This window comes from Sarcophilus harrisii, chromosome 6, assembly GCF_902635505.1.
Source record: "Sarcophilus harrisii chromosome 6, mSarHar1.11, whole genome shotgun sequence".
NCBI lineage: Eukaryota > Metazoa > Chordata > Mammalia > Dasyuromorphia > Dasyuridae > Sarcophilus > Sarcophilus harrisii.
Genome location: NC_045431.1, coordinates 191,789,186 through 191,861,083, shown reverse-complemented (window position 1 = coordinate 191,861,083; position 71,898 = coordinate 191,789,186). Strand labels below are relative to the sequence as shown.

At 42.1% G+C, this 71,898-nt stretch overlaps 2 protein-coding genes across 2 annotated transcripts in view; both read left to right on the top strand.

The window, feature by feature from the left end:
- Positions 1-7,940, top strand: part of CD207 (CD207 molecule) — an 11,872-nt gene extending 3,932 nt beyond the window's left edge. Inside the window, exons 4-6 of the mRNA XM_003773478.2 lie at positions 3,627-3,778; positions 4,585-4,703; positions 5,303-7,940. Of these exons, the coding sequence (XP_003773526.1) occupies positions 3,627-3,778; positions 4,585-4,703; positions 5,303-5,456 (425 nt within the window). The 3' untranslated portion in view covers positions 5,457-7,940. The remainder of the gene's footprint in view (positions 1-3,626; positions 3,779-4,584; positions 4,704-5,302) is intronic.
- Positions 7,941-35,987: 28,047 nt separating this feature from the next.
- On the top strand, positions 35,988-70,887 carry ADAM33 (ADAM metallopeptidase domain 33). The gene is made up of 23 exons (XM_012552393.3): positions 35,988-36,172; positions 52,181-52,260; positions 58,156-58,232; positions 58,518-58,596; positions 58,841-58,917; positions 59,049-59,238; positions 59,484-59,549; positions 59,670-59,741; positions 59,980-60,146; positions 60,246-60,330; positions 60,719-60,861; positions 63,645-63,822; positions 64,354-64,443; positions 64,680-64,875; positions 65,152-65,260; positions 65,799-66,009; positions 66,238-66,315; positions 66,420-66,528; positions 66,636-66,783; positions 68,861-68,960; positions 69,121-69,381; positions 69,472-69,593; positions 70,048-70,887. The coding sequence occupies exons 1-23, from the start codon at positions 36,049-36,051 to the stop codon at positions 70,085-70,087; spliced, it is 2,802 nt and encodes a 933-aa protein (XP_012407847.1). The 5' UTR covers positions 35,988-36,048; the 3' UTR covers positions 70,088-70,887.
- The last annotated feature ends 1,011 nt before the right edge of the window (positions 70,888-71,898 follow it).

Below are 71,898 nucleotides of genomic sequence, written 5' to 3'. Positions count from 1 at the left end.
GTATTTTTTCAAACTTAAGTTGATTAATGGTGCATGTATAAAATTCTCTTTAGGTAAACCTGTCATTTCCACTCCATTGGAGTCGTTCTTCTGCATTTTCAGAATTTCAATTCTGAGAACTCCTTATTCTTCTTAGGATGACTTTGCTAATAGAATTTAGATCACAGAATGCTTAACTATGCTTTCTCTGCACTTTTTGGGATGTATTCTTCCTATAGTGAACATCAGACTATACTCAATTTTGCTTTTATTCACTATCACAAATTCCAATATGGAATGATTGTTTCTCCTCAAAATTCTCATCATTCCCCTCTGCCCAATAATTTGATTCTTCTTGTTGAGGATGATATAAAAGGAAGAGAAGTTTCCATTACTCATTTCTTCATTGTTTGAAGGATCACATTGTTAAGGCAGATGGTATGATAATTGAAACCCCCACTTATCAGGCTAGTGTGCCAGGTTTGTGATTCTAGAATGTATTATCCATTTCTTTTATCCTAGTGGATTGTAGAAGATTCCAATGATCAAAGTACTTCTCTTCTTGTCACAGCTGTCTTCTCTTAAATATCCTCCAACATGCTTCTCCATCCCTCCATCTCTCTGGTTTTTTAAATTCTTGCCTATCCTATTTATTAAATTGTACTCTTCCAGATTCATATTCCAGTCATAGGTTTCATTGTACTAAAGTTTAGTGATAGATGGATCAAATTTGCTTCCTTGCATTAGGTTCTTTACTTCAACTGTTTTGTTGCCTATTATTTATGTATTTGAGGTAATGAGTTTTTTCAATGGTTCTCTTCTTGGATTTTGGCCTCCTGTGAATTACTGAGGGTCCCTCTTACTATTCTTTTCCCCACATTCTACCTTCTATCCAGGGGTTTGTTGAAGCAGTGTTCTCCTTGGACTCTTTTTCTTTTCAGTTTAAAGTCCTTTTGATTAGATCTCAGGAAAAGACATTTTTATTAGTCCTCGTTAGATGCATTTCATCTCTGTCCAAGAGTATGCTCTTTTATATTCTAAGCATTCTATATTCTGGACAACATCCAGAAACCTATATCCCAATCTCAGAAAAAAATCTTTTTAACTAGCTGTTTTCAAAATGTCCTTTACCTTTGGGGAAAAAAGCCTTGCCCTTGATCACCAACAGTAATAAAAGCACCATTTACATCTTTAAGGTCAGTCAATAAACATTTATAAGTCTGTGCCAGACACTGTAGTAGATACTGGAGATACAAGGAAAGGCAAAAATAATGTTACTGCCTTCAAGGAGCTTTTAGTAGGAAGACAACATGCAAATAATTATGGATTTATATGTAATCTCAGAGGGAAGGCACTGGGGAAGTGGGGGGGGTAATATGGGCAGACTGGGATGAGTACAGAAGGAAACAAGGGAAGCCAGGAGGAAAAGAAGGTTAAGAGGGAGAGCATTCCAATAATGAAGTTGTGGCTAGTACAAAGGTATGGAGATGCAGTGTCTTATGTGAGGAGTAGAAAGAGGGCCAGTGCTGTTTGACTGTAGTTTTCTAGATTCTTTCTGATGGTATCATTTGTATCCATTGCGAATCACCACAAGTTGTAGATATCTGATGAGTCCTGGGAGGTTCTCTGTTACAACTTGGAAACCTGCTCCAGCAAGATAATAGATCTCTCTTTTTATTGTCAGGTGAGTAAAAAGTGGCTTCAGTAGCAAGTCACCAATCACCATTGACTCTTCTTCCTCTGATCTTGGCGGGATGGTCTTTCACTTGTCAACTTCCATGGCTTTGAGCCACCATTCCTTAGAAGAGGAACAGCAACTTCTTCCTTCTTTTTTCCCTCTTAATAAGTATTTTTTCCAATAGCTTCTTCCTTCTAAAGGATTCAGCCCCCTCCTATCTTTTGTTTAGCTCCAAGTGTTTAGTGGTCTTTCTTGTACTTCATCTCTGTTCCTTGTTTTCCCATCCTCCAATCCCCTAACGCAGTTCACAATTTCTCTCTGTGTTTTCTTCTTTATTTTTCCATTGAAACCCCTTTCCCCTTCCTTACTTTTATTTATTTATTTTTGGCAAGACAATTGTTCTTCATGTTCTTCTCATGTTGGTTGCTCCAGTTTTTCTGCTTCACTTCTTTCTACTTAATTTCAAAGACTTTCTCCTTCCCTAGCTCTAAACTTTCTTTAATTAGATATTTCTTCAAGTCCTCCCCCATGTTCCATTCCAAAAGCTTTTTTTCCCCTCTGTTGGACTCAATTTCCCATCTGAGACAGGATTTGAATTTAGGTTCTCCTGATTCCAAGGCCAGTACTCTATTCACTGTGTACCATCTAGCTTCTCCTCCCTTATTTTATTTATTTGTTAGTTGAGGCAATTGGGTTAAGTGACTTGCCCAAGGTCACACAACCAGGAAGTGTTAAGTGTCTGAGGTCAGATTTGAAGTCAGGTCCTCCTGACTTCAGGGCTGGTGTTCAATCCACTGCATCACCTACCTGTCCTCCCTCCCTTACTCTTAAACATAACTTCATTCTCCTTGGTAACCTGGAGAAGCATTCTTTGAGAGTCTTGACTTTATTTTCTAGGAGGGAGACCAGCCTGCTCTTTGGTGTGGATGAGTAAGAAATACAAATATCACATACCCATTATGGGTCACTGCAAAGTTCATCCTGCTCTCCATAATTTCTGGAAATGCTATCCTCATTCATTCCCCCTTCTCTTTTCCCTCTTGGGATATGGTAGCAGCCTTGAGGGCATGCCCAGCTCCAAACCTCTTTTCTCTCCATTAGCATCTTCTGATTCCACCACATGGTTATGTTCACCACATCCAATTTCCTTTTTCTGAACTTGTTTTTGACAACTTGTCAACTTCCTAGTTCTCTTCATGTTCTTCTCGTCTTGGTTCCTCCAGTTCTTCTGCTTCACTTCCTTCTACTTAATCTCAAAGCCTTTCTCCTTCCTCAGCTCTAAACTTTCTTCAATTGGAGATTTCTTCGAGTCCTCCACAATATTCCATTCCAAAAGTCTTTTTTCCTCTGTTGAACTCAGTTTCAGCATTTAAAAATAAGATTAGACTGGAACAGGCATTCTTAATTTGTGGTCCATGAAGTTTTTTTTTTCAATTTTGACACTGCATTTAATATGATTGGTATCCTTTGTAACTCAACATATTTTTAATATATTTTAAAACATAAGCCTATGAAGGGCTCTAAAAGTTTGATCAGATTGCCAAAGGGATCTATCACACAAAAAATATTAAGAACTTCTGGGCTTGGTGATAACTCAGGAGATTTCCAGCTCTGACATTCTGTGAGTCTACTGGTCTTCCCCTTATTTCCTGAACCATTCAGTATCATGGCACTAGAATCAAGGGTCCTTGAGAGATTTTTCTAATACTTCCATGTTGGGATTGTGGGAAAGTTCTGAAGCTTCTTGGGGTCCTGGGGACCTCTTGGGCCAGGCCCTATAAGAATAAATTGTTTGCAAGAAGTAAATTCCTCATCTCTGGAGATCTTTAAGGGGAGATGGATGAGTTCCTGTTAGGCATATTTCAGTGGTTATTTCTTCCCAGGTATGAGTTGGACTCGGAAATGCCTTTAAGATGAAAGATTTTGAGCTCCTGGCAATTTGACATTTTGCCTCCATCTTGTTCCACAGGTTACATTCTGGAAATGGCCTCTCAAAACTGGAAATTTTTTGAAGGGAACTTTTACTATTTTTCTACCATGAAAAAGTCTTGGTACAGTGCTGAGCAGTTCTGCACAACTCAAGATTCTCATCTCACCTCAGTGACTTCAACAAAAGAACAGGTTGGTGACCAAAGAAGGATAATAAAAGATATAAGGTATAAGGGAATATACATAGGATATATACTTCTCTTAGTATAAGAGAATGAAGTATAAGCAAAACTAGTATTGAATTTAGAGTCAGGAGATTTGAATTTGAATCCTGACTTGAAAACTCATTAGCTACATGACCTGGGACAATACTTGTAAGTCCGCGGACTGTTGTGAGAGAACCACTTTGTAAAATTTAAAGTTCTATAGGAGAAGGACTTATTATCAGGATGGGAAGTAGTGGGAGAGTAGGAGGGAAAGTGCCCCCTCTATTCATATTGGGAATACAGTCTTTTCTTTATAACTATACACTTATAGGAACTCTCTTCAGGAGAGAGATCCTTCTGATTCAGGACCAGGGCTCAGAAGAATTCCCAGAGCAAGATAACAGCATTAAGTCCTTAGATGTCACTGACCACAAGAGGCTCTAAGCTTTTAATGTAACATAGGCCAATTTATAAGCCTTGGAGAATGTAATTTTCTGAATTTAATAACACGGGGGCTTACAACAAGTCAACTGTAAACTGTCTCCCATTGACTCCTTCCTCCAGTGAATCATTGTCTTGGTCTGCTGCTCAGATTACCTACCTCTCGTCCTAGTAATGGAGATAAGCCACATGAAATGATAAGGACATGGAAGAGATGCAAACAAGTGTTACCTGGAGATCCCTTTGGAGGAATATACACAGACACACGAATAAAACACAGAATGAGAGCTATATTAGCCCAAGTCTCCTCACTAAGTTAATGGCACCTCTTTTGTCTATCTCATTTTGTAGGAGTTTCTTTATAAGGTGGCCAATGGAGTTCCTTATTGGATTGGCTTGACAAAAATAGGATCTTCTGGCACCTGGCACTGGGCTGATGGAACTATATTTATAGAGAGGGAGAATGCTCGGTGAGTATAGAATCATGTCTGCTCTCTTCCTGGTCCTTTCTTTTTCCATGGCCCCTGGAGGCCAGAATGGAGAAAAACTGACTCCCTATCCAGTGTATGGGGGCTTTCAGAAGGCAGGGTCCTGGCCTGTGAGTCAGAAAACAAGGGCCTTAAGCTCTCACTGGCTCTGTGATCATTTGCAAAAATGAAATTTTGGGAATAGATGATGATTCCTTCTAGCTCCAAAGTCTATGCTCAGTGTTCTAGGCTGCCTTTCATTTCAGGCAGTCTATGTCTTGTTTGTATATGTGTGTGTGTATGTATATAAACATATGTATTTATGTTCAACATGGAGGCTTAGAGTTTAGTCTCAGCTCAGGCCCGATTCTGGAATTTGGGAGACTCAAAGCTAAATTTCTTTTGAGTTATCTCCTGATCCTTGCTGCAGTCTCAATGGAAAGGGCTTTCTAAATAATTCTTAAATAAGGACAAAAAATTGACATCAAGTGATCTAGAATCTGCAGGGTTCTAGGCTGTTGCTTCCCCATCTTGGATCTGGTTCTGAGACCAAAGGCAAGAAATGGGATGGCGTGTATCATGATAACCTCTTTTCTCATCAGGTTCTGGATAAAAGGAGAACCCAATGACAGTGGTCAAAATGAACACTGTGTAACTCTAGAGCAAACCTCTCTGATGTCCTGGAATGATGTGACCTGTGACCGAGGGCTCCAGTTCATTTGTAAGAAGGGCCCAAAGTCACCAGTGATTGACTAGTTCCATGGTGGAAGTCCGGAAGTCATTTTCTCAGCTCCTCCCAAACTTACCATAAGGATGATGTTCATTCCTCCAACATCAATGGGGATTTTTCTCCTTAGATTATTGTTTTTATGTCATACCAAAATATTCTGGGATTTACATATATTACCAGCGGCTTACTTTGCTTCACCAAGCTGGGGAGGAGGAAAATAGAGGAAGAGGATGAAGACAAAAGTACATCGAAAAAACTGGCTGGGATTGTCTAGAGAAGGACTTGATGTGTCTGTTTATTGAAATTTCACTATTTCTGACAGTGGCGCTGCCATTCACCAAGTTCCTGTTTCCAAAACCTTGTGATTTTGGGTGATTCTTTTCATTACCTCTCTATATACAAGAAGTCATTCAGCAGTATCAGTATCAATTCCCCAATATCTCTCCATCTTCACCTTCCTCTCTGTTGTTTGTTACCACCTCTACCAATGAAGTTCAGGTCCTCATTGATGGCCATCTAGACGCTTACAATAGCCTCCTGAATTTTTTTTACCTCCTCTTATGTCTCATATCTAATCATTATGTCATTGCCCTTGTAATCTTTCTTTGTCATAAATTTGGTCATTTTTACTGCTCTCCTTTGACTAAAGTAGGCACCTAATTAATTTCTATTGAGTTAAAATGAAAACATTAGTGGTTTGTTATTGCCTTGTGAGTGAACATCAAATATATTAGTCTTGCATTCAAGGCTCTCCACAAACTGGTACCAATCTATCTTTAATGTCTTTTCTTATATTGATCTATGTACTTTAAGCATCCAGCCAAGTTGGTAAACTCTCTGTCCCCCCATATGTTCTTTGTTCAACTGGATCTCTGTGTCCTTGCTTATATTGCTACCCATGCCTAAAATAACCTGCCTTCACTTCCTTTACTGAATCAGAGATGACTTATGGGACATGAAAGCTATTTTCAAGTGTTTGAAGGTCTCATACAGAGGAGGAATTAGACTTTTCCTTTGCCTCAGAAAGCACAACTAGGGACAATGGTTGTTAGGGGCAAAGAAAAGCAAAGACTTCAGACATTGGAGGAAGTCAAGTTTAAGTAAAGTATAGTGCTAAAAAGAGAAAGAAACACAAACATAGCTAAGTATAATATGGGAATCCCTCATAACAAAGAATTTTAAAAGGGAAAGAAAATAATGCAAAATTAATATATCAAAAAAGTCTGACAGTATTTTATACCCATGTTCTCTCTCTCTCTCTCTCTCTCTCTCTCTCTTTCTCTTTCATACACACACACATATACACACCCTACATGTTCATACATACTGATGCAAATAAATGAGGAGAGATGCCTTCTGATATCTCTTTTTTGGATCATTGTAATTTCAAAGCATTTGATTTCAATTGGAATGTTGTTCTTTCCATTGACATTGTTATAGTTCTTGTGTATGCCTTTTTTCTTGGTTCTGCTTACTGCACTTTGCATCATTTATATAATTCTTCTTAAGTTTGCTTGTATTCATCATGTTCACCATCTCTTATGTATATAACACAGTCATATTTCCATAATTTGATATACCAAAATTTGAGTGGACATTCTCATTCACTGTACAAAGAAGCTGTACTAGTCATTGGAGGAAAGAGGGTTAAATAAAGCATAGTGCTAATAGGGAAAGAAACATAAATATAGCTAAATATAGTATGAAATTTTAAATGACAAGACATTACATAATAGAAGGACAAAACAAGGTGTTTTGTGAGGTCACAGAAGACCTCTGTTGTTCCTACCAGCAGAAATCTGGGAAGGCTTCCTGAGGGAGTTGATCTTCAAAAAGAACCTTTAAAAATGGGAAGCAATTCATAGAATATGTCAGAGTTGGAAAAAGACTCTTACACCGCCTACTTCAATAGACATAAACCAACAGAATATCTACAACAACTCCAGCTGATTTTACTTTTGCTTGAGGACTCCCAATGAAGTGCCTCTTGAGGCAACCCATTCCACCTAGGGGAGCTAGCTCTCATTATTATGAGTTCTGTCTTTTGTTGATCTGGAGTCTTTATTGCCCCCCAGATCTATTCTTATTCATTATATTTCTTTTTTTCTTGAATTTTTAGTACAATAATAAATAATTGTGGGGATAGTGGACATCCTTGCTTCATCCCCATCTTACTGGAAGGCTTCTACTTTATCCCTATCACAGATAATGCTTGCTCTTGATTTTAGATAGAGAGAATTTATTATTTTCAAGAAAACTCCATTTGTTCCTATGTTTTATAGTATTTTTAATGAGTATTACATTTCATCAAAAGTTTTTCTGTATCTATCAAGATAATCATATGACTTTTGTTGTATTTGTTATCGATACGGTAATTTATGTTATAGTTTTCCTAATACTAAATCAGACCTGAATTCCTGGTTTAAATCCTGTCTGGTCATGCTAAATGATCATTGTGACATAGTGTGGTACTCTCCTTGCTAGTATTTAATTTTTTTTCATCAATATTCATTAGGGAAATTGGTCTATAATTTTCTTTTTCTGTCTTTGCTGTTCCTGGTTTATGTATTAAAATCATATTTATGTCTGAAAAGAAATTTGATAGGACTCCTTTACCTATTTTTCCAAATAGTTTGTACAGTATTGGAATTAATTGTTCTTTGAATATTTGTTAGAGTTCACTGATAAATCCATATGACTCTGTGGATTTTTTTCTTAGGGAATTCAGTGATGACTTCTTTGATTTCTTTTTCTAAGATAAGATATTTTATATTCTTGACTATTAATTTTAGCAATTTATTTTTTATAAATATTCATCCATTTTACTAAGATGGTCAGATTTATTGGCATATATTTGGGCAAATATGCTTCTAAAAGTTGCCTTAATTCCATCTTCATTTATGATGCATTCATCTTTTTCATTTTTGATACTGATAATTTGTTTTCTTCTTTTTTAAAAAAACTAATTAACCAACAATTTATCTATTTTATAGGGTTTCCCCCCATAAAACTAACTCCTAGTTTTATTTATTACTTCAATTAGTTCAATATTTTTTACTTTCAATTTTGTTCATCTCTCTTTGATTTTTCAGAATTTCTATAGGGGTATTAAATTAGGGATTTTTAATTTGTTTCTTTTCTAGTTTTTTTTAATTAATTGCATGCCCAATTCCTTGATCTTTCTTTTTCTTTTCTTTTCTTTTCTTTTTTTTTTTTGATATAAACCTTTAGAGATATAAATGTTTCCTCAGTACTGTTTTGGCAGTATCAGGAAAATTTTGGAATGTTGTTTCATTATTGTCATTATCTTTAATAAATTATTGTTTCTATGATTTGTTTTTTGGCCCACTCATTATTTAGGATTAGGGGAAGCTCAAACCTTGACATGGTAAATTACCCTCCTTCCTTTACCCTCCACTATATGAGTAATTAGAAAGAGATGACCTGTTTATTATAGTTTAAAAAATCATACTTACTCCTGCAAAATTCCTAGTAACCTCTTTCAACAGTCAAAAATATTAGTTGGCTAATGATGCAAACACCAAGCTGATTCAACCACATGGAGAAAATGATGATAAAGGCACAAGGAAAGACTTTGAAGGCTGTTTTCACTGCTCTTTTCATTTAGCAGGCTCTTTGTAGAGCTGCCCAAAGACTCCTGACTTTAATTACATCCGGAAATTTCTATCAATTGTTATAATAAGACATTATTGGCAGATTGATATCCCTTCTGTTCAAAGATTTGTCCTGGAATTGTATTGATGGAGTGACTTAAGAGTGGAGAATATAGTTTAGGCGTTTCTTGTCTAAAGTAAGTACTGTGGTGGAAACTCCTTTAGGAAATCACTTTTTGGTCTTTTTTTCCCCAGAAATACTTTGAAAGCAATACAACACTGTTTCCAGCTTTCTAATAAACAGGAGTACTAGCAAATTTCTTTTATGCTATCAATTGAATGGAATTAACTATTCAGAGTTGAAGGTTCTACCAGTAGTTGCTAGAATAGAATGCCTTGGTTTCTTATTTGGACCAAAAGTCAATACCATGTTAGTTGTCACAGACATGCCTTTACTCCTCAACATATCCAGGTCCAACATCCCTAATTTCATGGCATGACTTTGTAGCATCAGTGATGATGTGAGGTAGTTACTTTGTGGGTCTATTTCTGTCCGATGTACTTAGACATGGTCAATGAAAAGGGAAATTCTCTTAACATTTTTCTTGGCCAATTCTCTTGCCAGCTTTATAATTCAGCCTAGCTCTGTTTGTAAATCGTGGCAGAATCCAGAGGGCGAGAGAAGAAAATGTTCCCTACCAGTGTTCTAGAAAGTCATGTGAATGAAGCTGACTTTGGTTTCTGCACTGAAGCTGACTGCAATGTGTCCTGAACAGCGGATCTCCCAAGTTGGTGATAGCAACAGTAAGGACAAAAGGGAGTGGCAATAACAGCGCTGGCAGACAGACCAAAACAAACATTTGCACTAGTCCTAGTAACCATGCTGAGGTGAGATTTAAATCCGGATCTCCTGACCTCAAGTTCAATATATTTTCCACTACACTAGAAGTTCTCAAAAAGTGGTACATTTGCCCTTATGGGACTTTTTCAGGGGGTCTACAAGGTCAAAACTATTTTCATAATAATACCAATATGTTATTTGTCTATTAAAATATTCTTCCCTTAAAGAGTTTCCACACAGGAAGTTCTCTAAATTGACAGGATGTCAGAGCTTCAATGTTTGCTTAATTTATCTTGAAAATCCATTTCTTTATTTGTATGGTTAATAATCATCAGTCTAAAATTCCAGAAGCAAGAGGATCTGGAATATAGAATTACCTCCCAGCAACCCTTGATACTTAAAAAAATTCATCATCATCATCATCAACAATAAATCAAAAACATATAAAAAGGCAATAACAACAACAACCAATCCATACCCTAGAATTTGGCAAACTTAATAAGGCAGTTAAAAAAAAGTCATATAGTTTTTTTTCACGATTGATTCCTCAGTTGGAAGGAAACTCTTATTTTGAATCATTGTTTGTGTGTATGTGCATATATCGTTCTAAAAAAGAAAAAATGGCTTTTTTGAAATGTTTTAATATGCATATATCCATATTCGTATAATATATTACTTAACAGAAAATATGGAATACTTATATATAACTTTGTATAAATATGCAGACATTAATAAACCTATAAAGGAGAGTTAATTTGAGGTAAAAAAAATATTCTTCCCTTTTCCAACTACTTATCTGTGTGAGGCTGGATTTGCTTCATATGCTTCAAAATAAACAACATATCACAGCAAGTTGAATGCAAAAGTTGAAAGGAGAATCTAGCTATCTTCCAAAAAGCCAGACATTAAAGAGCTTTGCAAAAATATATAAAAGAATGGCACTTCTCACTAATTTTTTATATTAGAAAATATAGATTTTTTTCCCCACAAAATGTCATTTACACTGACATGTAATGAACTTATATGGTCAATGAAGTAAAATACTTTAAAAATTGATCAGCTTTAATTTTAATATGATAAATATTGACAGCCATAACTCACATAAAAGCTCTTTAAGGGGTCCTTAATAATTTTTAGGAACATAAAGGGATCTTAAGACCAAAAAGTTTGAGAATCATTTCTCTACACATAGTTGCCCTTCCAAATAAGGGCTGACATTACAGTTTATACATTTTCTATACATTATTTCACTTGATAATCTTCTCCTGATGATTCCAATTCTTTCATCTGGAGCCAAGTAGAAAAGCCTAATCGATTTCCTACTTCATAACCTTCCAATATAAGTCACCCTAAGCTAAATACTTTAGTTTCTTCAGCAGATTCTCACAAGCTACTATTTTCCCATGTTCTCGTTCTGGTCGCCCTTCTCTGGACGTTTTCCAGTTTTCAATGTCTCTTCCAAAATGTGGTACCTAGAATTGAACCCAATAGATGGAGTCTTATAAGAGCAGAGAACAGCGGGAGTGTTAGTGTGGATGAACAATCTCATACTCATTGAAGGGTATTATGAAGGACCAGAGCATTTTATCTTCAAAAAATTAAAGTGTGTTCATTGATAAGAGGGTGGCAAATCACCCCCCATTCTCATAGTCCTATATGTAGGATTATGTGATACTGACAGCGCCCGATTTTTTAATGTATCAAAGGTTGTTGGTAATGGGCAAGTAAAGATTACCCTCCTCTTGCCATAGCTCTTTCCTAAGGGACCTAATGGATTTGAGTTTGAGGGAATGAACGATTAAAGTGAAACTCAGGCATTCAGGAAACAAAGCACATATTAAACACTTACTGTGTGCAAATATAAGCACAAAAGAAAAATAGGAAAGGTTTTAGATTCAGCAGAACCTAGATCAGGTGCAATCTGTGCTTTCAGTAGTAAGAACTGGAAGGGAACTTAGAACACAGAGCAAATATCAGAGCTGCAATCTCAGTTAAGTGGGTACAGAGGTTCACTGAGAGAACAAACCATTGTGGGGAGATAGAATCAAGATTATTGTGGAGATGGCAATTTTTCATATTTTCATACTCTAGATTAGCATCTGGGAAGCAATAGTTTGCACAGGAGATATATACCGCAAAACAGTATGCACCGGAAATGAAAAGTGGGCAGGGAAACACAGCTAAGGGCAACAACACAGGCTTTCAACGCCATCTGGCGTCTAAGCTTGTGCACAGTACCGGCTCATGTCAAGCATGTAACAAGTATTGATGATTGAGTTACTCCACTACTTTGAATTTTGACCTATGCAACAGCAGTCATCCTCTAAGATGAAAGGAGGCAGCATGAACCAAACATAAATGTTACATACAAATGATGAAAATAAGTTCTTTTTTAAAAAAAGAATTTGATCAAAGTTACAAAAGATAGAAAATGACAAAGTTAGAAGCTGTCCAAAAATGATGGGGAACTCACTATCTTGAGGAATAGACTTAAGATAATGAGTTCCCCATCCCTGGAAGTTTTTAAATGCAACCTGGAGGGACCACTTGTTGGGTTATTGTAGAAAGAATTGATGCTCAAATAAGGTCTGGACTTTGTGACCTCTTAAGGTCCCTTCCAAGTTTGAAATTCTGTGATCGAATTAAATTTTATTTCAACAGATGTGTATTAATCTCTTTCAAAACATATTTTATAAGAGCCATGCCCAAATAGATAAATGATCAAAAGATATGATTTGTGCACAAAGGGCCACAAATTCATGCATATCCTTTGACCTAACAACACTTCTATTTGGCATGAATACCAAAAAAGATAAAAAAAAAAAGAAAATGACATATATGTATGAAAAATATTCATAATATCTCTCTTTTCAGGGCAAAAATTTGGAAATTGAGGGGATGCCTATCAATTGGGGAATGATGCAATAAACTGTGATGTGTACTTATGATGGAATATTATTGTTCTATGGGAAACGATGAGCAAGATACTCTCAGAAAAAAAAGTCCTCCATGAATTCAAGAAAAGTGAAATATACTCTATACAAAGTAATAGCAATGTTCTGGAATGACCAGTTGTAAATGACTTTGCTATTCTCAGTAGTAAAATCATCCACAACTACTCTGAAGGACTTATAATGAAAAAAGAGAAGGAACTGATTGTATCTGAATACAGATTGAAGCATTATTTCTTTCTCTCTCTGTCTCTGTTTCTCTCTTTCAATTTAATTTTTCTTGAGGTTTTCATTAGGTTTGGGAGACCTTTGTTCCCCCCTCCACACACAGCTTTTATGGAAATATTTTACATAACTTCATAAGGGGTTTCTTAATTGTGAGTGGGGATAAGGGAGAGAAAATAGAAATCAAAAAATTTAAAGTAAATGTGAATTTTTTTTGTTTTGAATGTAACTGGGGAAAATATTAAATAAGTAAAATAAACTATAAAAATATTTTTAAACTTCCTTTGTAATTTCTCTGAAATATTAAAAAATAACATTTTTTCTAGCCTAAAATTCTCCCCAGATCTTTCCCTTAGGAAAGTAGGTAGAACTAAACTTAAGGTCTTTCTTAGAAAATGGATTAAAAGTGATAACCAAAATTAACTCTTATCAGATTAAATCACTTCCTTCTCAAAGGGAAATGTCCTTTCCATTGAAAGAGGGATTCCTTCTTAGCTTCATTTTAGATTCTCAAATATAGATCTCTGAGAGGAGACCAGATAGATGTGTATCTCCTTAATGTTTCCTCCAGGAAAATGCTTCCCAGGGGAAGCCATAGAGATCTGATTACTCAATCAGTATTGGAATATTAACTCAAACTTTATTTTAATGTATCTTTTTTCCTTTCTTTCAAGATTTCTACAAATGCTACCTAAAAACTCTGGGGAAATGATTAAAACACATGTAATAGTCATTTTGGACATCTTCCCCTCCTAAAGCTAGAAATTACTTTAGACACAAATTAATGTTGCATTAAATTAAATTGTTTCTGACAGAAACAATTTTTACAACCATTGTTTTTGATAAAGGCCTCATTTCTAAAACATATAGAAAATTAAGTCAAACTTATAAGAACACAAGTCATTCCCTGACTGATAAAAGATCTCTTTGAATCTTTTATGAACAATTTTCAGATGCAAAGATTAAAGGCATTTATAATCATATAGAAATGCTATAAATCACTTTTGATTAAAGAAACACAAACTTCAAAATCTTACAAAAATGAATGTTGAAAACTATCTTTATATGTAACTGGAAAAATGTAATACTATTGAGAAAAAATTATTTCTGACAATCTTGAGCTTAAAATGCAGACAACAGTATTGATACTATATTTTCTACCCCTCAATAGTTCCTATGAGGTACAAAGTACTACAAAGTACTATGCTAAATAAGGGATACACAAAGACAAAAAACAAAAATCCCTTTCCTCAAGCTTACATTCTCCTGGGGTTAGGATGTTCTCTTAAACACAGAATGAAGACTGCTCAAGTCAATCAACATAGTCTAAGACTATTTTATGAGGTGTAGAACACTGATATCTGCAGAGATTTGGGAAGGATTTGTAGGGGAAGTGGCAAATAAGCTGTGTCTTATAGGAAGATTAGGTTGCTGATTGGTGGAGATGGTGAAGGCACAAATTCCAGCCATGAAACATGATTGGTGTGACTGTGCAGAGCTAGGGGACTGTATGCAGTCTTGGGAACAGTGAACAGGCATTTTGTGTGAAACATAAACCTGTGCTGAGGGTAAAATAAGAATAAATCTAGACTGTGAATAGCTCTAAATGCCAGATGGTAATTTGTATTTGTTTTCCTGGAAGAGATAGAGAATCACTTAGGTTTTTTTTGTTTGTTTTGGTTTGGTTTTGTTTTGGTTTATTTGTTTATTTTTCAGGAGTGGAGTGATCTAATTAGAACTCAGGCTTAGGGAAATCATTTTTGGCAGCTGTGTGGAGAATTGATTTTTAGAGGGAGAGATGAATTCTGTGCTTTCTCTTTATTTGGCACCTGATTTGTCTTAATCTCTTACTACAAAAGAGCTAAGGAACTCACAGTCTCAAAGAGAAGGATCCCTGGATTATCAGATGACTTACCCTGAATGCCACCATGAGGCTCTTCTGCCTCTCATATTATTGATCCAATTAGAAAATTCTCAAGATTTTCGGATCCTAAAGAAGGAAGGAAGCATTCATTAATTTCTTATTATGTGTACTTTACAAATATTGCAATTGATCCTCAAAATGACTCTTTGAGTTAGAAACTATCATTATCCTCATTTTATAATTGAGGCAGATGGTGGTTAATTGACTCACACGGGGTCACAGAACTAGTGTCTAAAGCTGAATTTGAAATCAGGTCTTATAGATTCTAGATCGGGCACTCTATTCACTGTGACATATCTGTCTCTAATGAAATGCAATTCTCAGTTCCATTTAAATTTAGTCCCTTATCACATCACCAATACAACACATACCTAATTAGTGAGTAGGCAAAATTGTATTTCCCTACTAAGATTTGTGAAAAGATTTGAGGGTTCAAGCCCCATATAAGGAAGAAAATTCCAGGAATACAGTTTGACTACTAAATCCAGCTGGGCACAGTTTAAACCAGAATTGTGACTTCTATAACTCTACCTTCAATCCTCTTAGCTATTGCCATAGAATCAAAAGTGGAAGGAACCTCAGAGTTCGCTGAATCCAATCTGTACCTGAACAAGACTCTCTTCTTGTATTCATCCAGGCTCTACACAAAACATGTCAGGGTTAGGAAACTGGCTACCTCCTAAAACAACTCATTCCATTTTGGGAAAACTGTCATTGTCAGGGAATTTTTCCTTATATGGAGGTGAAAACTGCCACTTCTATCCATTACTCAATTTTATCTTTGAGAGCCAAGCATTTTTCACATGACCATCCTGAAAATACTTAAAGACAACAATTATTCATACCCTATTTCCCATCTTCTAAATGCTAGACTCAACATCCCCTATTCCTTTTTTTTTTAAACACCCTCTATTGAATCTCAGAGGTGGAAGGTTCTCAGATGGCAACATGTTGATTACCTTCCCAGTTCATGAATCCCTTGTATAGTTTTCACCCCACAAAAAAGAATCATGCAGCCTCTTTTATATCCATCACTAGGCAGACAGAGGCAATGGCATACAGGCAAGAGGATGCTGAGAGTTGGGAGATACATGGACTTGAATCTTGACAGTAACACTTGTTATGTTAAAATAATTCCAGATTACTTTCCAGAATGGTTGGACTGCAGTTTCATCAACAGTCCATTAATGTGTCTTGTCTTTTTGTAGTCCCTTCCATATTAACACTTTCTCTCTTTTGTCAGCTTTGCCAATTTTCTGGGTATGAGAAGAAGCCTCAGAGTAATTTTGATGTGAATATTCTTTATTATTAGTGAGTTAGTGGAGTTCTTAATAATATTTCATGTTTACATTTCCAGAGGAGGAAAATGCCACTGTTCCTTGCTAACTGAGCTCAGAAACAATGCATTTCTCTATTGTCTAATTATTACTGCAAGTCTAAATTTACTTGATGTTCAAATGTTTAGTGCCAGCTTGATGCTTGAACATGGAACTGAATATCCTCAGGAAAGAAGTAGAAAGATGCCAGTTTGAGATACATTCAGAGTCTAAGGCCTAGACAGAAGCAAAAAGTATACAGCTTGTGATTGTATGGAAGCTCTCAATATTAAGCTCAGTGCATCTGTCAAAGATGGAGGCTCTAGAAGACTTAATTGATATATGAGTTACTAAAACAAGATAGTGATCAGATAAAACAGAGGTCAAGAGGAAGCATTCTAACATTTGAAGAGAAAGGGAACATTTTTTTTGTTAGGAAACCTTCATGGAATAGGCAGCATCTGAGTGAGATGACAAAAAAAAACCCAGGAATTTCAATAAGCACCAAGTGGGTAAGCCATAATTTCATCCATCTCTGTGCTTCCATTTTATGGAACTCTGTGAGTAAAAATATCTCTTTTATAAACTGCCCAAGGATTTTGTAATAAGTATAATAACTATCTCTTTTGAATTTCCGTTAGTATTTTTTGTCTTATGGATTCTTGTAGGTGTGTACTGTCTTGATTTCTGTGATATTTTTGTAGCAATAAAGTTTAAACATCTCGAAGGCTTCATTTATTATTCTTCCTGAACTACTCTCAGTGATTTTTGAACAAAAGTAGAAAAGGGAGAAATATTATAAGATTGTGGATAGGCAAAATGTGCCTTCCTTTTGTGGATTGTTTCTAGTTTAACCTGTATATATTATTTATTTAAATATCTCTTCAATTAGACTGTGTTCCTTGAGAACATTTTTTTTTGCCTTTCTTTGTAAGCCCAATACTTAGATGTTTATTAACTGATTAATAACTGTAGATAGGCTGTGGTAGCTACCAATGATGACTCCTGTGGAAGAAAGAGTACAAAAAAAATTTCATCTAAGAGATATAAATGTTCAGAAAAGGAAATGGGCTAATCACAAAATAGTCCTTGTCCTCTAACATGTTAAGGGAAATGAGTCCGTATTGTCCACTACCTCAGTGCTGAACCAGATTTCAATCCCCAGCTTTGCCATAACCACTAGTTGAGGTGCTAACAACTTCCTTGCTAAAAATAGCATTAACAAATTCATTTATCAGTAAACATTTAGCAGTAGTCACTGTGTGCAGAGCTTCCCAAAATGAGCAGATAAGGAAGGATAGAGTCTTGTCTTCTCCAGGACCTCATATTTTCATACAAATGACAAGATGCAAAATGCATAAATTCATAGATGAGATACAAACAATAGAGCTCAGTTGTAGTAAGCTCAATATCTTCCCCCACAGATTATTTCTAACAACTTTCCCCTTTCAGGGATCATAGTACTGATACCTCTAGCAAGGGTGGAAATAATAAGTGACATGAGGGTCAGGTTTATAGCTATAGCAAGGAGTTGTAAGATTGGCATTAGTAGCAACGACATCCTGGCTTTTCAAATGATCCTATTTTGAGGGATTTTCATTTTGGGGATATATAGTGATATAAAGATCAGTCACAGGCATATTTAGTATTAACATACTGTATAGTTGACCAGGTCAGTGTATGCTGAGGGTGAAGAGGAGACATGAGAGACAGCTTTTAGAAAGAACGAGGATGGAGGGAGTGTAGTAGTAAGAATATTTGATTTAGAAAGTCAGAAGATGTGGTTCTGAAACCCAGGTCTGCCAATTTGTGTGACTTTGGATGAGTAATTTCCTTCCTTTGAGCATCTGTTTCCTTATCTGTAAAATGAGGAATTATCATTAGTGAAAGAGAAATTTCAGGCCCTATTTGAATGAAGATAAGAGGGGCTTTGATGAGTTGGGAATTGGGGAAGTAAAGGTTCCAACTGGATATTTGGCCTCAGGCACCTTCAGCACATTTCTCTGGGAAAGGACAATGTGGGCTCTCAAGAGAATAAAAGTTCATAGAAGGACAATATTACAGACCCCCAGAGCCACTTGATTTCCTTCCCATGGTTACTGTCCTTTTAAATGACTCCTAAATAATAGCAAACAGGGAAGTGGGTTCCACTATGTGGTTTTTTCTTGGTTCCTGGACCCTTTTCATTTCCTCTTATAGCATTTCCTTGGCTAGGCAAGGTTTCAGTCTCCTGAACTCCAGTACCACTTGTCCATCTGCCTGCTGAACATCTAAAAGACTCCACTTCTCTGTCAAAACCAGATGTTTTCCTGATACTTCAAATTCACCAACTCCCAAGGCTAACTTCTCATCTTCCCCCAAATCGCAAGTTCCCACCCTTTTCTTTGTTTCTTTTCAGAGAACCACCTGCTCAATCATTCAGACTTAGAATCCCAGTATCATCTTTAATTCATCCTTCCTTCTTCAATTCATCAGTCAGTTGTCAAACCCCAAGTATTCTTCCTATACAGAAATTTGGGAATTTTGGCAAATTTCATGCTCAGTGTAAATTGACAGCATGACATGATAGAGATGCAATCAACAGAGTTGGGTGGCAGATTGAATATAGGGGAGTAGAGAGTAGAGAGAATGAGGAGTCAGGGAGGGTGTCTAGGATACAAACCTGGGGGACTGGAAGGATGGGGCATCTTGAATAGTATCAAGGAACTCAAAAATAGGGGAAGGGCCTTTTTTGGGAGGGGAGTGATAAAGATAATGAGTTCAGTTTTGGACATGTTGTGTTTAAGATATCTGTAGGATCTCTCCAATTTGACATGTTCAATAGGCAGTTGGAGATCTGAAACAAACTCTCCTCTGTCAGTCAGGTTTTTCACCTATATAATGAGATGGGGAGGGGTTTAGACTACATAATCTTTAATATCCCTCCCATAGAACATTCTATGTTCTAAGAGCTTTCCAACTTCTGAACTCTGTGTTCTAAAGCCTCTCCAGGATCTATTATTCTGTTTTAATATCTGCTCCTAGCCCTAAAATTCTCTAATTCCATTCTTTTTCCTTGGAGTTAACTGAAAACTGCCTCCTTGATTGATTCCCAATTTTCCTGGTTCTGGGAAATTTTAAAAGCAGTTAGGTCACAGTTTAGGGGGAAATTTAGAGGAAGACTAAATAGGAAGAGATTGACCACAGAATTCCAAGATGGCTGGATAGGGTATAGAAAAAAGATCACTTATTCTGAATTCAGAAGACTTGGGTTTGCCCTAACATCCCTTCAAAACTGCTGTCCTTTATCTCCCCTCTCTTTTTCTACCAAATTCTTAAAAAGGCTACTTATGCTCATACATTCACTTCCTCTCTTCTCACTTATCACTCAGTACTTTGTAATCTGGTTTCTAATCTCATAATTTAGTTTAAACCATTTTCTTGGAAGTGATTTTTTAGTTGCCAAATCTGATGGCCTTTTTTCCCTTTCAGTCTGCACCCTTATTAGCCCATATGCTGCATCTGCCATTGTTGGCTGCCATCTCCTCCTGAATAATTTCTCCTTCATGACCGTCCTCTCTTCTGGGTTACTTTCCACCACTTTGACTCACATCTAGGGACTCTCCAAAATTGGGGAAGAAATAAAAAAGGTACTCAATGTACAGTGTAAATCAAGTATGGGTCACATAATTTTCTCTTTTACTTAACTTACAATGTGTTGGAAGTATGATGCTAAAACTTCCTCAGAACATAAGAGAGTTGGTAGAATTGATGACTTGGTATTTTACATTCCATCTCAGCTCTGCACTATCAAGTCTAACTCACCTAGGTCAGGACTCATTTGCTCATTGTTAAGTTCGTAAATAGAAATTTATTTTCTGGGCAGAAAGTCTGAGGATCTTCCTTTACCAGACTGATTGTTTTATGAAAGCAAACGAAGCCATATTTTGCCTCAATCATTACCTAGCCTTTAGTTACTGAAAGGGCATTATCTCAAACAAGGGAAAGCACTTAGCTTAAAAAGGCCAAAGTCCCCCACCGCCCTGGGGCCCTCACCAGTCATCCTGACCTATGTCTTGCCAATGGCTCTTGAGGAGACAGTGGAGCTGATGACTTTGTACAGTTCTGCCTCATTTAAATCCAATTCACTTGCAACTCAAAACATCACCCTCCTGATGTCATTGGTCTTCTCTGAGGATGAAGAGTGAACAATAAGCACTTACTCAGGAAAGAAGAAATAAAGCAGCCAGGAGCCTCGTGATAAACTTTCCTTGTGGAGCCCAAATCTCATGCTGCGAGGAGAGTGGGGCGAGGGGAATGAACAGGAGGAATCTCCTACCTCCTTCATGGAGTATAGAGGCAAATGCGTACTTGCCACATGGGCTGTGAGGGTAAGGGTAGTATCTTTTGACCTAGTCCCTGAGCTACTTGCCTCTGTGTCGCCATGGTCAATAAATGGATTCTTCATCATCTTACAGTATTAGATTACAGTATTAGACTAGATGAGTTTGGCTCAGGCAGTTGGATCTGGATTATCTGAAATTATTCTCTCTGGTTAGATCAGTCACTTGGGAGAAAGTTCAGGCTTGTGCTAGGTTCAGGAAAGAAGGACAGAACTCTACTGACTCATCTCAGGCAAAATTATTCTCTAAAGTTGTGCTTCTGTAGCCAGACAAATCCAAAGGTCTTCCTTTACCAGACTGATTGTTTTATGAAGGCAAACAAAGCCATGTTTTGTCTCAATTTCTTGGGAAAGACTTGTGATGAGTTTGGATGATACCCCTGCTGCACTTAGACTAGGAGTACTAGACTGACCCCAAACCTCCAGGGACCTGAGACCTGTGCCTTGAACCTACTCTGGCTTGTCTATCAGATTCTCCATAGAACTTGAGGGTCCTTCTTTTCAATTCCTGATCCAGGTGGGGGAACCTAGGAGTTATTCCTTCCACATCTCACTAGAGTGGTGCATCTCTCAGCCCCAATGAATCTCTGAGGGGGGTCAGGGATTTTCCATGGCCTAACGCTTTGCTATCTTCCCACAATTTCCTTTCCAAATCTTTGTCCATGAATGCAAACTAAGCGAATGTGCCCCAACCACTACTTAAAACAGTTCATTTGTTTAACTCAAGTACAAGACTAGACAGTTCATAATCCATGAACTTATTTTCCTCTTTCTCTTCTCCCAAGGCTAAGGGACCCTAACATTACATTTCAATACCTCTTCTTGATCTCTTGTGAGGTCCTGTATTTGTATTTAGAGTTGAAACTGTGATGAATATCTTTAGTGAACTTATATTCCGGGAGGATGTAGTCTCCCCACTGCTACCTCTGCTTCTGTTCTCCTCCCCCACAGGGGCCCATTTTATCTCCTCAGCATCATTTCAAAACTCAGTCCTATCTTGTGGTCTCTACAATTTAATCTCTTTCATCACACTTTACTTTAAATGGGGACCCATCTGGGCCTTTGAACCTGCTTAGAAGGTAATGTCAAACAGATAATTTCACCAAGGCAAGCTTGCTTCCTGTCAAGCACTTGCCATCCGTGCTCTAGGATGTTCTCTCTTTTCTGGGTTTTCATGACATTCCTCTTTCTGAGTTTACCTCCCACCTCTTTGACTATGTCTTCTCAGTCTTCTCTGCTCACTGATCATCCACATCACTCTCCCTGATTGTGGGCACTCCTCAGTGTTCTGTCCCAGATCCTTTTCTCCCTCTAGACTCTGTTGGTAACTAACTCAGTAACTCACCAACTCTCATAGATTTATCATATTTATTATGCATCTGATCCAAAAATATAAATACGTGTGTGATTCATATCTAGGGAGTCTCCAAAATTGGGTGAGGAGTAAAAAAGGTACTCGATGCACAGTATAAATTAGTTATGGGACAGATAATTTACGCTGATACTATTCATTCAATGAAAACATAAAAGATTATGCATGGTGGATGCAAAGAAAGGTACTCACATTCTAATGAGGGAGAGAGAAGGGAGATACCCTGCTAACAACCATGTGCATACAAGGTACAGAGTACATGGAAGTACATGCCTTCAGAGGGAAGGCAATGGGATTAGGGAAGAAGGAAAACCAGGAAACCCTCCTATAGAGGGTAAGATTTAAGTGCAATCCTAAAGAAAGCTTTTGTTTAAAAAAAAGCAGTTCTTAATGGGTATGTGATCTAGATATAAAAGACTACATCATGAACAAATTGGAGAAACATGAAAAAATTACCCATCACATAGCATGAGAGAATAGGAGAAAAATTCATGACCAAACAAGGAATTGAAAGGATCACAGATTATAAAATGGAATATTTTGGTTGCATAAAATGAAGATATTTTTACACAAATAAATCCAATCAAGCCAAGATTAAAAGGGAAATAATTGAGGAAAATCTTTGCAGTAAGTTTCAATGATAAAGGCATCATTTTTTAGAAATATAAGAAAATGATTCAATTTTATAAGAAAAAAAGTTATTTGCTAACTTATAAAGGATGTAAAGATATGAAGAGGCAGATTCAAGGAAAGAAACTCAGGTATTTGTAGTCATCTGAAAAATGCACCAAACTATAACTAATTAGAGAAAAACATATCAAAACAATTTTGAGATTCTACCTCATAACCTGGCATAAGTGGCAAAGATGAAAAAAGAAGAAAAAATGACAAATGCTGGAAGGATTGTGGAAAAGTTTTTGTCTGGTCATGGATCTGACTGACTATTGGTGGATGGGTACAATCATTCTGGAAAGTCATTTGGAATCACATGCGAAAATATTACAAATAGCATGGGACTTTGACCAATTCTGTCACAGGTAGGGCAATATCCCAAAGAGATCAAAGACACCTCAAAAGATCCTATTTGTTTATAAACAATTATAGCATCTCTTTTTGTAGTGGCAAAAAATTGGAAATTTATGGGATTCCTGTTAATTGAGGAATGGCTGAATAAGTTATATAAAAATGTGATAGAACACTACTATGATATAAAAAAGAGGAACTAGCTTATTTTTAAAAATGAAAAAGCTTATATAAATTGATAGAGTGAAGTGAACAGAACCCAGAGGAACAAATTATACTATAATATCAAAATTATGTAAATGAACAGTTTTGAGGACTTTTACCAACTGATGAAAAATAAAATGAGCCAAACAGGGAGGATTTTTTTCATAGATCTTACATTTTTTTAAAAATATTTTTATAAGATTTTGAGCTCCAATTTTTTTCTCCTTCCCTCTCTTTTTTCTAAGACAGCAAGCAATCTGATATAGATTATAAATGTACAATCACATTAAACATATTTCCACATTAACCATGTTGTGAAAGAAGAATCTGAACAAAAGGGGAAAACTATGGGAAAGAAAAAACAAAATCAAAAGTGAAAATCGTATGCTTCAATATACATTCAGACTTCATAGTTCTTTCTTAGGATGTGGGTAACATTTTCCATCATGAGTCTATTGGAATTGTCTTGGATCATTTGTATAGTTGAGGAAAGTCAAGTCTTTCATTCATTGTACAATGAAGGAGAACAATTTATATAAACACAAATAATTTGGGAAGCTGTAAGAACTATGATTAATGCAATGGCCATTCATTATTTCCAAAGACTAATAGTGAAATATAGTATTCATTACAGAGAAGTGATGGATTAATTATTTTATTTTTGTTACAAAGAACATCTCACAAGTGGGAATAATCTATAAATGTTTGAAATTAAAAAATGCATCTGAAAAAAATTTTAAAGGAGGTAAGCCAGGGAAGCAAGAAGAACAAGGCGAAGAAGGAAAATATTCTGGAAGTGGAGATGAAATCTGGAAATGGAATGTCATGTATGAGGACAGCCACTCTCATATAGAGGTGTGGAAGGGGGTAAAGATCAAGTAGATGAAAAAAGTAGGAAGAAACCAGTTTCTGAAAAGCTTTAAAAGCCAAACAGGATTTTATATTGGACTCTGGAGGTACAAGGGAACCATTGGGTTTTATTGGGCGTTGGAGTGACATAGTCATACCTGGTTTTTGAGAAGATTATTTTGGTAGCTGAGGGGAGAGTGGATTGAAGTAGGGAGACACTCAAGGCATGAAGACTAACATGGAAACTATTGCAATAGTCCATACAGGGGCTTATTAGAACCTGCACCAGGATGGTGATTGTATGAGTGAAGAGAAGGGAATGTATACAAAAGATATTGTGAAGGTCAAGACGATAGACTGGGTGATAGATTGAATATGTGGGATGAGTGTGAATGTGAATGAGTGTGGAGAATCATATCAAATTAAGACCACAGGTGCCCATGAGGTTGATAGTTCCCTTAACAGTAATAGGAACATTTGGGACAAGGGAAGGTTTGTGGGGAAAGAAAGCAAGCTCTTCAATGGAAATGTTACTTTAGAAATGCTTATATTTGGAGCATGTCTAATTGTTGCTGATGTGAATGAGACTGGAGCTCAGAAAAGAGCTAAATAAACAGAGCTGAAAATCACTCGCATAAAGAGGATAATTGGATCCATGGTAGCTGATGGGATCACTAAGCAAGACAGTATAGTGGGAGATTCCTGACTATTGGTTTTTCATGACTGGTTTTCATATGCCAGAAGTGCTATGTTAGGTGCTATGTTGCACTTAAGCTAGGAGTAGGGCAGACAGTGCCAGGCCTGAAGACAGCAAGATTCATCTTCTTGAGTTCAAATTCAGCCTCAGATAATAGCTGTATGACCCTAGACAAGTCATATAACTCTGCTTGCCTCAATTTCCTCGTCTGTCAAATGAGCTGGAGAAGGAAATGGCAAACCACCCCAGTATCTTTGCCAATAAAACTCCAAATGGGGTCACAAAGGATCAGACATGATTGAGCAACAAATTTTTTTCTCATAAATTTATTTATTTTTAATACGCATTGCTTTATGATTCATGTTGGGAGAGAAAAATCAGAGCAAAAGGGGAAAACCATGGGAGGGATAAAAAAAAAAATCAGAAAAAAAGAAGTCCACATAGCATGTGTTGATTTACGTCTCCTTCATTCTTTTTCTGGATGCAGATGGTGTTTTCTGTCCAGAGTCTATTAAGGACCACGCCTAAGTGTGAAGGGGCAAGTCGGTTCTCCAAAAGCCCCCACAGCTGTGAATCATAACACACTTGAAGGACTTGCAAATCAGCCTTTACCGACCCAGATGTTGCTTGTGAATTGGGAATGAAATAAATCAGAGGCAAGAGGGAAGAGGAGAGAAGTCAGAGAACACAACTGCCTGTCTCCTTGTATTATTATCATCCTCTCACATTGAAGGGATCCATTCTGCTGGTCAGAATTAATGGCCAGAAGCCACTAGCAGATTGCTCCAATAACAAAAGTCTATCGGGATTGCTTTGGATCACTGAACCACCAAGAACCAAGCCTTTCATAACTGATCATCACATATTCTTGAGCAACAAATGTTATAAAAGGTTTTCTTCTTGGTGAAGTTTGTTGTTAACTGTGTATGTGTGTGTGTGGGTGTATATGTGAGTATATTGGGGAGAATGTCATTTTGTTGTTTCTAATGTTTTTTTCTCAGTTGTTTTTTAGTTAAGAGTATGCTCTTTGCCTTACTGTTTCCTTCCTGTTCTGTCTCCCCCGTTGTCTGACTTCAGTGTTAAAAAGCATTAAATGCTGACAGCAGCTCCCATGTTTGTATCAGACAGGTCACGTTTATAGCACAGTCGATGGGAATATTTTTGTGCTATCTGCAGACTTTATGGCACAGACTAGGATGGGTATTGCATTTGTGATTTCATTGGCATGGGGAACATTTAGCTAAGGAAAGAATCTTTTTCACCAATGCATTTCAGCACCTTTTCTGCCACTTAATTGTCTTAGAAAATTGCCAAGAAATTAAATGACTTGTTTAGAGTGCCACAGCAGGAGGACTCGAGCTCTCCAAATTCTGGTACTACAGCATCACATGGTCATTCACTTAATACAACAAAAAAGTAATTACACAACTCTCATATGAAGTATCCTTCCTCGGTTCTGGGAACTCAGTGAAAAATGACATAGTTTCATGGAAGTTAGAGCTGGAAAAGACTTCAAAGATCACCTACTTTCATCCAACTGAGGAGCCATGACCTCAGACAAAATTGAGTGCTCTTTTACTGTATTGCATTGCCTCTTTATTCATCCACTCAAGAAGCTAACGATGTGGATAGGACAAATGCACACAAATAAGCGTGATAGAAGACAGAACATGGTAAAAAAACAAAACAAAAAAAGCAAGGATTCTATTTACAGGATTCTAAGAAAATATAAGGAGGGAATTTAGTCAGCCGTTGCCATGGAGATGTCACCAAGTATCTATTAGCTCCTGCATTATTGGAGTTAGGACTGCTGGGAAGAGTTTCACAGAGGTTGTGGTAGAAAGATGCCAGAGAGAGGAGAGCAAAGAAGCAAGGTCAGGATTTATGTGGTATCTTCTGTTTTGGCACCATGTACAGAAATATTAGGTACCAGGATTTTGCATCTCCATTCCCATAGTTTCCCATTATTAAAAATCTGTGGTCCTCAACAATTTGACTGTGGTGATTTCGAACTCCCTATCCACATTCCCAGTACCAAATCATTCTTTCGAGTACAGGGAGGCTCATCCATTGTCTTTTTCTTTTCTTTTCTTTTCTTTCTTTCTTTCTTTTTTTTTTTTCTAAAGCAATTGGACTTGCCCAGGGTCACACAGCTAGGATATCTGAGACCAGATTTGAACTCAGGTTCTCCTGATTTCAGGGCCGGTGCTCTATTCACTGTACCATCTAGCTGCCCCCCTCCATTGTCTTTTTTTAGATTTTTTTCCCAAGGACTTCTTATTAAAGAATTTCAGAAGAGTCCACATGGCACAAATCTTACACAATCTCAGACTTACAGAAGAAAATTACAAGGGGGCAGCTAGGTGGCACTGGTCCTAGAGTCAGGATACTTACTAACTGTGTGTGACTCTGGAAAAGTCACAACCCCAACTGCCAATTCAAAAAAAAAAAAAAAAGAAAAGAAAGGAAAGGAAAGGAAAGAAATTACAATTGTCTACATATACAGAGTTATGCAGAATCAAACAAAGGACATTTTAAAAAGCTTATCAGAGATTACTTTTTTGCTTAGTACTTATAAAAGGTCTGTTTTGGGGCTTACAAAGACTTTCATCAAAAGGAAAACAAGCTTCTTATCTCTGAAGGCAGGCTTGGTTCCTACAGAGCTTCTTGAACCAGGTGAAGCTCTCCCCAGAGGGATTAGGGATGGGTGAAAGTCAACCAGCAGTTACTAGCTAACCTTTCAAGTGAGAAACAAAACAACTTTCATTTGCAAAATTCTCCTGAGTCCCAACAGTAGTTTAGGGCGCATAAAATATCCCTTGGGATCCTTAAAACGCATAAAGAATCCAACTAGAGGTTAAAATAAAGTATATTTGGATATCCCATCCATACAATATGCACAAACCCTAATCCCTCAAATAACACAGGACACCCAGTATTTCCCCAGAGATCACTATGATATTTAGGGGATCCTAAAAGGAGGTCTGAACTCATCATCCTTCACTAGGATAAGCAGGCTCAGTTCCAAAAGAAAGAAATTAGACTCAGGTAAACTTAAAACATATATGAGGCTTCCAAAAGGGATTAAGCACTTGGAATTGATTACTTGGTACTTCTAGCCAGAAGTAATCCTGCAGGTTATAATGATTACCTAATAAGACAAGTCATGTAAATGTGCTTTAAGGCAAAAAAGAAAAAATAAGAACATTTGTGAGTTATAAGAGCTTCTGGACAACCAGTATTTTAGTGATGCAAAATCCACTTGGCTCATAATAGCTACGATGCATAAGTAGTTGAATGATCTTGAACAAAACAGCACAGTAACACAACATGTATCAATATATTAACATTCAAATAAGCACAAGTTATCTCAAAGCACTTGTCATTGAAACACTGTGAAGTGGATTTCAGTTTGCAGTCTGAATAGAATAAAAAGAATAAAAAAGCCCACTTTTCTCCCATGGATCCCTGCAAAATTAGAGTGCACTGTGGTTGGGTTTTTGAGTGACTTGGAGTGTTTGGGTGATAGGACACATGGAAATGTTTTGTTTCATCCTCCAGTTGGATTCCCTATGAATTCTAATAACCAATGAATTAATACACAACCTGGATCATAGAATCATCTCAATATTGATTGACATCCTTGCTATGAATTATACCAAAAGACATTTAAAAAGGTAGTGGTAAATGAAAGCATAGTTTATGGATCTGGAAGCACCAAACAAAAGAGTTGAGAGTTTATTTCATTGTGTGTCAAAATGAATTAAGAAGAAACATCCTTGGGGCTGACCTCACATTGAGCTCACATGATGATGAGCATAAGCAAAACAAAAATTAAATAAAAAATAAACAAGATAACTGAAGATAGTTGTAGCTTATGTACCCGTATCTGGAACGGAGGAGGAGGTATGAGAATTCTATGAAGAACTATTACTCTTTAATGGTGGGGGCCAGAGGACACCATCACCGTCAAGGGCAAGACATTGTCCTCCCTTATCACCACCATCCCATCTAGAACTTCTAGGCGAAGGTCCCAGCACCAGGCCCGCATCTCCCAGATCTCAGATGCTTCCGTGCCTCATCATCAACTTTTCTGGAGAAAGAAGTAGTTTGGAGAGCAGTCTTTGGATGGCGTTGGCAGTGAGAAGATGTGGACAGCAGGGGGCACAAGGGACCCAAATTGGCCAGTCCAGTAGACTCTAAACAAGAACTCAAAATCCTAAATTACTTTTGAAGAGAATCATAGAACAGAGGAAACCTTAAGAATGTAGAATGTGAAGAGGGGAGATTTTAGAACCTAGAATTTCAGCATTTCAGAAGCTGTTATAATATCGACCACGGATCATCCCAGCCTGAGGAGATTATTTTATCCAAATTATTCATTTAAATCGGAGGAAAAGAGGATAGAAAGAGAAGAACCTTCCCTGAGGGTGCACAGGGACTCAATGGAAAAACTGACTGTCTCTGATCTCCCTACACCTGTTCTGTCAGTTTGAGGACCTTGACATACTCTGTACCTCAACTATTCCCAACCTGGGTCTCAAAGAACTTCCCACCCTGCTTTGCAATTCTGATATTGGTGGAAATGAAACAGGAAATGAAATGAAATCCCTCTGTCCCCACCTATGGCCCCACTTCCTTGAAGCTCTCAAGAGTGTTCTTCTTTGGATAGAAGTCTTCCTCCTGCAATTGACCCTTCTTGCACCAATTCCTGGTTTTCCTTATAAAAATAAGCTTTTTATTTTTCAGCCTCACCTCTATAAATTCCCTGACTGAAGCTGCTAGGGAACTTGGCTGGGGCATGATCTGGAGAGAACTCCATTCCTATTAACCTGTCTTTGTCCTGCTGAGATAGGAGTAAACAGAAGAGGGTCAAGAGCTAAATCATAGGGATAAAGTATCCTGGATCAAAGTGAGCTGTCTTAGACTGGGAATCTGGTATCTGGGTAATAGGAAACTCAAAGCTTCTCCACATATCATCTATCAGCTTCTTTTTGCCACCCAAAGAACCACTAATACTCCCTAACTTCTCCAGAAAGGGAAAGTGGGCTTTTTATCTAAAGAGTCAAGAGGTAGGAATAATAAGCAACTCTGTTTCTATGGCCCTTCAAGGATCACAACATGTTTCCCTATGGAAATCTGGGAGGTAGGCAGTAGTGTGGGACCACTACAAATGCGCCATTAAATATCAATTGGCCCCTTGTTACTATTTAGCAATCCTTTTCTTTTTCCTTGGTTTACTCACTAAATCATACTCTGTACTAACTGTTCAGACTTTCTCTTCTCTTCTTAAACCCTCTCAGCTAAAGGGTTTGTCTCCTACTTTATTGAGTAAATAGAGGTCTTTTGTCCATCTCCTGTAACATCACATCCCCCTAACTCACCCTCCATTTACTTGTCTCTGAAGAAAGACCCTCTCTTAGACCAAGACCATTCCTTGACCTTATCCTGTCAATCATTTCCAGTGACTTGTTTCTTCAATCACTCTGTCAGTTTAATAATCTTTCCTTAACCTCTTGTTCTTCCTCTGCTGCCTCCAATTTTGCCCAGATTTCCCTAGCCTTCCGTAGTCCTTCCCTCAACCCTGTAATTCCCTCAGATTATCCCTCTCCTTTTCCTAGCCAAATTCCTGGAAAGAGTTGTCAACCCTTGTTGCTGGCATTCCTATAACTTCCACTCTTCAAAACCTTTTGCAAACTGGTTTCTGACCCCAACACAATGAAATGGCTCTCCCCAAGGTTACCAATAATCTCTTAATTGCTAAATCCAAAGGTCTTTTCTATGGGGCTCATCCTCCTTGCTTTCTCAGCACTTTTTGTCACTCGTGTCTGCTCCCTTCTTGCAAACTCTATCCTGTAAACTTCTCTGAAATTGCTATCCCTTGGTTCTGCCCCAACTTGTCAAACTGATCTTGCTCAATTTCCTTTTCTGAGTCATCAATCATCTCCTTTCCTCTACTGTGGATATTCCTCAAACCTCTCCTCTGAGCCTTCTTTTTTCTCTTATGGGTTAGCTTATAATCTCTACACAGATGACTCCCAAATCTATATATCTCATCTTACTCTTTCCTGAACTCATGTTGAATTGTCAGTTGTCTGCTCAATAAATCCATCTAAATTCCTATAGGCAAGAAAGAGACAGCAGGGTAATGAATGCTGGAAATGCAATTATAGGATGTGGGTTCAAATCCTTGCCATCTAATCTACTACCTTCCTGGGTAAGATGCATGTGTAATATCTTGACTATCCCATTAAATTATAATTGAGGCAGATTATTATAAATTATAAACTTGAAGCAGAAAGTCTCTCTCTTTTTTAAGCTTTTTATTTTTCAAAACATATACATGGATAATTTTTTGATATTAATTCTTGTAAAGTCTTGTTTCCACTTTCCCCCCTTTTCCCTATCCCCTTCCCTAAATGGCAAGTAGTCCAATATATGTTAAACAAGGTAGAAATATGTTAAATCTAATATATGCATACATATTTATACAGTTATCTTGCTGAACAAGAAAAATCAGATCAAAAAAGAAAAAAATAAGAAAACAAAATGCAAGCAAACAACAACAAAAAGAGTGAAAATATGATGTTGTAATCCACATTCTGTTCCCACTGTCCTCTCTCTGAGTATAGATGGCTCTCTTCATTATTGAACAAGTGGAACTGCTCTGAATCGTCTCGTTGAAGAGAGCCACGTCCATCAGAATTGATCAGTGTATAGTCTTATTGTTGCTGTATACTACAATCTCCTGGTCCTGCTCATTTCACTCAGCATCAGTTCATGTAAGTCTCTCCAAGGCCTCTATGAAATCATCCTGATTTTTGTTTCTTACAGAACAATAATATTCCATAATATTCACATATCACAATTTATTCAGTCATTCTCCAACTGAGAGAAAGTATCTCTTCATGCCTGACACATAGTAGGCACTTAGTAAATATTTGTTGATTAGTTGTCAGGTATGTCATAGGGAGAATTCTTCAGATCTGGCTTGGCTTAGATGTCTGCTGGGGGTTCCCTGTGGGTGATTCTGTGAAATACTGTAGGTCAGACTTCTGGGACAGCATGTGAGTGTTTCCAGGAAGGTGAGAGGAAGCCAAGGACCTGAATCTGCCTGTCCAGTGCCGAGTGTACAGCTGCAATCTCCGCACAAAAGTTGTTGAACCATGCTCCTTGGGATGTTATCTATCATTTGTAATCTCTGCTACCAAAAACTTTTTTTATTTAAATATTTTTCTCAATTACATTCAAAACAAATTTGTTCAAAAATTTTTTGAGTTCTAGGTTCTCTCCCTTATCTGCACCTAAAATTAAGAAACCACATGTGAAGTTATGCAAAACATTTCCCTAAAAGTCAAGTTGTGAAAAAACAACAACATAGATTTCCCACTCTAATGAAAATGACCTCAAGAAAAATTAAGTTTAAAAAAAAAAGAGAGAGAATGCTGTATTCAGACACAATAAGTTCTTTCTCTGGGTATGGATGGAGTTTTTCATCATAAGTCTTCCAGAGAAGTCGTAGATGATTGTACTATTGATTGTACTATTGAGGATAGCAAAGTCATTTACAACTGGTCATCTCAGAACTGGTAGCAAAAACTTAATGAAGCATTTGGCACTATAAATTCTTCAACTTTTCCCAGTCTGATCTTGGATCTCTCTCTCTCTCTCTCTCTCTCTCTCTCTCTCTCTTTCTCTCTCTCTATTTCTCTCTCTCTCTCTCTTCTCTCTCTGTTTCTCTCTCTCTCTATTTCTCTCTCTCTCCTTCTCTCTCTCTATTTCTCTCTCTTTCTGTGTCTCTCTCTGTTTCTCTCTCTCACTATTTCTCTCTATATATATATTTCTCTCTCTCTCTCTCTCTCTCTCTCTCTCTCTCTCTCCTCCCTCCCCCTCTCTCTCCTTCTTTTTCCCTCCCTCTCTCTGTCTCTCTCTCTCCCTCCCTCCCTCCCTCTCTCTGTCTCTGTTTCTCTGTCTGTCTCTCTCTCTCTCCTCATCAACCTGTCCTCCACACAACCAGCAAAAAGATGATCCCAAAACATGGGCCACAAACCTCCCCTGCTCAGAAAACTTCAGTAGTTCCCTATTGACATGGGGACAAAATAAATAGAAACTACTTTGAGTGATTGAGTGGTGGATATGCTACTTGGGACAAAGTAAAATAATTACATTTATCAACACACAATAATCCTTACATTTATCTTTATAATTGCTTTTTATTTTCAAAATATATGCAAAGATAGTTTTCAATAGTCACCCTTGCAAAACCTTGTGTCCTTTATTTTTCTCCCTCCCTTGCCCCCACCCCTCTTCTAGACATCAAGTAATCTAATATAGGTTAAACATGTGCAATTCTTCTATGCATATTTTCATATTTATCATGCAGCACAAGAAAAGTCAGACCAAAAAGGGAAAAAAAGTGAGAAAGAAAACAAAAACAAGGAAACAACAACAAAAATGATAAAAATATTATGCTTTGATCCACATTCAGTCTCCACAATCCTCTCTCTAGATGTAGATGGTTCTCTCCAACACGGGTCTATTAATTCTTACATTTAAAAGGAAAAAAAAACTTGTGTGGTTTTTTAACTCTTGCTGTCCCCTCAGCTTCAAGGTCTTGTGAATAATCCTCTTTTATCTCTAAAAAGTGGGTATGCCCCTCATAAGCTCCCTGTCTCTTTCTAATCCAAGGACCAGCAACTTTTTTTTTTAATGTCATGAGCCCTTTTGATGAACCTACTGAATCCATTTTTTCAAATAATGGTTTTTCATGCATAAAATAAAACATATAAAATTGCAAAAGGAAACAGTCATATTGAAATACAAAATCCCAAGAGAGTGGGGTTCTTGGGCAGAACAGCATACATCTCAAGAGAACTATGTAAGATCCTGTGGGAGAGCTAAAAAATCACCCAAAAGTCTCAATGAAACCTGAGAAGAAAATAGTGATTCCTTCTGAGGACTAATTGTAGTACTTTATGTCCTTTCTAGGGTTTTTGAGAGTTCTTTTTGTCTAATACATTTTGTAGTGAAATAAAGGCTGTTCTCTCCCTGATATGTATATGTTACCATTAATGCTTTTATGGGAACTAGGAACCCTGGGTTCCACATCTATGGAAATCTAGATATGAACTATAATTGGAAACTTTCCAAGAGTAAATTCTGGAGAAGGGCAGTTAGCCAAAGCGCATACACGATCCTCTCTCTTCTCTGTGAGCTGGAGCCTTGTGTGTGTGAGGGTCCAGGATGCTCTATGCCATGGGTTATAGACGTAAAGTGCTTTGCTTGTTTGTTTGGTTTTTCTTCCTGGGGCATGTTTCCAAGACCTGGCAGAAAGTCTCTGAAACTTGTTTAATCAGTTCTAGTATTTCATTTGGGGACAAATATTACCAGTGAAAGGATGTTAGAAGACTGCCTAACATGAAGTTCTGGGCAAGAAAATGAAAACCTCAGGGAGGGGCACAGGTGGTGTTTTCATCACTGCTGCAAATCAAACAAAGCTCTTACACTTGGAAATATCAATAGTCAAATTATTACTTACATGTGGTCTAAAAACTGTATTATTCTTAGTTCTCCCTTCCTTCCCCCACTTGCTTTTCTGCCATTATGCAAAAGAGGAAGGATGAAAAGTCATTTTTGAACTTTTGTGAGCTGTTATGGCCAAATTTTTCACTGCCTAACGACCATTCTACTGGTGACATACATTTCTGTACTCACACACTCACTCAATCAACATTATTAAATATCTACTGAATGCTAAATATCACTGTGCTAGGCTCTAGGGATGGCAAAATGAAATAGTTCCTGCCCTCAAAGAGCTCTCATTCTAAGGGGGAGACAACATGTACAAATACAAACTATACAAGGTAAGTTTGGGAGAGTAAGGAGGAAATCAGGAGGAAATCGGTTCTAGAGCTGAATCTTGAAAGAAGCCAAGGATTCTAAGAAATTTAAAGGGAGTGAATTGTAGGCAGGAAAGACAGCCAGTTCAAAGGCTGGGAGATGGGACATCTTGTGTAGGAGATAAATGAAACAAGCCAGTTTTGCTGGGCCATGTGGAAGGGAGTAATGTGTATTAGGCCAGGAGAGGTAAACCCATTTGCCCTATTGTTGTTTAGTTCTGTTCAACTCTTCTTGACCCCATCTGGCATTTTCTTGGCAAAGACACTGGAATGGCCTTGCCATTTTCTTCTCCAGCTCATTTTACAAATGGGGAAACTGAGGCAAACAGGGTTAAATGACTTACCGTAAATCATATAGCTTATAAGTCTCTGAAGACAAATTTGAATTCGGTGCTTCCTGACTCCACTTCCACACTTAGCTGCCTTTTTCATATCATACAGAGGAATTTGTTTGCTCCTGAAAATAATGGGGAGCCTTGGAGTTTAGTGAATGAAGGTTGACATAGTCCGTCCCTGGGACCACCTTTGACCATCTAAGGCAATCATGAGAGTTAGTGTGGTGCAGTATAAAGAATACTGCCCGGAATTCAGACCCTGCCCTGATCATTCATTGTCTATATGATCTTGGCAAGTCATTTAAATTCCCTTGGCCTCAGTTTCCTCATCTGTAAAATGGCAGAGAACCTGGATTATATGGTATCTTAAATCCCTTCCTTCTCCATCTATGACCCACACCCCATAGGAGGCCTCGGGCCTCGGAGTAGGATCTTCTGTGGAAGGAGTTAAGTGTTCTTAGTTTTCTTTTTCTGAAAGTTTCTCTTTCCAGGCCTTACTCCTTTATCCCGTGTTTTTTAAAAAAAAACCCTTTTACATGAAGCTTGTTCTTCTTTAAGTCTTGAGATCCCAAGTTCTAGGTTCTAGCCGCCTCAGTAACTTATAACTGCCAGATCCCTGACAGCACCCGGGAGAAGAAGGAAGGCGCTTGGGGTGGGTCGGTGCCGGCCTGAGACTAGGGACTGGGCTAGGCTGGGTGGGCGGGGTTGAAGAGTCGGAGAAGGGAGGGAAGGGGCGGGGAGAAGGAGGCCGGGTCCTGCTGGGGTTCGAGGCTGCGGCGGGTTAGGGGAGGAGGTTGGAGGGAGGGAGAAGGGAAAGAGCCCGGGCGGGCTAGCGGGCAGGCGGGCAGGGGGCGGGAGTCCTGGAGAGGGAGGGCGGGATGGAAGAGGGAGGGGAAGAGGGGGAAGGGGCGGGGGCTGGCGGCTGGAGGGGAGCAAAGTGGGTAGGGACAACCGAAGCGGGGGCCGAGGCGTTGGAGTTGGACAGGCATGGGCTGGGGCTCGGACCGGGCCTTGGGCTCGCCGGGCCCTGGGACAGCCCGCTGGCCCCCGGGACTCCTCCTCCTCCTCTTCCTTCCGCTGGGGACCGGGACCCGGGTCCGAGAGCCTAGAGGTGAGGAGGGGTCGGACGAGCAGAAGGGATCGGGGAGGGGAAACGAGGTCCGGGATCCATCCTTGTCCCGTCAGCAGTGGCTGGGGCTGCAGTGGAGGAACGCACTTGGGGAGGGTCCCCAAAGGGTTCCAAGTAGGGGAAGGGCAGAATGGGTCGGAGCCGGCGCCTGGGAGGCCAGGAGAAGGGCAAGAACCCGGGTGGGATTGGCCAGAGGGAGCAGGGCGCTCCTGGACCAAAGGGAACCTCCAACCGCTGCCTCCCGGACAGGCGCGATGTTGGGCACTGGGGGCGGACTCCCTCACTCGGAGGCTGAGATTTACCGTCTCGCTTAGATCTGGGTTCTGAATTGGGTCAGTCGAAAGCCAAGACGATCCCATCTGGGGCTGGGGCTGGGATTCTCCTGCCAACTCAGAGAACGGAGCTCGAAAGGGGCTCAGAAACAGAACATGGAATGTCAGGGCTGGGAAAAGACCTTCGCAAATAGCGCAGGCGAGTGGAGATAGAGCTGAGAGGGACCTTAGGACTCAGAACAATTCGGCAGCAGAGAACAAACACTGATTGATTACTCCAGGAGATACCCGGTTTAGATAAGACAAGAGCCCTTAGCCCAAAAAACTGGGAGAAAAAGTAAAGCAGTCTGGTAGGGGACCACCACATTGTGGAGATCCTTGAATGTCCAGCAAAAGAAATCAAGCTTTTCTTGTCTGGTTCTCTGGTATAGTGACAATAGGGACAGACCAGAAATCAGAAAGCACTGAGTTCAAATCCCACCCCTACCATGGCCATATCACTCAACCTTACTGAACATTAGTTTCATCCTGTGTAAAAAGGAGACTAATTCCTGCAGTATTTATCCTCACAGGGTTGTTTCCTGGCTCAAATGAGATAATGTGTGCAAAATGGTAAATGTGTGGTAAATTATTCATTTTACCAGGACCTATTTAAGGTTAGAGTATAGTCAAGGAAAGACACGATTCTATGTAGAAATAAGAAAGAATATACTGAAGATAAATTAGAGGCAAGACGACTTGTTGGGAAGATATTGCAACGGTCCAGGGACAAGGTAATGAAGATCTCTACTGAGGTAGTTGGGGGAAGTTGGGGGTCAGTGATGAGAGAGATGTGACAATGGACTCAAAAGGATCTTGGAAATTGATTGTATAGAAGAAGTGAGGAAGAAGAGTTTTCTCTTAATGCCATGGTTACAAACATGGAAAAATGATGATGATGCCCGATAGAAATCATGATAGCAGAAGGAAGAGAAGGTTTAGGGGATAACAATTTTAGTGAAGAAAGATCATGTGCTTGGTTTGGGACATACCAAGCCAGGAGAACATTTAGGTATAGATGTCCCATGTGGAGTTAAATATTTAGGTCTAGAGCTCAGAAAACAGATGTGGGAATCAATACAAAGAAATAATTATTGAAGGTATGGAGTGGAATAACATTGCCCAGGAAAAGATATTGGGCATAAGAGGGCTAACTACAGAGCAAAAAACACCCATAATAAAGGTAAAAGATGAGCAACCCGTTGAAAAGATAGGGGAGCGGTGAGAGTCAGAAAATCCAAGAGAATGTGCTGTTACTGAAGCCAAGGGAATAGAAAACATTCAGCAGGAAGTGATAGTCAGCAGTGTTTAAAGTTGGGAGAAGCTAAACAGTATGAGAACTGAAGAAGGCCAGTTGCATTTGTCAATTAGTAGCTCAGGAGAGATTGAGAAAAAGCAGTTTCAGTAGAGTGGTAGAAACAGAAACCTGGTTGCTAGGATCTGTATGTTAAGTCTGGTTTTACTCTCACTGAGCAAATACTTATTTTTTTCCTTTTGGTAGTTGACAGTCATTAAACAAACTGGCTCAGTTAATTACATAATTTTTTTTAATGAGGTCCATTGCAAAAAAAAAAAAAAATCATCTGTAAAAAATCACCCAGTTTTCTTCTCATATTTTCATCAGTGATAATTTTGATTTGTGTATGGACCATTATAGAAATTGAAAAGTTGTCAATTGAAATTGCTGATGTCTTTTTGGTTACTTTCTTTGTCTTAGAGAGAGAGAATATTAATAATACTCTGTGATTTTCTTTTTTCTTTTGAAATCTCCTCTGCATTATCTTGAAAACTAATTCCTGGCTGCTTTAAAAAATCATTTTGTCTCTGGTATGGATTCCGCTTATGTATTTGGTTAGGTTTAGCTGCCTTTTACAATATCATTTTTTTGAAGACCAATTTTCCTTTTCTCACAAAGCTCATTGGGTATAGTTGTCTTTCCACTGTCATTAATGATGAAAATAAATCACTAGAAAAAAGCAAATTTCCAATAAGATGTCTCTTATGTAGATGTCAAAATCATATAAGACTCTCTGATATAGACAACAGAATACTTTGTTCAAAGCCTTTCTGGTCACTATTGTTAATAATACCAATAATTAGTAATACAAGGGTTAATTAGTTATTGTAATAATTAGCTAATGTTTATACTAGCCACATATCAGCTGCTCTTAATGGCTAATTAGCTATTCCCAGTAATGCTTAGCTAATATTTATATCTCGCTAAGTGGTAATAATTAGCTAATATTTATATATCACTTAAAGCTTTACAAAGTGCCATACATATCATCTCATTGGATCCTCACAACAATCCTGTGAGGTAGGTGCTACTATTATTCTCATTTTATATATGAAGAAACTAATAGAGAAAAATGCTATGGGTCATATAGCTAGTAAGTGTCCAAAGCAGGATTCAAATCCAAGTCTTTCTGATTCTCAGTTCAATCTTCTATCTACTTTGCCACATGGCAAGGCATAAAACAGGGAAATATATGATGAACAAGGGCATTTGTCAGTGTTGTGTTGAGCAAAGTCCAAATGGAAACATTCTGTACATGATGAGGTCTTCCAGATGATCTGGTTTGCAGACAATTTGGGGGAAATGACCTCAAATTCTAGTATCTTAGAGAGCCTCTTCAAAGAGATACATAACCACTCAAAAGAAATTAATTTAACAACCCAACCAGGAAACAGCAAATGGATGAAGAATTCCTATTCTCAAAATTATGTCTTACAAGTTGGATGGGGAGTCCCTAGAGTGACTTAGTCCATCAGTATGTGTATTTTGACTAGGTATTTCAGATGAACAATGGAATAGGAAGGCAGGATGAATCAGTTTTGGGAAATTACTGAGTACTTTCAGTAACCTGCAAGCTTTTCCCAGCAACATCTACCTTTTCAACAATAGTCCCCTGGTGATGTTATATGATTGTAAATTGTGAAAGATCACAATTTCCAATAAATCAAAATTGCAGGAGACTCAAATGCCAGGGAGAAGCATCTGGGCATAACTAAGTGGAAGCATAGTGCCAAAAATGACTTTTACACAAGCAGTAGTGCAAAACCTTCTACTGAGAATACCGAGTGGAGGAGATAGACCAATCTTGTGGAGAAAGTAAGTGATAACAGATGGAAAGCCTAAGTGTTACAGTGGCACCCACAAAGTTTTAAAAAATCCAGAGAAAGGCCTCCAACTTGTTGGGCAGATATCCTATAAAGGATTTATTAGAGGAAATGATGAATAAGAATTGTAGCATGAGTTGAAAAGATATGAATGGGTTGTGATATGTACCAGTGAAGTAAGCAAAACAGTGGGGCTAGATTAGATGATCTCTTATATCTCTTCCAATTCTAAGTCCTATGATCTTTTTTCATCAAGTCTGAACTTTGTGAGGATCCACATGGATTTCTCAAAGGATTAGAGTAAGAATAATAAAGTCCACTTTCATTAACCAGACATTGAACATACTCTATAATCTAACTCCAGCTTTATCTCTCTGTATCTCTATTTGTTCATTCATTCACTCACCAACCATTTTTTAAGTACCTACTCTGTACAAGGCAATCCCAATAAACTTTGGATAGAAAACGCCATCTGGATCCAGAAAGAGAACTATAGAGACTGAATATAAATAAATCATCACATGTTGTGTTCACTTCTTTTTCCTAGTTTTTTTTCACTCCTGTGATTTTTTCCTTTTGTTCTTATTTTTCTCTCTCAATGATTAAGAAATATATAATTTAAAAAGTTAATATATGTATATAGCCAAAAAATAAATAAAACAATTTTTTAAAAAGTACCTACTCTGTGCAGGACCTTTGAACAACTCTTGGTACAAATATAAGTGAAGGCATGGTTCTTGCCCAGGAGATTTCTTTCTAGTGAGGTTGGAGGTGGGAGAGATTGTGGAAGAGAGCTATGGTAATAATTGTCATATAGATTAGAATGTGATAAGTGAAGAGGAATAGTAGAATGTTGTGGGATATTCTAGAAGGGGGAATTTTTTTAGCCAGGGGCTAGGAAGGGAGAAGGAGAAATTAGGAAAGTCTTCATAGAAACCTTGAGCTGAACCTTCCAAAAGGGAATAATGTTAACAGGAAGAGATGAGAAGAAGACATGTGAAATAGGGAGGGAGCCAGAACAGCTAATATTTTAGCTGATTGGAAGTTGGAATGTTTGAAGGGAGGCATGTGAAATAAGACTAGGGAGACTGATTCATAATAAAATGAATGAAGATAAACCCAGAAGAGAAGGTGGTTATTGTTTCTTATCCTTCATTCTCGAAAACAAAATGACATCAAAGAGCGATGACATAACATGCAAGTGAACTCAATTCAAATGAGGGAGGGCTGTGCAAGGTCACTCGCCTTGCTTTGTCTTCCAGAGTCATCTGGGTTCAGTGGCAAGACCAAAAAAAAAAAAAAAAAGACCATTAGAGATGTAGAAAAGGGTTAAATGACTTACTAGCAAATATTGAAGGCCAGATGTGAATTCCACAGGAAGTGGAGTTCTTATTCCATGTCCAGGGCTCTGTTCACTGAGCCACTTAGTTGCCCACTGAGAAGAAATACCATTGGGCTGGAAGAAATTTTTGTACCAAATGTCATTGACAAAAAACTGATATTCCCAATGCAGAGGGAACTGACCCAAATTTATCAGGCCAAGAGCCATTCCTCAATAGACAAGAGATCAAAAGATAGAACAGTTTTTAAAAAATGCCACTCTAATGACCTTATGAAACATGCTCCAAATTACTAGTGCAAATTAAATTCTAATTTAATTTATAATAAATATTATTTATATTTCTTTATATTTATATTATTTATATTTCTAAATAATAAATAAAATAAATATAATAAATCACACTGTGAAAATTGTCAAATATTAAGAGGAAAAAAGACATGAAAATGTCTGTGGAAAAATAGGCCCACTAATATACAATTGATAGAACTCTGAATTATAGCAACTTTTCTGGATATCAATTTGGCATATTATGTAAAGTGACTAAATGTGCATTTGATCCCATTACTGGACGTATACTCCAACAAGGACAAAGAGAAAAATGAGTTTTCCATCTATATTCAAATAATCATTCTCAGTGCTTTTGTGGAAGCAAAGGACTGGAAACAAAAGTGTAAGCCTATTGATGAGAACTTGGTTGAATAAAGTGTACCAGGGAATTCAAAGAAATGTTTTTGTATTTTAAGAAATGTCAGCTAAGAATTCAGATCAATTTGGGGGAACTTGCATGAGCTAATATAGAGTAGTAAAGGGAACACAAAGAACAATATGCAAAATGCAACAGTGTAAATGAAAAATAGCTAAAAGGAAACAACTTACTAACTGAAAAACCAATGATGCACTCAGACAACAGATTATGAAATCTAGAGACTACTAGGATAGAATGTTTATCAGTTGAGGTTACTCTGTCTTTGCTTAAATGTTTTTTCTTTGTTTCAGGAGAGGATTCAGTTTCAAGAGGGAAGAGGAGAGGAACAGTAATTACAAAAATGACCATAATACAAAACCAAAAAAAAACATTAAAACTTTTAAAATATTTTTTACAACTTTTAAAAAAATGTAAAAGATAGATTAGAAAGAGGGAGCTATGTGGGGCAGTAGATAGAGCACCAACTCTGAGATAAGGAGGACCTGTCTTCAAATTCAGCCTCAGATACTTGACACTAGCCAAGTGATCCTGGATCACTCATTTAACTCTGGTTGTCTAACCAAAAGAAAAGAGTTAGATAGGAGTAAAATTGTGTAGGGACTTGAATGCCAGACTAAAATATTTGTGTTTTATCCATTTTTAAAGTAGAGAATCCCCTTTGTTAAGACTTGCATATTAGGGAAATTATTTTGAAAGATTTTTAAAAGATAGACATGAGAGGCAAAGAAACCATTTAGAACATTATTACACTCATCTGTGCAAGAGGTATTGTGGACTTAACTAGGGAGGAAAATGTGTGAGTGGAGAAGAGGAGACAGTTTAAAAAAAAACTTAAAAACAGAATAAACAGGATTTGGCTTCTAATTGGATGGGAGTGAGGGGAAGGAGAAGTGAAGGCTGAGAAGGAGGGAAGAGTCAATTATGACCTGAAGGAAGAGTTGAGGCTGAGTGACTAAGAGGATGTTAGTGTTCTCCACAAAAATAGAGAAGTTTGAGGGAGGGGGCAGATCTAAGAGAGATGATGATGGCTTAAGTTTGGGATCTCCTGAGACTAAAGGTTCTACAAGACTTTCAGTTAGAGATATGCAGCAGTCAGTGAAAACTAGAGCTTGTAAGAAAGCTCAGGAAGCTAGAAATTTTAAGTTTGGGATATATCTACACAGATTTGTCAAATACGCTGCCAGCAACACTCCCAAGTATAAAGAAACTAGATTAAACTGTAATTGAAAAATATTTAACAAATCAAAAGTGAAATAGAACATACATAATATTAATATGTGGTTTTCTAAGTCAATATGAAGAAGTGACTGGCTTGTGTGAGGTTTAACAAGACTCCCCAGTCTTGTAAATGCGGAATCCCAAATCTGTACAGAGCCTAATGTGATGCTCCATATGTAGTAGTATATAATAAATATCTATTGTTATTTCTTGCATGAAGATGGGTAATTGAAGCAGTGAGATTGATGAGAGGGATCTCCATGTAGTCTTATCCAAGGTACCCAAAATCAAAGACCAAGTCTCCCATTAAGCCCATAGCAGAGTCAGGATGAAGCTCAGAGGCAGCATGGCAGTATGGAAACTGGACTGGACTCAATTAAGAGAACCTGGGTTCCTCTGAAATTTACTGCCTGTCCAACCTTTGGATTTCAGTTTCTTCTTGTCTAAAATGAGGGGGTTGGACTGAATGATTCCTAAGGTCCCTTCCAACCTCAATCAGCTCATGATCTTCCCAGTGTGATTTTGGCCAAGTGACTTCCTTCCCTTCTCTGGAACTGAGGTTCCTCAGTGAAAGGGGGAGAGGGGGTTGAAGCAAATTTTAAGCTCCCAAGCTTGGATGAGCCAGCAGCAGTATGAGAATTGCTACCCAGCTTTAATCACAGAATGGGTGTTGTCTCACTCAAACTGAAACCAGTTTCAGCAAGGTCTCCCATTGCTTCCAGAGCCATCTCCAGCCATTCTGATCTATATCTGGCCACTGGACCCAGATGGCTCTGGAGGGGAAAGTGAGGCAGGTGACCTTGTCCAGCCTCCTTCATTTCAATCCAATTGAGTTGCATGTCATGACATTCCCTCCCTGAAGTCATGGTTCTCTTCAAGAATGAAGGACAAACCACAACAATCACCACCTCTGGATATCATATAAAATGAGCTAGATTTGGAGTCAGAGGTCCTGGGTTCAAATCTCAGCCCTGCCACTTAGTCTCTGGTTTGGCCTTGAACAAATTATACACCCTGTGTATAATTCTATTTACCCTATAAGAGTTTTAAACAGAGAGAGAGGATCATATTTATGTTTTAGGAAGATGACTCTGGCCATATTCAAGCCAAGGCTGGATGGGGAAAGACTGAATTCAGGCCTAGAGATAAGTAAGGAGGTTGGTGCTGAAAGTCCAGGCTCGAGGGTCTTCCCTTATAGTCAGTCCCTCCCCCATTCCTGGAGTTCCATTTCCACCCCTGTCCAACCGGATGGGGGAGGGAGAGAGGGTCAGAGGTTAGGGCTGAGAGCCCCAAGGGCCTTGGTGGAGCCTGGGAATGATCTGGGGATGCCCCTTCCTCTCCTAGCTTCTCTCCCTCCCTCCTGTCACTTCCCAAGGAGAATCGAATGAAGTCATTGCTCAGGGGGTCGATTTCCCACATCCCCAGCACTCCCCCTCCTCCTCCCCCAGGCTTTCCGGAGCCTGGCCTCAATCCCCTCCTGACAGAAAACCGCTGCTGGGAAATTACAGTCTTTTTTATTCTCTAGGCCTTGGTTTTTGGAGGGAAGTTTGAATTTTCTGGGTCCAAACAGGACCCACTGGGTTAGGATTCAGGTGACTGGACTTGTTCTCCTTTCTCATTTCTCCCATCCCCATTCCTTTTACTAGTCATTTCTCCTTGGTTAGGATTGATGTCTCTCTGCCCCTGGGCTTCTAGAGTTTTTGTTTAGTTTTTCTGTTTCTCCCTCTCATTGAATCTCTCCATCTCTCTTGGGTCCCTGTATATGTTTCCTTTTTCCCCTGCTCAGTTAAAGCCCCTGGGAACAAGGGAGGGACACACTCTTCCTGCCAGATGTGGACATTGGAGGTGGAAAGTGATTTGGGAGAAGGGCCAGACCCTCCAAGCGATATCTGTTACCCATAAGCTCCCTAGTGCCTCTTCCCCTCCCCCAGTGCACTGCTGAGGGCAGGGGAGCAAAATATGTGCAAAATTGAGGCTGTTGTGGTTGGGAAGTGGGTAGCGAGATCTCTGAGGACTCTTCAAGTCTGTGTCACCTGTGGAATTCTAATATGTTGGTTCCTGTTTACCAGAAGAGAGTTCTAAATGCGGAGGATTATGAAAAGGTTCATGTCTACATGACCTCAAAGTACACAGAATATCTGAGTTGAGAGGAACCTTGGGAATCTTCTTAACTATATTTTATGGACCCCTTTGACAATAAAGTGAAGCCTAAGGGCCTTTTTTCAGAATATTGTTCTTAAATGCACAAAATAAAATCCATTGTATTATAAGGGAAACATGATTAATTACGAAGTTAAATTATTATTAAAATTATCAAAATTACATCCAAGTTCATGGTGTAAGTTCCTTGAGGACAGGAACTGTCATTTGCCTCTTTTTGTAGCCCTGACACTTAGCACAGTGCCTAACACATAGTAAATATTTAATATATGTTTCTTGACTGACTAACTGAAATCTCTGTGGACTCCCTAGTGAGTTCCAATAGTTCTAGATAAGTCCAATCCCTTCATTTTAAAGAGGAAGAGTTTGAAACCAAGAGAAACATTTTGCCCAAGATTTTTCAGTCATTTTAGCCATGTCTGAATCTTCATGACCCCATTTGTGGTTTTCTTGACAAAGATACTGGAAGGGTTTGCCATTTTCTTCTCCAGCTTCTGTTACATATGAGGAAACTGAGGGAAACTGGGTTAAGGTATTTGCACAGGGTCACACTGCAAGTAATATTTGAGGTAGGATTTGAACTTTCTGCCTGCAGCCCTGGCACTCTACCCAGTGTGCCACCTAGCTCCTCCTGAAAAAGGTTACACAGTTCATTTGTTATGGGTAGAAGGAGGACTAGAATTCAGGTCTCTGATCTCCTCATCTAGGGCTCTTTTTAATGCACCATGCATTTCATATCTCCAATTGTGTTGATCCCAACTTAGATGATTATGAAGGTGATAATAATAACAATAACACAGGTTTTCTATTTATTTTCTTATATGATCCTCATGCCAGATGCAAGGACGAAAGGTAGGGTTTATTATATCCATTTAACAGAGGGAAAAACTAAGACTCACAGGGGAAGAACCATAGTGAATTAGAGTTGGAGTGGACTCTTTTTTTCCTACCAGACAGCAGCATGATTTTTGGGTCTGTCAACCAGACCAGAACTGACCTCTAACCTGTGGATGGTCAGGGCTGCACAAAGCAGGGCATTGTGATTACTCTGCAGGGTATAGAACCAGAATTCTGTGACAGGAATAGGAGTGGAATATTGTGAGTATGTCAAGAGAGGTAATGGATATTGGCTCTCAGGTCCCTGGGAAATAGGAGGAGCTAAAACCAAAATTCTGTCAGTGTATATCTGGTGCTAGTCAAAGCAGTACACAGTGCCGGAGGGCAAGGTCATCCAGAGCCGCAAAGGATTATGGGCACACTAAGTTCAGGACACAGCTTGCATTCTGGGTGTTAGTTTTGGGAAACAGGGTACCTCCAAAAGACTTTGACAGATCCATTTTGAAGCCTTATGTAGGGCTTGGCACTTCCTGAGTCCTTCTTTTCTAGGGAGCAGTGCCCAGAAGACATACTGGACACCCTTTTTGAATAGAACACAGAAATTATAATCAAAATGAGGATGTCTTTTGAGTAAAAATGGGAGTTCAGGCTCCTGTATGGAGGAGGTGCTCAGGTAGTAGAATGATGCAGCTCAGCTCTTAGGTCCCTGTAACCATCTTATTCTCTATGTTTCTCTTCTTTTCTTCCTGGGCTCTGCTGTGTGTCCTTCCTTGGTATGCTTGGCTTTTCTCCCAGCATGGTCTCTGTATTTCTCCTTTGCTCTGCTCCAATTCCACTTGAAATCATATTCGGGTCCATGTATATAGGACATCACCCCTTCCAATCCCTCTCCTGTCAGATTAGAAACTCCGGCATCCTCACTCCACTCCCCCAAAATCCTCTTGTATTTATTTTCTATGACTTGCTTTGTACATGTTGTCTTCTTAGTTAGAATGGAAGCTCCTTGGGCCGACACGGTTTTGTTTTTGCCCTTGTATCTCTCTCAGGTCCTAGCACAATGTCTTGTACAGACATAATAAGCATTTAATAAAAGCTTGTTGATTGTTTGGATCTTCTTTAAGAAGGGAACTAGATCATTTTCCATTTTTTCATTCCCATCATTGTAGTTCAAAAGTTTCTTTTGAATTGGACTCTTCTCGATCTCTAGCCATTCCCCTGCTTCTTCCTTTACTTTACTCTCTCGGATTGGATGGGGGACGGCAGACTTTCCCCTCACCCAACCAAGTCTTCTCTTCCTCGTGAATAATCTTTCATCTTTTCCCTTCTCCTTAGTCCTCTCTATAAATTCCTGATTGCTGTTCCTGGATGTTATACTTGGCCCACCCCCATATACCTCTGGCATGGAGGCCTTGGCCAATTCAATCTGACATTTTTTTAACTTATGAAAAACATAATGGATAAGCAATTGAGCTCAAAGTCAGAAAACCTGGATTTAAGTTCCATCTTACATGCACGCTGGCTCTGTGATCCGAGGCAAATCCCATAACCACTCTGTGCTCCAGCAGGCTCTCCGCCCCTATAATTCAGAGAATAGCGAGTTGCTGATCTGCATCGGGCGAGTTTCTTATGTGGTGAAATCTCATCCCTGGACCACATAAAAGGCCATGGGCTTGGGCTTTGGAACACAAAAACAAAAACAGTCTCTGCCTTCAAAGAACATACACCCAAATAAGGGCAACGTGAGTTAGACATCAATTAGTATGATCTGATGTAGTGATAGGGACAGAGTGTGGGGGTGGGGGTGGGGGGCCCGGAGGAATCATGGATGGATGCAGTTTTGTTTCCTCAATGCCGAATACCACGCTGGGCGCATAATAGGCACTTGACAAATGTTTGTTGTTAGAGGCATGTATAATGGGTATAATTAACCTCCTCCCCACCTCTAACCCATAAAACAGACACATACTCTCTCTCTCTCCTGTCTGTCTCTGTCTCTGTCTCTGTCTCTCTCTGTCTCTGTCTCTCCTCTCTGTCTCTCTGTCTCTCTTCTCTCTCTGTCTCTCATTCTCTGCCTCTCTGTCTCTGTGCCTCTGTCTCTTTCCTTGACTGGCTAGAAAATACCCCACTGAGAATGCTTAGAGCTGCCTTCATGGAGGAGATGGAAGCAGAGTCTTGAGGGAAGTGAAAGATTTCGACAGATGGAGATTCAGAACTTGGGGTGAGGGGGGAAGTCCATTATGGTGTGGGGGATGGTAATACAGAGGCACTGAAATAAGAGAGGCTAGGACTATAACAGGAGATGGAGGGTCATTTCCTTTGGTTGAAATACAAAATGTGTGAAGGAAAGCAGTGTTTATCGAGGCTAGAAAGTCATAGAGTAATCTGAGTGTAGAGATTATTGATCAGCAGGGTGAGGGGTTTCTGCTCTCTTTAGTGGACATTGGGGAGCCATTGGAGGTTTTTGAGCTTCGGAGTGACTGGGTCCAATAAGTAAGATACATTTTGGAGGGGAGAAAGTAAATACAGGAAATCAGTTAGGAAGCTATTATAAAAAAGGGATTGGTGAGAGGGTGGGAATTCAATAAGAGAATAAGAGCTTAGCAAGGGAATCAATGAGATGCAGAGTCATTGAGAGGATAAGGGTTCAATGAGAAGGCTAGGGGTTCACTAAGGGCATCAAGATTCAGTGAGAGGATGGAAGTTCAGTGAAAGGATTGGGGACCAGTGAAATGATGAGGGCTTAGTGAAAAGGCTGGAGAACCAGAGTTTAGCTGAGGAGAAGGTGGGGTCAGGAAACCTGAGCTTCAGTCTTGCAGAGGCCAATCCTCACCCAACCCCCCCATTTCCTTTTCTGCTCTGTATACTGAGAGCAGGGAGACACTTGGGATGTAGGTGGGGAGGGGCTTCAGACTGAGCCTGCTCTGAATTCCTTCTTTAAGGAGATGAGGTTATGGGGGAAGGGAGCAGCCACAGAGCCTTGGACTAGGCCCCGGGAGTTTTATGAGTTTCCTGTGTGAGAATGAGGCGGTTGATGTGAGGAGATAAGCTGAGACAACCTCAGAGTTTATTTTGTAGAGAAGCCTGGTTTGAATCAACCCCACATGCCCAAGGTGGGTGGGACGTCTCCCCTCCTTCCCACAGTTTTTGAGCTGTGAGGTTTGTGCCCTAGGGAAGTAGGGAGCAACTTAAGAGAAGACAGAGTCAAATACTATCTTGGACTTGAGGGAGGATGGTGACCCTTTCAACCAGGGAAGCCTTCCTGGAGATGGGGGACTTTCCAAGAGGCTCCTAAATCTTTGGAGGAATGGGGCCAGGTGAAATGGGAAGAAGGTTCAACAAACCACTGAAGATTGACAAAAGTCATTTCCCTTTGATCCTTTTCTTAACCCTACTTTCCCTCCTAAAAAGGTTCCCAGACTGGCCTCCGTCCTCAAAAATGTCAGTCCATCTGAGTGACTGTTGCCTGGCAGTGTAGTTCTGGGTACTATGGACATTTCTAGCTTCAGATTACCATTCAGGTGCCAGGCTATCCTTTTCCCCTGGAGGCCACTTCTAGAAACTCAGGCCCCAGAGAGGATCTAATATTCCAGATGAGATTCTAGGCATGGCCATGTGGTATTTCTGGGCTTTGCATGCAGTCCAGCATCCCAAAGATCCTAATCATTAGGATTCTTGGACAATTGGGTGAGTGCTCCCAGCTTCAACTGTAAAACCCAGACACTAGGCTTGATTCGGTAGTCATGGGGACATCATGGAAGACGTTGTGCCTCTTTTCTAGCTAGGTGCCTGGAGGGACAGGAGACGGGTTGCTAGAGGCTCAGGAGATACGGACCAAGACATGTTTTGCAGCTTCGGCTGTGTTGAGTTGGAGATCCTTTGGGACATCTGGCTCAAAATGTCCATTTGGCAGTTGGTGGTGAAAGACTGGATCTGAAGAGTGAGAATGTGTCTGGATATGCAGCTGTGACTGTTATCTGCATAGAGATGATAACTGAAGCTGTGGTTGTTGGTAGGGCCAGAAGCAGAAGCAGAGGGGGGCTCGGGATCCCCCATAAGGAGCTACGATCTGGACAATGAGCTAGCAAAGTAGATTGAGGAGCAGTGGTGAGACGTATAGGGGAACCAAGAGGGCAATGCCATAGAAACCCAGAAAGAAGAGGGCATCCAAGAATAGAACGTGATTTATAGTGTCGAATCCTGCAGAGGTCTCAAATTTAGGAGTCTTTCTACCACACCCATGTTTCCCTCCTCAAGTCCACTAGCTCTGTCTCAGACTGGATACTGGACCACAGGCACCACAGCATTTGAGGGCCCATCAGGCTCTGTGGGTCAGTCGGAGGACTCAGATGGATAGAGGTTTAGCTGGTGGGATTTATAGAGGCTAAACCCCAAAAGAGTAAAGATTCCAGGCATTTTGGCCTGCTGAGTAACTTCCTTTCTCCTATGACTCACCAGGAACCCTCTTAACTTACTTCTCTTCTCCCCCCTCCCCAACTGAGGGGGGTCCAGGCCCGAACCTCCCTTTCCCTCTGATTATGACATGGGCTCCCAGGCTATAAACAACTTGGGGAGGGGAAGTGAGAGGCACAAAAGGGAATTAAGAGCCATATAGACCCCTCCTCCACCCACATCTGGAGCAGCTGCTCCTTCCCCTGGGGAGGAGGGGGTAAACTTGGCCTAGGGTGGAGACAGGCAAGATTTGGGACTTGGTCTGGGCTGAGTGAGGGCAATGTGGTGTGGAGGCAGGGGGATGGCCTTAATCTCCAGTTAGGGATGCTAGAGTTTCCTTTCCTCAGGGCTTTGAATTCTGAGTCCCTTCCCCCTTCAAGGGGCTATCTACCTGGTTCTGTGTCTTTTTCAATATTTCTCTTTCAACTTGTCTCTGTTTCCCTTTCTATATCTCTGTATTTATTTCTGTATATCTCTATCTCTGTCTTTCCTTCTCTGTGAATTTCATTTCTTTTCTCAGTCTCTTCTCTCTCCATTCTCTTTTTGTTTCTCTCTCTTTGAAATCCTCCCTTTCTCTGCCTCTTCCTTCCTTCTTTTTCTTCTTCTTTCCTCTCTCTGTCTTTCTCTCCCTGATTCTCTCCCTTTCTTTCTGCCTTCCTTTTCCTCTCTTCTTCCTCTTCTCCTCCTCCTTCTTTTTCTCTCTTTACACCTCTTCTTTGTCTCTCTGCCTTTTCCCCTCCCTCTCTCTCTCCTCTAATCTCCCTTTCCCTCTCCTGTCTTCCTCCCTCCCTTTTCTCCTCTGTCCTTTCTTCTCTGTCTCCCTCCTTCCTTTCCTTATATTCTGTCTTTCTCTCTGTCTCTTTCTGTCTGATATCTTCTTTTTCTCCTTCCCCCTTCTCTCCCTCCTTCTTCTCACTTTGTCTCTTTTTACCTCTTTGTCTCTGATTCTCTGTCTTCTTTTTGTCTGTTTCTCTCTATCTTTCTGTCTCTATCTCCTTCTCTCCCTCTCTCTTCCCTTCTCTTTCCCCTCCTCTCCCCCCTAGTGTTTCCTTATTTCTGGGACTGACTTTCTGTGTCCCATGCTCCCAATGTCTCCGTCTGTCTGTCTCTCAGCCAGATCCTCATGTATCTCTCCACATCTCTGTGACTCTGTCAGGCCAAGACTTGGAGTCAGGAATGTTGATCAGTTTTTCTTTTGTGGGAGAGATTGGGACTAAAAATGCTTGTTGATCCTTGTCCCTTCCTTCCTATTCCCTCTGCCATCTACCAAGTGACCTGTGTTAGCTTTCCTCGAGATCCTTCCTCCAGAGCCATGGAGGTGGGGAAGGGAGGGATATCCCAGAGCCCCAAGGGCTCGATCAGCCACCCGCTGCCACTAAGCCTGCTGTCCCTTCTCCCGAACTCCATTCATTCATTCATTTGTTCATTCAAACAAACACAAATTAAGCACAATCTGGTAATAGATAATGATCATACTATCCCCCTCTTTTTTCTTAATGTTTTCTCCTTTTTCTCTATTCATGTTTTTGTCCCTCTACACCTTTCTCCTGTTTTCATCAGAGAGAGAGAGAGAGAGAGAGAGAGAGAGAGAGAGAGAGAGAGAGAGAGAGAGAGAGAGAGAGAGAGAGAGAGGAGACAACACTCCCTTTCTTTGTGGGCTTCCCCTTTCTCCTTCCTTTCCCTCTCCTCCCTCCTCTCCCACCAGCCACCTTCTTCCAGTGGAGAAATCTTTGTTGGTGTCAAACCTCAGTCCTTCTTGCTGCAATTTGGGCCTTTGTACTTTCACCACAGCCCTAGTCATCTCTCAGGAATCTCCCCTCACCCTGTGCTCTGTATCCCCCTCCCAGGACTTCCCCTTGGAGAGCCAGTCACCCCCCATTGGGTGCTGGGCAGCCGGAGCCGTCGGGAGATCACCACAGAAGAGACGGTCAGTGTCACAGCAGGTTTCCCCCCCACCCCCCACTCCCTCGAAGGAGCCATTTGGAGGCAGGGAGCTGGTTGGAATGACTTCTGCCCATAATGCTTGGGGGCCCGAGAGGGAAGCAGCTGTCTTCTCTCAGCCTCAGTGGGCACTATGCCCATAGCCATCACTTCTTTCACTCTTGCTGGGCTCCAGCTGTCATATGTTGTCCTGAAACTCCCTCCAACACACACACACCATTCCCAGCATTCTGTGTTCATCAGGGCTGTAATGCCCAATGTGGAACAAGCCTCAGATTCTGTTCTCTCTCTCATCTTCTCTTCATCTTCTGTCAGACTATCCTAGGAAGCTCCTAAATTTCTCCTCTTGGTTTTCCTCATTCTCTTCTTTATTTAACCCTTCTCTGACTCAGTTTCCTCCTTTCTTCTTCAGTTTTCCTGAGGTCTTCAGATGGAAGATTTTCTCTAGTGTTATGGTCTTCTTGGTCTCCAGACCATGTAGAAGAGGTGTGTGTGTATGTGTGTGTGTGTGCGTGCGTGTGTGTGTGTGTGTGTGTGCCCATCTGATTCCTCCTTCAGGAACCCCCCCTTGGGGGTTTTTGGCTCAGTGTTATCTGTCCCCACCTCAGAGCAGAGTCCCTGGTGGGAAACTGAGCCACAGACATCTCAGTCTCTATAGGCTGAACAGAAGAGGGACTGGAGCCAAGGAGGGCGGGCATTCAAGCAAGCCAGCAACATGTGGATCTCATTATCCTGGGCCACCGATGCACACACATGGAAGTCATTTCTCCACCCCCCTCCCTCAGCCCTCAGTCAGATCAGGTTCCCCCACCCAGCACCCCTCCTTTCCCTTCCAGGAACTCGGCCCAGCCCTGACCCTGGCTGCTGCTGTCTCTCCCCCCCCCCCCCACATCCCACATACCCCTCTAGGGCAGGAGAATGTTTAGTCTCTCAAACAAAACTCCCAGGAATTCTACCCTGGCTCCCCCCAAACTCCCTCCCCTTGCCCCCTGTCCTGTGCCCCCAGTATTGTCCCACCCTCCTTCCAATGCAGGGAGGATCTCTCTATACATATCCTAGCCAGTTCCCACAACCCTTCCATCCCCAGGGACTTCCCTTCTCAGCTCATCTGTCAACATTAACGCCTACTCTGCTTACAGGGACAAGCTTCTCGCAGCCTTCTTCTTACTCTTTACAGAGACTCCAGGCCTAAAGAGAACAGCTTCATGGACTGTCAGAGAGGGACGGGACCTTAGAAACTATCTGGCCCAATCCTTACATTTTACCAAGAAGGGAACCCCCAGAGAGGGACTTTACCCCAAGTTACACCCAGGCTTAGGAACCCAAACCCGGAGCTCCTCCAGCACTTAGATCTACCTCTCGTATGACTAGGATGCATCTCTTTCACACTGTCATTGACCAGAGAAGAAGTGAACCAGACAATTCAGAGAGGGGAAAGACAAATAATCAAGACAATTTTCCTGCCTTCTCTCTTTTGAGACCAGATTTAAGAGTGCAAAGACTCCCTGAAAGGGGCAGGAACTTAGGCTTCCTAGTGAGTCAACAACTTCCTCCCCACCCCCACTCCCTGTGCTTCCCTGCCTTCCAAGGAATCTATACAGTTCTACAAATCTAATTATACAGCTGGCTGGAGTTCATTCTCCCAAAGTCTCTAGAGAATCAAACATTCCCCTCTCTACACCCCACTTCCTCCAGGATCCAATATAGTAATCTAGGTCTATACCATCCTAAAGCAGCCACGTGGTTTGGTGCATAAAATTCTGGACCTTGACCTCAGATACTTATTAGCTGGGTGATCCTGGGGAAACCACTTAAGCTCTATCTACCTCAATTTCCTCATCTGTAAAATGGGTTTAATAATAATACCCACGTTCCAGTGTTATTGTGAGGATCACCAGAAATAATACTTGCAATGTGCTTTGCACATTTTAGAGCACTACATAAATATTAGCCATCATCATTATTGTTATTAATTATTATTATTATTATTATTATTATTATTATTATTATTATTATACCTTGATCCTTCTACTGACTGATCTTGGATAAGCCCTTTCCAGCAGTGTGATCTTGGATAAGCATTTTCTTCTCTCTGAAGTTTTCAATGATGGAGTCCAAATAAAAGGTCTCTAAAGTCCCTCCCAACTTCAATTTTCTGTGTCTCTGGATGATTTTTTACTTTCCAGCTTGGGGTGGGGGAGAGCACAGTATGGGGGTTGGGATAAGAAAATCAGGTAGTGTTGAAGCTCCTTGGCTGTAAAATGGGGTGTGTGTGATTACCATACCCATATCCCATTAGGCCGTTATGAAAATTAAAAGAGATGATATTCACAGTACTAGTAGCCACTCTATAGAGCTTATTCCCTCATTCCCTTCATTTCCCTCTTCTTAATTCTGCTTTTCTGAGGAGATGTGACCGCTCTCTGTCAGTGACCCCTGTGTGCACATGTCAGAACCACACACCTGGCAGAAGGGGAGGGGAAGACAAGGATGACTGGGTACCAGACAGATAATGAAATGGGAGAGTCCTTAGAATTCTCTGCTTATTGGTTGTTGTTGAGTGTTTTTTTTTTTTTTAACTCTGCTTATTGTTGATGAAACTTAGATTTGTGAAAAACAACTCCTCCCTAAATTAAGTGGTAGGAGCTGAGAAGGGAAAGGAATCAGAGAACAAGAGAGAGAGAGAAAAAAGAGCAAGTGGTAGAAAGTCCAGGGGAAGAAATAGGGAAAGATTAAAATTGGTCAATCTGGAAGGGAAAGAGAAAGGAGACAAAGAAGAGAAGAGAAATTGACTCTTGGGAACATGCCCACTTCCAGGGCAGGACAGGGCAAGACCGATTCAGAGCTGTGTCCTAGAAAAAGAATTTGCCCAGAGCTGCCCAGAATGGTGGAGAACAGACAGACAGAGGCAGGTGGGATCATTCCAGACAGAAAAAGGATCCAATGATGATCCAATGGGAAGAAAAGCAGAGGAGGAGGAGTAACCAAAATGTGAACAGAGACTGGGCATGATCTGGGCTTAGAAGACAAGAAAGAATTGCCTAGGGAAGGGGGGAGACCGAAATGGAGCCAATGAGATGTCTGAGATGATGGGGAGGGGCAGTGAAAAGTAGAAAAAAAAGGGTGAGAAAAGAGACTGAAAGAGCACACCAGGGGAGAATGAGTCAAGATGAGAGATAATGGAGGCCGAACTAGTGAGGAATAAGGACAGATAGATTATAATACACCAGCAGGAAGAGAGAGAGACTTGCAGAGTGAAAGGAGAAAAAAGTGATTGGGCAGGGATGAGGGGTATCACCATTTTTGGACTTCCCTCTCCCCCCTCCTCACTCCAGGGTACATGTTTCCCAAAAAAGCCTTAGCCAGGCTGGTGACTTCATCCTTTGGGCATTGGGAAGGGGGTGGGGTGGGGAGGAGGCTGGACTTGGGACTGTCCCGTCTGGTCCTTCAACACCCTAAGCTGACAGAGGAGGCTCCAGGATCTGGTCCAGAGCCTCCGCTGCAATTCATCAGAGATGGAGACCTTCTGCCCTCTCCCACCCTAGGAAGCATGGGGGGAGGCAGTGTATGATGGCATGAAATGTATAGCACAAACATTCCAGTCCCTGATGTCATGGTGAAACTTAGGACTAGAGAGCTCCAATGACGCCCGGGGTCACAGGCCATAGAGTAGCCTGGGGAAGGGGAGGGTATTCTGGCACCCAGCTTAGCCAGAAGAGAGACCTTTCTCTTTCTTCTGAAACCCAAATCTACTGACAGGGAACTATGGCATAAGGGAATGATAATAGAGTCACAAGTAAAAGGAGAGAAGAGGAGAAAAACCGTGCTTTGAGCTAAAGAGAAAATTCAGAGAGATGGTGAGACACACAGATGGGGATAAAGCAATAGAGACTCTGAAGGGCAGGAGCAGAAAAAGGAAAGAGATAAAACCAGAAACAGAGAGACTGAAGAAAGAAAAAGGAGAAAAGCATAGGGAAGCAAAGATAGAAAACCAGACTGAAGGAGAGAGGAGAAAGATTTATCTGTATAATTAGGGAAAAAAACAGAGGAAAAAAATAGCAGAGGAAAAAGAACAATAAATCACAGTCAGAAAAAAAGTCCCACCCAGAACATCACTGACATGTGCTTATTCAACTGATCAAGGTTTCTCTTTAAGATAGCCTGCAGATCTGATTGCTGTGATGAGGAGCTCCCTGGTGCCCAGAACAGCCCATTTTACTCTGGGGCACTGATCATTGTTAAATTCTCCCTTAAATCTGTCTCTTGGGAGCTTCCACCTCCTGCCCCCAGTTCAGCCCCCAGAGACCAAGCAGAACAAGTCTAAATTCCCATCTCTCTTCTTCAAGCATCCTTCAAATGATTGTTGATGGTAATAACCCTCCTTCCCCCCACACACACACAACACACACACACTTTGAAGTCATCAAGTTAAGTCTCTTCATTTGTTTTTGCTTTGGTGGAAACTCTGTCTCTGTCTGTCTCTCTCTCTCTGTGTATATAGCAGTATTGAATCACTGAACTTGCATTCCACTAAAGCCCTCACAATTTTTTCACAGAAATTGCTGTCTGGCTAAGCTTACTTAATTTTGGAAACTGACTTTTTGAACTCAATCATAAGACTCAGACACAGGAGAGTCAACTTGGCACAGTGAATAAGGAGCCAGCCTGAACATTAGGAAGTTCGGTGTTCAAGACCCTACCCTGACACATATTGGCCGTACTAACCCTGGCCAGCTGGCCTCTCAGTGCCAGGCAGCTCTCTAGGTCCAAGTTACAGAAGGGCTAGTTATAAGCGTTGGTAACAGATTTTTCACTGGCAAAATCACAAACCAGGACTCCCAATTCCCCCCAGGACTTTAATCCTTTTGACTTCGTTGCCTGTATCACTTACCCAGTACTCATCATAAACAATTTCATGCCTTCTTTGGTGTTTTTCTGGAGAACATAGTCTCTCTCTCTCCCCCTCGCTCTCTTCCTCTCTCCCTTTTTCTGTCTCTTTTTTCTTCTCTCCTTTCCCTTTCCTTCCTTTTTCCTCCCACCTCCACATTTCAAAGGAGAAAGAGAGAAGCCCAGAGAAAGACATCCTCATACAGAGGAGAGGGGGAGGGAGGGAGACAGGAGGTTGGCCAGAATTACCCCAGCTAAGGGGACAAAGAAAGTTGAATTTCCCTTTCAGAGGTTCAGGAGTAAATTTTGTTTACTTATTGTAGGAAAGAGATGGGGGAGGAGCCAGAGGGACTAAGGGGGAAAAAAGAGAAATGGTTTGCTCAAAGAACTCAGTCTGAAATGGGCCATGGGGGTGGATTGAAAAGGGGAGCCAAGGGAAGAGAGATAGAGAGAGATAAAAGACAGGGCCAGAAAGCTAGAGACTATGTAACAGACATCCACAGAGAGAGCTAGAGGCGAAATTAGAAGGGAGGGATATAGAACAGATATGGTCAGAGAGGCTCAGAGTGAGGAGAGAAGAAATGAAACATCTGGAACATCCTGGACAGTGAGTTTCATCAGATTCATACACTCCATCAGCCCTCAAATATTCAAAGCCCTCATTCTCCTCTCTTCAGAGAAGTCCTTCCCCACCTCTGCTTTCCCTAAAGTCTTCTGCCCCTAGATGAGTGGGACAGCAGGAAAGGGGAGCTTGGAGCAGAGATATGTCTGGGTAATACTGTGGGCCATGTGCTTGAATGTTTTTTCTTCTCTCCATACTCCTCCACCCCAACCAAGCCTTTCTCATGTCTGGGTAGTAAAAGATGAGAAAAGCAGCTCAGGCAGGTCAAGCAAACGCCCAGAATCATAGAACATGCACAGTAGAAAGGGTGGTTATGTCTCTCTATCTGTTCCTACCCCAGCCTCACCCTCTCCTGATCTTCCTCTCATTTAGATCAGAAGTCCGGATGAGGCCTTATTGTCAGTGAGGGCCGAAGGCAAGGAACTTCTCCTCTCCCTGAAGAAAAACCGGTGAGTCTGGAAGAGATTGGGAAGTCTGGGAGTGGAGGGCAGTGGCCCATGTGTCTTAGTGAACCTTGGAGGGAGGTGGTACTGAAGCCAGATTAGGGCAGGGTGGAGTGGGGGGGGGCATGGAATCTAGTCTCTAATAAAAACAAATGATCACAAACATGTATCAGGAAATGTGAGAATGTGCTTGTAGACATCAGTTAGGCAACAGGACATCGGGAAGTCAGCCAGGAAGGCTTCCCGGAGACGGTGGCGCTAATCTCTCCTCTCCTTATTCTCACTTTTTAGCTGGCTGCTGGCTCAGGGTTACACAGAAACCCACTATGCTCCAGATGGGCAGCCGGTGACTTTGGCTCCCAACCATACGGTGAGACCAGGTCCCTAGGTGGTAGTGGGAAGGAAGAGGACTGAAAGTTATGGGATATTTGGCAATCGGTGCAGTTGGGGGAGTTTTCCGGAGACTTGCTAGAAGTGGCAGAGACTGTGAAAAAGGTCTTACTGCACAACTGGGTGAGGGCCATTCCCTCAGTGGTAGCTTGAGATTTGTGACTAAGATGGAGGGACAGTTGGGGCCAGAACCGTCTTCCCTCCAACCCTCTCCCTCTACTCAGGACCACTGCTACTACCATGGCCACGTGCAAGGATTCCCTGACTCCTGGGTGGCCCTCAGCTCCTGCTCCGGGATCAGGTAAAGGGGTGTGCCGGGACGGGGGTGTGCCTGGGAGAGGGATCGCTGTGGAAGGAAGGACCTGTTGGGGGAGAAGATCCGACCTGGACGATGCCCTCCCCTCACCTCCTCGCCAACTCGATCCCCTCCAGCGGGCTGATAGTACTCAGCCCCAACAGCAGCTACTACGTGCAACCTCCACGGAGTCCAGCGTTTGGTCCTCCTGGCCCCCACCGCCTCTTCCGGACCGAGCAGCTGCCCAGCGAGGATGGGACTTGTGGTCACGGGCTACCTGGCACCTTAAGCCTGTCACGCATCCTCCGCCGAAAACGGGCCCCTAGGGTGAGGACTTCTAGCTAAACACCCACCCCGTCCCCTCCAAATTCTATACTCCGAGGCTCCGCCTCTTGATCAGACCCCGCCCCCCACAATTGAACTCTGTTCCATATTGAGCTTCTTTAAATTGCACCCCCTCCCCCCAATGCCTTTCTGGGTCCCTCTCGTATATCAGGCCCACTACCCTTCTCAGCCGCCCCCCGCCCCCCGCCCCCCCTCCAGACACTTCCCCTGACGCCCTCCCCTCTCAGGTGAGACGCGACTCGAAGCGGGCCCTGAAGTACCTGGAGCTGTTCATCGTGGCAGATCACGCTTTGGTGAGGGGGTGGGATGGGCGGGATCAATGCGAGTCCGGGGACGGGCCTGGAGGGGAGGATGTTTGGGGCCACCTGGGCTCCCCCTCTTGCTCTCTGAATGTCCCCTTCCATGTTTATTAGTATCTTCGACAGCAGAGGGATCTGGGTCGCACCAAGCAGCGACTCCTAGAGATAGCCAACTACGTGGACAAGGTAAAATGGGGAAGACCGAGCCCAGCTCCCTGGGCGGAGCGGGGGAGAGGGAGGGTCTTTACCACCGAGGAGATGGATGGGAGGTCCCGGCCCGGGTGGGTAAGGGCGCAGTGCTGATGGTAACGGGCCTTGGCCAACTGCGCTGAGAGGTGGGCCCTAGAAGGAGGAACAGCTGAGCGGGGGCCCCTCGAAGGTGAGGAACTGCATTTCCATCCTCATCTTGGTCCACCCCACTCAGTTTTACAGGTCCCTCAACATCAAGGTGGCGCTGACTGGCCTGGAGGTGTGGACGGAACGAGACCAGAGTCGCGTCACGGGAGATGCCAACGCCACCCTCTGGGCCTTCCTGCAGTGGCGCCGGGGGCTACGGTCCCGGCGGCCCCACGACACCGCCCAGCTCCTCACGTACGTTTCCCTTGACCAGGGACCCGAGGGATTGAGGACTGAGGTGGGAGGGATTCGTTTTAACCCTTTCCTTTTTCTCTTTCTATCTGCTGTGAGCAGGGGTCGCACTTTTCAGGGCACCACCATTGGCATGGCGCCCTTGGAGGGCATGTGTAGCGCCGATAACTCCGGGGGAGTGAGTGCGGTGAGCATGGGCAATCTGGGGCTGCCCTGGCCCGATTCCTCTATCTCCCCAGGGACCTATGACCCTAACCCTCAAGATCCCCACCCCCACCCTTTAGACTTTCCCTGACCCTTCCAGCTTCCCATCCATCCACCTTAGAACGCCTGGGACCAACTCATCCACTTTCCCAGGATGGATCAAGACCTTGTGCCAGGAGGTTTTATTGCCTGGAGAATTACAGGATCTGCTTACTGCTTGCTCTAGAAGGATTATTATCCCCTTTTCTCTACCCTACCCCATCCCCAATTTTGCCATTGCCAATTTTGAGAGGGAGAGGAAAAAGGAAAGGGAGAGGGAGAGAGGGAGGGGGAGAGGGAGAGAGAAGAAAGATTAACTCTTTTCTGCCCAGGACCACTCAGAGTTGCCCATTGGCGCAGCGGCCACCATGGCCCATGAGATTGGCCACAGTTTTGGGATGAGCCACGATGAAGACGGCTGCTGTTCAGAGGCCTTGCCGGAGGAGGGAGGTTGTGTGATGGCCGCAGCTACCGGGTGAGTGAGGGCAAAGCCAGGGCTTGGCAGGACTGACTTGGGGGGAAGGTGTCTGTGAGATGGGGTGGAAACAACCCTGGGTGGGCATTGCTGGGGAGGGAATGCCAAAAGATCTGAGGTCTAGTCTGTACCACATTCCTAAAAAGAGATAAGCAGATCACTTCTCCTCACTGGTCCTCTGTTTCCTTATCAGTAAAAGAAGAGGATTGGTTTGGATCTGGGATTCTTGTTTTGTTTTGGTTTTGTTTTGTTTTTACCTTTTAAAACTTTTATTGTATATTTTTCATACACATTGCTTTTTGAATCATGTTGGGAAAGAAAATCAGAACAAAAGGGAATACTATAGGAGAGAAAAAAAAAAAAAAAAAAGAAGTGACCATAGCATGTGTTGATTTACATTCAATCTCCATAGTTCTTTTTCTGGATGCAAGATGGCAACTTTTCTATCCAAAGTTGGACGATCTAGGATTCTTAACATTTGACATAATGGACTCTCAGACATCTGATGAAGGCTATGAGCATCTTCTTAGAATCATAGCTTTTAAAAATTTTTTTTTAATTTTATAATAACTTTTTATTTTTCAAAATACATGCAAAGATAGTTTTTAACTTGCACCCTTGCAGAACCTTATGTTCTCAATTCTTTTTCTTTCCTCCCCACTCTCCCCCCAGAAAGCAAGAAATTCAGTATAGGTTAAATATGTGCAATTTTTCTAAGCATATTTCCACATTCATTAGAATCATATTTTAAAATGCATTGAAAAAGCAACATAGGATAACAAAGGAAAGCAATTATATTGAAATTAAGTTGTCACAACCTCCTCAATGGATCTCTCTGACTATGTGCTTTCAAGAGTCCTCTATTTTGACATTCTGGGTTGTAAGGACTTTCCCCTCTTTGGCCATCCAGCGTCTCTGTCTCTGCCTGGGCCCCTGTCTAATGCCGGTATATCTGAATACAAACTTTCAGTGGCTCCGTGCTTATATTTATAGCATATATCACATCTATCAACCTGGGTTGTTACAAAACACAGTTGACAATCATTTATTATTATGGGCCAGACACTTTGCTAAGAGCTGGGGACAAAAAAGAAAGGCAAAAAAAGGGAACTCACAGTGTAATGGGGGAGACAACATGTAAATAATTATGTACAAATATATTGTATGCAAGAGAAACTGGGAACAGTCTCAGAGGATGAAGAAGTGGGAAAAGCTTCTTGCAGAAGGAAGGATTTGGGGGAAAGTCAGGGAAGCCAGGATTGGAAGTGAAGAGGGAGACAAGTGAAAATGATTAGAACTAGTTGCTTGGGAGATCATCAGGGATCAATGTCCTGTATCATAAAGTGTCAGGAGAGGAATGAAGTGTAAAAAGACTGGTCAGATTTTGAAAGGCTTTAAAATAGCCAAACTTTGTCCTAGAGGTGAGAGGCGCATGGGGTTTGGAAACACAGTCAGATTTGCACTTTGGGAAGACCACTCAAAGTGATCAAAGTGAAAGCTGAAGGGAGAATGGACCACAGAGTGAGAAACCTGAGGCAGGGAGATCAAACAGCAGGCTATTGCAGTTGTCCAGGTATGAGGCGATGAGAACCTGCATCAGGGCATATAGTGATTTGGAAACCTTTTCTCCCACTCTCCTCTCCTTCATTAAAAAGGCAAACAATTTGATAAAGGTTATACATGTGCAATAGAGGCAGAGTCTAATATGAAGTCTCTGAGAGGCACTCCAGGCTTGCAGGTATCATTGGGCCATGATGGATCCATCCCTGGATTGGCCAGATTGAAGTAATCATACATACTGCAGAGAGAGAGAGAGAGAGACAGAAAGAGGCACAGAGAGAGACACAGAGACAGACGACAGACGACAGACAGAGACAGAGAGAAAAAGAGAGAGACAGAGACAGAGACATGACAGAGACAGAGAGAGAGAGACAGAGACAGAGACAGATGACAGACAGACAGACGACAGACAGAGACAGAGAGACAGAGACAGACGACAAACAGATAGAGAGAGACGGAGAGAGAAAGAGAGAGACAGACAGACACACACAGAGAGAGAGACGACAGAGACAGAGAGGGAGAGAGACAGAGAAACACACACAGAGAGAGAGAGAGACAGAGACAGAGAGAAACACACACACACACACACACACAGACAGGGAAAGAGACAGAGACAGAGAGCCACATATACACAGAACTCTATATTGTAAAAGTAGGGTTATACTTTGTTTTGGGGTTTTTAATAATATTTGATTTTCCCAAATACGTGTAAAAACAGTATTCAACATTTATTCCTACAAGACCCTGTGTTCCAAAATTTTCTCCCTCCCTCTGCTGTCTCCACCTTTCCCCCAGACAGCAAGCAATCCGATATAGGCTAAAAATGCACAATCTCCTCAAACATATTTCCGTATTTGTCATGCCCTGCAAGAAAAACCAGACCAAAAGGGAAAAGACCACAAGAAAGGGGGAAAAAATCCCAACAACAACAAAGTAAAAATCCCCCGCTTCGGTCCACGGCCGGCTCCATAGTTCCTCTGGATGCGGACGTCGTTTTCCGTCCCAAGCCACTGGGATCGCAGGGCTGCACGTTGTAAAGCTTGGAGAGCGTTCCGTGGGCTGCAGGCCGATGGCTCTGAGTGTCCGCGCCAGAGAAGGGCCCGCTTGGGTCCGTCTCCTCCCGGCTCAGTCCCAGGCTGTGGGTGGGTCTGTGGGACCGCAGTGCCCTCTGCCGGTCAGAGCCCCCCGGGCTCAGCTGAGACGCGGACTCTCCCACTCTGCAGACACCCGTTTCCCCGCGTGTTCAGCACCTGCAGCCGCCAGCAGCTCCTCCACTTCTTCCAAAAAGGAGGCGGGATGTGCCTCTTCAACCCTCCGGACCCTCGATTGCTGGTGTTGGGAGGCCGCTGTGGGAATGGCTTCTTGGAAGACGGGGAGGAGTGTGATTGTGGGGACGTTGGGGTAAGGCTTGAACCCCCCTCCCCCGAGTCCCAAATTCCCCCTGATCCCCGTGCGCCTCTCCGGGACCTCCCAGCTTCGAACATCTCCCTGCTTTGCTAGCCTGGCTCTTGGTTTCTGGGAAACCATATCCCCAGTCAGGACTCCCAGCAATTCCTCCAACATCCACCCTGTGATTCTCAGTGTTCCCCCAGACCACCCAAACCCCTAAAAGCCTAAGGGCTCCATTTCCCAGAACCCAGCGAGCCCCCAGACCCTACGATCCTCAGAGGGGAACCCCCAGCTTCTCCCTGGGAATCTCCAATGACCCATGGATCTTTCAGGATGCCCAGACAGCCCCCAGGGCTTGAGATCCAGAAGCTGTCCCCATGTTTCCTGGGCTTATCTGTTCTTCCTGGGAATTCTCCTCTCCGCGTTAGGAGTTTCCTTGTCTAAGGAAGCCCCCAGTCTGCTGAATTCCCAGAATTAGGCTAGGACCTTGATCTTGGCTCTCCATTTCTTCATTCTTTCTTTCTGTCTATTTTGGGGATCCAGGAGTGCACTGACCCCTGTTGCCATGCCCACAACTGTACACTTCGAGAGGGAGTCCAGTGTGCCCAAGGGGACTGCTGTGCCCATTGCTCGGTGAGGAGGTGGGGAAGAGAAGGGAGGTAGATGCAGCAGAGGGCTCAGAGCAGGTGGGGCTCTAACATGGGAGGAGGAGCTAAGGCCAGAGCGGGGACAGCCCTGGGGGCTGCTCTGGCCTGACTTGTTTCTGCTTCCCTTTTCCTTTGGATCTGTACTCTTGTTTTCCTCTGTCTGCCCTGTTCCGGTGTGTATTCCCTGTCTCTGTCTTTGTCTCTCCGCCCGCCCTCCTACAGCTGAAACCAGCAGGGACATTGTGCCGAGAAAGAGCTGGGGACTGTGACCTTCCTGAGTTCTGCACCGGAACCTCTCCCCACTGTCCAGCCAATGTCTACCTCCTCGATGGCTCCCCTTGTGCAGGGGGCACCGCCTACTGCCGAGATGGCATGTGTCCCACCCATGAGGGGCAATGCCAACAGCTCTGGGGGCCTGGTGAGAGCCTCGCCTGGCAGAAACAACAGCCCTTTCTCCTTGGGACCTTCTCCTTCCCCAAACCTGAGCCATTCATGTCCCAGTTCTCCCTTGGGCAATCCTCTTTCCCCTCAGTCAGATAACTCCACATGAACACACGCTTCAGAAGGGAAGGGTAAAGGAAGTCCAAGGAATCCAGGTGGAGGTGACTCCACTCCCCCCTCTCCAGAGGTCACCCCTCTCTCCTAGATCTGGCTTCCTTCCTTCCCACATCACTAACACTACTCCCACCCCCAGGTGCCCACCCAGCCCCTGATGCCTGTTTCCAGGATGTAAACTCAGCCGGGGATCCCTATGGGAACTGTGGTCAGGACAGTGAAGGCCACTATGTCCCGTGTAATAGGAGGTGAGACTGGGGATGGAGGGAGGTGGACAAAGGACAGGCCTTCAGAACAAGGTGTAGGGGAGTGAGACTAGGAAGACAAGGAATGAGTGGGATGAGCATCTGAGGATGGGATAGAACAAGGGTTAGAGAAAGGAAGTGGTTAGGAATTAGATGGGACCAGGAGTTAGTGGGGTCAAGAGCCAGAGGCCAGTGATGTGGGTAAGGATCTTGGCTAGGGTGCTGGATTTGGGGTCAGGAAGTTCTGAGCTGGACGCCTGTCTTTGACACTTGCTGGCTAGGTGACTGTAGCCAAATCACTCAACATTTCTGAATCTCAGTTTCCTTAGCTGTTAAACGGGGATGATAACATTTGTTGACTCGAACTTTCAAAGGTGTAGTAAGGATCCGAGGAAGTGATATCTATTTAAAAAAACACCTTACAAATAAAGATTTTAAAATATTAAAGATTTTTAAAGTTACAAAATTTGGGTCAGTACTTGGAAAAGCTTCTGGGCTGGCAGTTCCCTTGACACCCTCTCCCTCTCCCCTGCCCCTGCAGGGATGCCAAGTGTGGGAAGCTTCAGTGCCAGAGTGGGGCAGACAAGCCCCGGGGACCACACACCGTTTCCATGGAGACCACCATCCGTCTGGGGGGCAGAGAGGTGACATGCCGAGGAGCCTTCATGTACCGTGTACCCCGACCTGACTCCTCTGCTGACTTGCCAGACCCTGGTCTTGTGCTGCCTGGTACTAAGTGTGGAGATGGCATGGTGAGCCGGCCTCACCAACCCCAGGGGCAGTGCTGGGAGGGCTTCCCTAGGAGAATGGGATCCCTAGTTGGAAGGGAGTTTTCTGTGGGTCTTTGAAGCTCGGGATGATCAACGTCCTCGGCAGCAGATGCCCTGGGATTCCTTTCCCCTTAGCCTGCCCTGCCTTGCCCAGGGTGCCCTGGCCCACCAACACCATCTGCTTCCGTCATTCCCACCCACCATCACTAGGTGTGTCACGATCGGAGATGCCAGAATGCGTCCTTCCCCGACCTTCAGAGGTGCCTGGACACATGCCATGGCCATGGGGTGAGTGACCTCTGGGGGTGGGTCCTGGACCCTGAGAGACCGTGGATGGGAGGTGTCCTTTTGTTCTAAGCCTTTACCCTTTCTCTTATTCCCTTCCTCCCTAGGTCTGTAACAGCAATAGGAACTGCCACTGTGACCCAGGCTGGGACCCCCCAACCTGTGAGAAGCCAGGGCTGGGGGGCAGTGTGGATAGTGGTCCCGTGCAGTATGACAGTGAGTGTCAAGTAGGATCTGGTCCCAGCACAATCAGGGAACAAAGAGGGAGGAAAAAGGAGAACCTCATCCCTGAACTGACCACCTATCTTCACCTCTTCCCCCAGGCCATGATGCTGTTCTGCAGGCCCTGCTCCTTGTATTGATGCTATTCCTGCTTCCCAGTGCTGGGTTGGCTCTCTACTACTATCGTTTCCCAAACTCCCTGTTGCACCAGGGCCTTCAAGGGCTGAGGAAAGGACAAGAGAGCTGCCGGTGAGCCTGTCTCCACCCCTCTTGTTCATGTGCCTTCTGCCCTTAGAATCTCCCATGGGTACTCCTGTCACATAACAATTGGGATACATGAGCTGGAAAGGCTCTCAGAGACCATCACATCTTATCCCTTCATTTAACAGGGGGAGACATTGAGACCCATCCCTGGAAAAGGAAAGGGCCATGTCCAGGGCTATAACACATTTCAGGGGCAGAACCAAGAATGCAAGCCTTCTGGGTTCAAATACAAGACTTTCTATGCTATCAAATCATAAGATTATAAGATTTAGCCCTCGAAGAGATGTTAATCACTTTTCATTCTACAGAGGTAAAATAACTTGCCCAAAGTATGTGGCAAAGTTCCTGTCTCTAAGGAGCATCCTCTGTTAAAGTTTGCAATTCTGAATCAAGTACTCTTTCTACTAAATTATTTCCTTTCTCTAACCCTTGTTCTATCCCATCCTCAGGCTGCTCATCCCACTCATTCCTTGTCTTCCTAGTCTCACTCCCCTACACCTTGTTCTGTAGGCCTGTCCTTTATGCACCTCCCTCCATCCCCAGTCTCACCTCCGATTACACGGGACATAGTGGCCTTCACTGTCCTGACCACAGTTCCCATAGGGATATATATGTGGAGTGCAAAAGGAGGCTGCCCGTGTAGTGAGACCACCGTTCAGTATCAGACAGGGCAGTGTTGAAGAAAGAGCTATGTCAGGGTTCAGATGATCAGGAACTCTGATGAAAGACTCCCCCACACTGACTCCAGATAAACCCTCTGATAAAGTCATTACTGCCTGAATTTCACACAGATCTAGAAAGGGAGTTATCCTAAACTGATATAGCACTTTAAGGCTATATATTATTTTATCTGTTCTTACTCTGCCCTCTACAGTCAATTAGAACAAGTCCAATTTTTCTTCCAGGTAACAATGAAACATTTGCATATATATTCTTATTTGTTCTTACTCTGCCCTCTACAGTCAGTTAGAGCAAGTGCAATCTCTCTTCCAGGTGACAATGAAACATTTGCAGACAGCTGTCCTGTTAAATTCTCTTTTCTCTAAGCTAAGCAGCTACTATGTGCCCCCACTCTAATCCCCCATAACAGAAAGTAGGAGTGGGAAATGGAGATGTGAAGGAGATGACCTAAGTCTGCAATTAACCTCAGGAACCTACTTTCTTAGCTGCTACTCTTTCTCAGCCTCCTCCCTTAGCTCACTGACTCTAGGGATGAATTATTCTCCTCTGTTTCCAGGCCTGGCTCAAAGTTTATACATATATGGAGGTATATATATATATGTGTGTATATATATATATATGTATATGTATACACTTTTGAGTTTATATATATATATATATATAGAGAGAGAGAGAGAGAGAGAGAGAGAGAGAAAGAGAGAGAGAGATCTACACACATAAACATACATATTTACTGAGATATTTTGGTAAAAGCCTACAAATGAAGTCACAATATTATAGGAAGATAGCATTTCCAAGGGGAAAGGACTCTAAAGTTCAAGTCCAAGATTGCCTCTTTAACAAGCTGCAGATCCAGGAAGTCCCAGTAAGGGGGATTTTTACCGAGTTTGAATTCCTGCAGTCAGTTACAGTTGTTTGGGACTGGCAGAGTCTCTACCTCTGGACAGATTCTTTCTGACCCAGAGCTCCAGTGCTTCCTAAATCCGTCTCAGCATGGCAAGAGTCCTCCAAGGCTATCCAGTCCAAATTATAGTAACGATAGCACCAGGACAAGAAGCATTTTCTTCAGTTCTTGCTAAGTGCCAGCCAATGCTTTGGGTAGGAGGATACACCTGCCCTCAGAGAACTTCTATTTGATTGGGGGGAAAGCATATGGGGGGATACACATAATGAGATTTCAAAATGTCTAAAGGAGATAACAAAGTCATTTCTTTGGGGGAAGACCTCTAGCAATGGGCGGGAATCAAGATTCCGGTAGGAGCTGGGTCTGGAAGGAACCCGTGTATTCTGGGCATTCAAGGCATGGAGAGGGAGATGGCAGGCTCGAATTCCCCTATCCAATATGGCAGCTCACTCACCGCATGGCCTTCCCTTTTTCCAGGTACCGATCGAGGGCCACCAGAAGTTCCAGGAGCGGAGCCCAATCGGGCTTAACTTTGCAGAACCTACCCCTACGCCAGCCTAATCGCCCAGCTCCAGGAGTGAGTAAGGGAAGGGGAGGGGCCTGGAGGGAGGTGAGTGGGGGGGGGGGGGGCTTCGAGAAAGAAGAAGGAGCCCTTGAAGGTCTGTGGTGGGCTGCGGTCAAGGTACTCGTGGAACTCTGACATAAGACATACACGTGGGATTCTCCTCTAACCCAAGGTATCGCAGCAGGGTGCGCGGGGGCCTCTCTCCCCGAAACCAGGACCCTCCCAGCCAATCAACGTGGTTCGCCCCCTGCGCCCCAACCCTCCCAAACCCCGCGATTCCCGCCCGGCACGCCCGCCACCACCCCTGAGTCAGTCCCCGAGACCGGGCTTTCCCCAAAGGGTCCCGGGGGATAAAGGGGACCGAGAAGATGGGACCCGCCGCCTGCTGCCCCCCAAGAGACCCCTTCCCGTCAGCCCGGCGCGGGGCACTAAGGTGAGCGGCGGGTGGGGGGGGGACGTTCACGTTACACGGGAGGGGATGGAGAGGAGACGAGACACAATACCCGCTTCTAATCCCATTTAGACCCAACTAAAGAAGGATCCCCCGAGCCGACCCCTGCCCGGGGATCCCGTCCTGGTCAAACAGCCGCCGCGAGGTCCCCGCCTTCTGGTCATGGTGCAGCCCAGTCCCGCTCGGTCTCCTAGGTGAGTGTGGCCCGCTCACCCCAGAGGACAGTTTCTTTTTCTTTTTTGCTGGGTTTTAATTGGGGTTAAGTGACTTGCCCAGGATCACACAGCCAGGAAGCGGTAAGTGTCTGAGGGCACATTTGAACTCAGGTCCTCCTGACTTCAGGCCTGGTGCTCTAGCTGCCCCCAGAGTAGAGTTTCTCCTCCTTCACTCTGGCCTCTATCTTCCCCCAGCTTCTAATCTAGGTATTGGGAAGGTGGAGTTTGGAGGAAATGACGCAGAAGTTGGGAAGTGAGGAGGACAGGGTTTAGGAGAAGGAGGCAGCCAGAAGGGAGAGTTTAGTGGAAGAAGCAGCCAGGGAGCAGGGAAAGAAGGGAGGCCGGGAGAAGGACTTGGGGCGGTTGCTGGAGATGAGTTTAGAGAAATGGCACTAGCGAAATTCACCCCGAATTCTCCTTGTCTGTCCTCCAGACCTGGCCCCGGGAAAGGCTCTCTAACTTTTAAGAAATGACTGAACCAGGTCCTCCCAGGAACTGCTGTCCTGAGGGCATGGGCACAAGACCCTGCCCTTCCCAGGTGTGGGGGACCGTTGGGGACCGCCATCAACACCTCCCTTCGTGCCTCAGTTTCTCCACCTGAGACGACCTTGCAGATCCACGTCTTGGCCTGGGGAGAAGATGCCTGGGCACTGGGCAGGGAGGAGGACAAGAGCAACAGGTTCCTCACCACCCCTGCCTCGCCCTTCCTTCCGCTTGGGTCACCTGAGGCAGGTCACCCTCTCTTGGTCCTGGGTCTGAGGGACTGAACCATACTTGTCACCAACCTACCTCAGAAATGGCCCGGTGCCAGCCCAGTGCCAGACAGATGGAGAGGACTGGGAGGAGCTTGGGTGTGGAGTAGGGTGGGGGGGGGCTTTAAGGAGACACTGGTGTTTGAAACACAGACGTTTACATGGATTTGGCTCTGTTTTCCCTTTTTGCCATCGACTAGAACTGTGGGAGGAAAAGCTAAAACTATAAGATTTTCCTGCGGTCGTTCTAAATTTGGGCCTTGGTTTCCCCACTTGTTCACTTAGAAAATAACCCGTTCTCTTCTCTCTCGGATGGAAGTCGGGAAGAGGGCAAAGAGAGGGGAGTTTACACCAAGCCAGACCAGCAGAGGGCGATGAGGACCTACTGTGCACATCTATGTCAGATTACGTTACAGAGCTTGGAGGAATCATTTAGAAATTTGGCAGAGGAATTAAAACCCAGCAAAGGGTAGGACTTACTCAAGATTGCCCAGTTAATAAATAGCAGAACTGGAATTCAAACACAGGTCCTCTGACTTTAAATCCAGGTCTCTTACCACATAGTGCTTCCTCTCTCAGGACATCCCCTCCTCAGCAACCAGTTTATCCTTGGGATGGAAGAAGAAGAGCCTTAGGAGAGATACCAGATGAGTGGGATTTGGGGCCTTCCATACGCAGAAAAGTCTTTGCTAAGGGAGGAAGTCATCTTCAGATGGAAAGTCATCACATCTGGAGGGCTCTGCACTGGACCAGATGCACTCTTTGGGAAACTGGGCTGTAGAATCATAGAATCCCAGAGTTAGAAGGAGCATCAGAGGGTGCCCGCCCAACTTCTACTGTCTCCTCTACAATAGCCTAGAAACATATGTCTGCCTCCATTTGAACACCTTCAGTGATAGGACGCTCGCTGCATTGATTAGCTTCCCAATCCATTGCTCTGCTTTGTCTTATTATCTATTGTTCCATAGCCTGAGTTCTTTTCAGTCATATGGAATTATGGCTTTGTATGGTAACAATTCCATGGCAAGCTCCCCGTGACTCAGTTTAGGATAACTCCCTTTCTAGATCTGTGTGAAATTCAGGCAGTAATGACTTTATCAGAGGGTTTATCTGGAGTCAGTGTGGGGGAGTCTTTCGTCAGAGTTCCTGAGCATCTGAACCCTGACATAGCTCTTTCTTCAACACTTCCCTGTCTGATACTGAACGATGGACTCATTACACGGGCAGCCTCCTTTTGCACTCCTTGGTTCACTAGCTCTCAGACTGCAAAGTAGGGGCCTCTTCAGAGTGGGATTAGAAATTCTGGGGAAATACATTTTAGGGTCCCTCCAACTGGAACATTATATAATTGACTGCTTTTGGAGAGCAATGTGAAAAGAACCTAGGTCTGTGGATCATGGGATCTGGTTTAAGCTCCAAGACTGATTGTGGAGTCCTGGGAAATCCTTCCCTTCTCTCAATTCAAGACAACAAATATTTGTTAAATATCTACTATATGCTCCAATCTAAGCACTAAGAGAACACAAAGATTG

Coding starts and splice junctions, on each gene's coding strand:
- ADAM33 (XM_012552393.3), top strand. CDS start 36,049: ATGGGCTGGGGCTCGGACCGGGCCTTGGGCTCGCCGGGCCCTGGGACA. Junction 59,742..59,979: donor TAGCCAACTACGTGGACAAG/GTAAAATGGGGA, acceptor CACCCCACTCAG/TTTTACAGGTCCCTCAACAT. Junction 68,961..69,120: donor CTAATCGCCCAGCTCCAGGA/GTGAGTAAGGGA, acceptor CTCTAACCCAAG/GTATCGCAGCAGGGTGCGCG.